General features: G+C 36.3%; 3 protein-coding genes across 7 annotated transcripts; 1 reads left to right on the top strand and 2 right to left on the bottom strand.

The window, feature by feature from the left end:
• The first annotated feature begins 24,094 nt into the window (after nucleotides 1-24,094).
• On the top strand, nucleotides 24,095-26,914 carry LOC129884224 (uncharacterized). Its single transcript, XM_055958556.1, has 7 exons — nucleotides 24,095-24,370; nucleotides 24,824-25,225; nucleotides 25,403-25,651; nucleotides 25,747-25,857; nucleotides 25,993-26,088; nucleotides 26,164-26,678; nucleotides 26,761-26,914. Exons 1-7 carry the CDS (start codon nucleotides 24,095-24,097, stop codon nucleotides 26,912-26,914), a joined length of 1,803 nt encoding a protein of 600 aa, XP_055814531.1.
• Nucleotides 26,915-28,673: 1,759 nt separating this feature from the next.
• Nucleotides 28,674-30,325, bottom strand: LOC129885005 (uncharacterized). The gene is made up of 2 exons (XM_055959255.1): nucleotides 29,781-30,325; nucleotides 28,674-29,119 (listed from the first exon to the last, which is right to left on the bottom strand). The coding sequence occupies exons 1-2, from the start codon at nucleotides 30,285-30,287 to the stop codon at nucleotides 28,685-28,687; spliced, it is 942 nt and encodes a 313-aa protein (XP_055815230.1). The 5' UTR covers nucleotides 30,288-30,325; the 3' UTR covers nucleotides 28,674-28,684.
• A 4,329-nt stretch (nucleotides 30,326-34,654) lies between these two features.
• LOC129887367 (uncharacterized) lies at nucleotides 34,655-49,565 on the bottom strand. Of its 5 annotated transcripts, none has more exons than XR_008766332.1 (9): nucleotides 49,457-49,565; nucleotides 40,926-41,211; nucleotides 38,668-40,043; nucleotides 37,874-38,560; nucleotides 37,711-37,794; nucleotides 37,530-37,605; nucleotides 37,062-37,408; nucleotides 34,932-35,424; nucleotides 34,655-34,767 (listed from the first exon to the last, which is right to left on the bottom strand). XR_008766332.1 is itself a non-coding variant. In XM_055962441.1 (9 exons), exons 4-9 carry the CDS (start codon nucleotides 39,988-39,990, stop codon nucleotides 35,221-35,223), a joined length of 2,721 nt encoding a protein of 906 aa, XP_055818416.1. In that variant the 5' UTR covers nucleotides 39,991-40,043; nucleotides 40,926-41,221; nucleotides 41,425-41,604; nucleotides 49,457-49,565; the 3' UTR covers nucleotides 34,655-35,220. The 5 variants fall into 5 exon arrangements, 4 of the variants coding, with proteins under 4 accessions (XP_055818416.1, XP_055818415.1, XP_055818414.1 ...); XM_055962441.1 differs by adding an exon at nucleotides 41,425-41,604 and having other exon boundaries at nucleotides 34,655-35,424; nucleotides 40,926-41,221; XM_055962440.1 differs by having other exon boundaries at nucleotides 34,655-35,424; nucleotides 40,926-41,221.
• Nucleotides 49,566-72,089: the final 22,524 nt, after the last annotated feature.

The following is a 72,089-nucleotide window of genomic DNA, read 5'->3' as shown; positions in this document are numbered from 1 at the left end:
TGATGAAAATTTAGAATAGAGGTCGGGGCTGGGTGCTCGGATGTTCATAGATGATTATCCCAAGGTGCCGAGTATTCTCCTTTCCAATTGGATGATAATAGTTCTGACAATCTCCTTCCCAATGAGTCAATTGGTATGCTGCCAAAGCTCAAACCAGAGCCAAAATAGAACGCTCCCAAAGTTTAGTGCCGCCAGCATATATTGAAAGTCACAGTAACACCAAGTTATGGATGAGGGTGTTCTTAAGATCAAGGTTATCGCCTAGCTAAGGCCACACTATCAGGCACTAGCCCGCTACATCATTTTACAAGGATATAAGCCCGTCGGAGCGACGCAGGGAAACTAAGGCAAGTTCACCACCTATGCTAAGGCCAACATGCTCCACAATATCAACAACATAAGCATTTAACTCTTCTTACAATACCAACAAATAACAGAAAGGAATACATGTTTCTAATTACCCGAAAAACTTGATAAAAGCCTGAAATGCGATTTCTAACATTAAAGATATACAAATAAACTACCCAACCCAAATTTCATCTATTTCACACATTCCAGCTCAATCTAAAGAAAGGAAAGTTGTAGCCTGCCTTTACGCTGAACATGTGCACTCCAAATCACATTGCCGGAGCTTTTTCCTTTCGAATGGACTCAAAATATTGCCACGCTGTCAAAACAAATCACAATGTTGTTATGGTCGTTTAGACACTAACTTTATAATTTTTGAACACAGACCAATTTTGGAGTCTAAAACAAAAAATGTGGGACTCGCATCTAGAATTTCGGAATTGACCCCAAAAATAGGTTCTAAACAGAACCCCAAGCTCAAGGATCAAATTAAAATACAATTTGGGGTGAAAAAATGATGCAAGATGTTCATGCAACAAAATGCTCAAAATTCAGACTACAAAGGTAAAAATGGCAGCAACTTTGATCAGTGACTACTCAAAATGGAAACTCTCCCAATCCAAAAAATTACACCATGACGTTCCTTGCAAAAAACTCCACAACTTAGCCTCAAAAATTAGTAAAAATGGAGCTCTTATGATGAAGATACACTCTCCTAAAGTTCAATGAAATTTCACTCTGAAAATGAGTAAAAGAGTAGCTAGTTTTATAAATTTACCTCACACGACGCTTCCCCTCAAGATTCGGATCACCACCAGATTCCCCATAAAATTCTCTTGAGTTTAGACCTTTAAATCGTCAAACTCGGGCTTGAATTGAAGGAGATATCGAGGTTTGAAATAGAAAGCTATGGCTGATTTTCGTCCTTGGTCTTTTACTAAAAGACCAGGACCTTGGCCTTCGCAAATGCGGCCTAAGTGTCCTATGAACGTGGAGGTCAGCAAACTTGGCCTTCGCGAATGCGGCCAGAGGCCCGCAAATGCGGAGGAAAAAGACTTACACCTCCGCGAATGTGGATAACGCACCGCAAACGCAAAGGCAAAGAATACATACCTCCGCGAACACGACCATCGCCTTGCGAACGCAAAGAACAAGAAACTGAGCCTCTGCAAACATGCCCAAGGTCCTGGGATTGCGGAGAACAGAGTCTCTTGCACCAGATATCAACTAAAAAGCTGATGTTTCTCAAGTTCAAATATTCTAATAGGGTGCTCAAAATTCATTCGAAATACTGTATGTGCAAACGAGATATGCTACCCCACAAAATTCGATGTTTCAAACTCAATAGAGCAGTCAAAATTTCTATATGAGATCATTACGACTGAAAGTGGGTACACACCTAAGGGCCATTTTGAGCCAAATTCCACAATGAACCTCAAAATTAGACCGGAGCCTCGGGAAAGAAACGAAGGGTCGTTTCAGACCAAAATCGACATTCTAAAGCTAACTGCGCTGTCAGAATTTTCATCCGAGCCTATTTTCCAAGTATGATGACAAAAGTCAACCCGCCAAATGACCTCAAACTCGTACTGATTGCCTCACTTGTGCTGACCCTACCACTACTCTAATTTGGCCATTCTAGAGTTGATGGAACCGTCAAAATTCCATTCTGAGGTCGTTTTACTGAAGTTATGACCAAAGTCAACTTTTAAATTTATAAACACTCCAAAATAGGAAAACAGGTTTAAAACCCAAATAAAAGACCAGGCCACTACACTACCGGTACCAATAGGTCATAAATAACTTGGGTTCACTATAGGAATGCTCTAAATAATGAATGAGACACATTATTAGGAAAATGACCTGGAGGTCATTACGACATCCACTACAAAAAGAACTTTTATCCTAGAAAGTAAAGACAAGGATATACTTAGAGGCTCAAATAAGCTGGGGAACTGCTCCCGCATCTCCTGCTCAGTTTCCCAAGTAGCCTCTTCAATCGGGTGATTGCACCACTGGACCTTAACCAGAAAGATAGACCTAGAATGAAGATGGCGAACATCTTTGGATAGAATAGCAATCGGCTTCTCAACAAAAGTCAGGCGATCATCAAACTCAACAGAATCATACTGAAGCACATGGGACTCATCTAGAGTGTACCGGTGAAGCATAGAAACATGGAATACAAGGTGTATAGCTGAAAATGCTGGAGCCAAAGCCAACTCATAAGAAACCTCTTCAACCCTCCTTAAAATCTCAAAAGGTATGATATAACTAGGGCTAAGCTTACCTTGCCTGCTGAATCTCATCACGCCATTCAAGGCGATACCCGCAAGAACACTCGATATCCAACCTTAAAGCGCAAAGGCCATTGACTGCGATCAGCATAAGTCTTGTGCCTTCTCTGAGCTGTCCTCAACATATGCTGGATAACTCGGACCTTAGCTATGGCATCCTGAAGTAAATCAGTATTGTGTGAACCAGGCTTTGAAGACTCAAGCCAACCAACCGGAGTACGACAACGCCTACCATATAATCCCTCAAACGGGGCCATTTGAATACTAGAGTGGTAGTTGTTATTGTACGCAAACTCCATCAAAGAAAAGTACTGCTCCCAATAACCCTCAAACTCTAATACAAAAGCTTGCAGCATATCCTCCAGAATCTAAATAGTACGCTCTGACTGGCCATCGGTCTGTGGATGAAATGTCATGCTAAGATCAACCCGGGTGCCCAACTCTCTCTAAAAGGCCTTCTAGAAACTACAAGTAAACTGAGATCCCCTATCTGATATAATGTAAACTAATACCTTGTGCAGATGGACCACCTCCTAAATATAGATCCAAGCTAGGAGATCTGTGGTAAAAGTGGACTGCACTGCAAGAAATGCACTGACTTGGTCAATCGATCAATGATGAACCAAATACCATCATTATCTCTAGGTGTACGAAGTAATCCCATCACAAATTCCATGGTAATCCGCTCCCATTTCCACTCGAGAATGGGTAATCTCTTAAACACTTCACCAGGCCACTGATGTTTGGCCTTAACCTGTTGGCAACTCAAATAATTGGATATATACTAAGCTATATCTCTCCTAGTGTTGCACCACCAGTAATGCTGTCTCAAATCTCGATACATCTTCATGGTACCCAAATGAATAGAGTACCTGGAATCATGAGCCTCGTGAAGGATCAACTGAATAAAGTCTCAAAATCTAAGAACACAAAAGCGACTATCAAATCGTAGTATGCCATCTAAATTTATAAAAGCCTGGCCACCCTCGCCTCGCAATGCCAACTCTCAAAGCTCTACCAATGCTCCATCCTAAAATTGTTGTCCACTAATCTGATCCAATAGAATGACCGGACTCCCAAAAAAGCCAAAATCGGTTCAAAATTTGAGATTTCCAACTTGACCATCCTATTAGACAAAGATTAAATGTCTAAGGTTAGGGGTCGCTCCACAGCAGGCATGTAAGCTAAACTACCCATACTCCCCACCTTTCGGCTTAAGGCGTCCGCTACTACATTCGTCTTTCCCGGATGGTAGAGGATAAAGATGTCATAATCGGCTAATAGCTCAATCCAGCGTTGTATAGAATTAAGGTCCCTCTGACTTATAATGAACTATAGGTTGTGGTGAACCGTATATATCTTACAATGGACCCCGTACAAGTAGTGCCTCTATATATTGAGTGCGAAAACTATTGTTGCCAACTCTAGGTCATAAGTGGGGTATTTGTGCTCGTGTGCTCTCAACTGTTTGGAAGCATAAGCAATAACTCGGCCCTACTACATCAGAACACACCCAAGACCTATACCCGAAGCATCATAATGAACTAAAAAGTTGTCGCCATCAACTGGAAGAGTCAGAACAAGAGTGGTGGTAATAAACTCCTTGAGCTTTCGAAAGCTTGCCTCATACTCCTCGGACCACACAAAGGGAACATCTTGATGGGTCAAACAAGTCAATGGGGATGAACTAATGGAGAAACCCTCGATGAAGATCCTATAATACCTAGCTAATCTGACAAAGCTCTAAATCTCTATAATAGTTGTAGGCCTAGCCCAACCACGAATATCCTCAATCTTTGGCGGAACCACCATGATACCTTTCTTGGATACCACGTTTCCTAGAAATGCCTCAGACTCCAACCAAAACTCGCACTTTGAGAATTTATCATAAAGTTGTTGATCTCTCAAAGTTTGGAGCACAACCCTCAAATGTTGTGCGTACTCCTCTCTACTCCGCGAGTATACTAGTATATCATCGATGAATACAATCATGAAAGAGTTAATATAAGACCTCAATACTCGAGTCATAAGGTCCATAAAAGCTACGGGGGCATTAGTAAGCCCAAAAGACATCACAAGGAACTCATAGTGGCCCTAACGAGTCCAGAAAGAAGTCTTAGGAATGTCGGAAGCTCTAATCCGCAATGGGTGGTAGACGAACCTCAAGTCAATCTTAGAAAATACGGCTACACCCTGGTTAAACAGATCATCGATACAAGGCTTGGGGAAAAAATTTTCGGCGTCACCTTGTTCAGCTGCCTGAAATCAACATATATCCGCATAGTACCATCCTTCTTATTAACAAACAAGATAAGTGCACCCCACGGCGACACACTCGAATAAATAAATCCCTTACCTAGGAGATCCTCGAACTGCACACTGAGCACCTTGCACTCTGCGTAGGCCATACGGTAATGTGGTATATAAATGGGCTTACTACCCGGCATCAAATCTATGACAAAGTCAATATCTCTCTCTGGGGTAGGCCAAGTAGGTTAGTAAGGAAAACATCAATAAACTCCCTAACCACAGGAATTGAATCAATAGTAGGGGCCTCGCTGGACACATCACAGACATATGCTAAGTACTCCAAATACCCTAACACAACTAGCATCTGGCCCACATAAAAGATATGATCCCAGTCGGTGAGAGACTACAAGCACCCTTCTACAAGACCGGGGGATGCTAGGCATGGCTAATGTAATGGTCTTGGCATAATAGTCCAAAACCGCATGGTGAGGGGATAACCAATCCATGCCCAATAACATCAAAGTCCAGCATATCAAGTAAAACAAGATCTTCTCGAGTCTCATGCCCCTAAATAGTCACTACACATGATCTACAAACCTGATCCATTACCAAAAAATCCCCTACCAGGGGCAAAACATGCAACGGCACCTCAAGTGACTCATAACCAATAACTAAATGGGGAGAAAAATATATAAACACATAGGAGTACATGGAACCTGGATCAAATAAAGCTGAAGCATTCTACTGACAAATAAGGTTAGTACCTGTGATAACATCCTTTGATGCCTCAGTCTCTTTCCTCGCCGAAGCAACATAGAAATGACCCTATCGGCCTTTTCCATTACCATCCTCCCTACCACCTGACCTGCCTACCTGAGGACCTACTCGAATACCCTAATGACTATCATTATAGCCCTGATCCCGATCTACACTTCTGGGTGGAGGTGGAACTGCTGCCAATAGTCTAGCCCAGTCGGGACACTGTCTAGCCTAGTGCTCCAATGAGCCACAATCAAAGCATCTTAAAGCTGAGCAGTCTGTGATAACTTGTCTGTGGTAGGAAGAAAGCAGACCCTATCCCCTCGAGCTCTACCCTGAAGTGGAACCTCCCGAATAGGGCTGACTACCCTCAACTACTGGCAAGGCAGCCTGAATCGGCCGGCTGGACTGACCCTGCTTATACCTATCCTACTGGAATCACAGGTGGGGTCGATCATAAATGTCATGGGCCCTAGATTGGGACCCACTGTAGCTGCCTTGATGCCTGGGTCTCTTATTGCTGCCCCTTGGTCCTGGGATGAATAATATCAATAGTGCAGGCATTGGTCCACCCAAAAAAGAGCAACTCACCAAAACTAAGTGCTTGGTCCCCAACCTCAGGTAGGGCCCCAATATGCACACAAAATATCGTACTCACTCCTTATCAATGGGTAGAATCATAGTAGCATGCTGGTATAGCTGGTGAAATCTGGCCTCATACTTGGCAATCGTCATCTAGCCCTAATCCAATCAAGCAAACTAATCCCTAAGTTGGTCCCTAATGTTCCTGTGATGTATTGAGCTAGAAAGGCCTCTGAGAAATGGGTCCATGTTAACGGTGTTGACCAAGATGGCCTGGCTAGAGTGTAACAATGCCACCACTACCTGGCTGATCCATAAAACTGGTGAATGGTAAAGTCGACACCTATGGACTCCACAAGACCCAAGGAGTGGAGCTACTCTTAGTAGGTAGTCAAATTATCCATAGCATCCTCGCCAATGGATCCAGAAAATATAGGGGGTGACAGCCTCTAAAACTACGGGTGGGAGTGCAACAACTAGTGGAGGTGTCTGAAACTCAGGTGCTGGCTGGGCGGGCGGATTCTACGGTGCTGATATGTCCGTCGCTGGAAATAGAATCTGTGGTATGACCCCAATAGCCGCGAGGAGCTGTGCAATCGCTGCATTAGTGTTGGGGTCATAACTAGTGTAGTTGGAGGTTGTGTTGCTGGCGGTGGCCCCTCCGGATAAAGAGGAATAGGAGCATCCTGATGCTCCTATACATGCTCTAGAACTATCTCAGGATCGGGAGCTGGTGCTGCTCCCCTGCCTACTCTACGGGGCCAATCTCTAGGCATGCCCGGCCCTAGTGGGTCATCACCACTAGTGGTACCGCGCGTATGAACCATCCCTATGAAAGAGTGAAACAAATGAGATTTCAAGAAACCAATAAGACACAAAACTACACGAAATGATACAAGATAGAGAACATTCCTAATGATATCCTGTAGCCTTTTGAAGATAAGTTATGGACATATCTGCACGCATCCGCGAGACTCTAATAGACGTTAGTTCTATACAAGTGAGACTAATGAACCTGGGGCTCTGATACCAACTTGCCATGACTTAATTTCTCAGGTCATGATGACACCAACTATAACCCACCAGTAGGTAATCCAACCCCTAACCCAGAATGGCAAGTAATGGATTTGATGGAAGAAACTAACAATGAATAGGAACTTTATAACATAAGAAAAATAAATAAGTGGAAACAAAACCAAAACCTAATATATACAACTAAGGATCCCTCCCAGAACCTAGAGGTTACAAGTATGGAGCTGCTACAACATAAAAGATGAGTACAAGTCCCAAAAGTGGACCAAAAATATATACATCAACTGGCTAGTCTCAGAAATGCAAAAGACAGGCCATTCAAGCTAAAGGAGAGAGAAATGATCTAAAAACGGCAAGTGCTCACCCTAGTCTTCAAAGCTGACTATAACAGGCTCGATCTATCCACGATGATAACTAGTGCTCAGTATTGCATCATGAGAGTAGATACAGAGTGTAGTATGAGGACCAAGACAATAGGTACTCAGTAGGCATCATAGGTCGACTGAGCGGAAAAGGTAAGAACATTATGAAAAAGAGGAATAAGCCTAAACAGGAATCATAATAAGCATTTAAGGTGGAAAAATTACTATCTAAGAGAACTGCAGCTAACTACACCCAATTGGTCCCACATAAGCCAATCCAGGACACTCATGCGCAAGTTAAAATAAGAATCTGAACAAACCCCCATAAGCTCGCCGAGTACACAGAATAGCTACAACTACCAAGACTAGGGACCAAAAATCTGTAATGCCTAAAATCGAAGGACCATATCCTTTTCAAACAAAGAATCTCTAAGAATCGATGGACTAGGAATGCTTTAGGGGTCGAGGCCGAGACTAGGATCCAGATGCTCGCCCAAATATTAAAGGTGGTTGAGGCCAGGGTTGGGTATGCGGATGCTCGCCATAATGTATCACTACGGTCAAGGTCGAGGCTGGGTACCCAGATTCTTGCCATAACATATCGGTACAGTTGAGGATGGGGTTAGGTATCCGGATGCTCATCATACTAGTAAGTCAGGAGAGATCGGGGTTAGGTACCCGGATGCTCCACGATGGAAATTCATAATAAAGGCCAAGGCTGGGTATGCGGATGCTCCGAGATAATTATCCCAAGTTGTTAAATATTCTCCTTTCTAACTGGACAATAATAGTTTCGACAATCCTCTTCTTAATGAGTCAACTAGTATACTGCCAAAGCTCGAATCAGAGGTGAAATCGAATGCTCCTAAAGTCTAGTGTCGCCAATGCACCTCAAAAGTCACAGTAACACCGAGTTATGGCTAAGGGTATTCTTAAGAGCGAGGTTGTCGCCTAGCTAAGGCCACACTACCAGGCACTAGACCGCTACACTGTTCTACGAGGATCTAAGCCTGTCGGAGCAACATTGGGGAAACTAAGGTAAGTTTACAACCTATACTAAGGCCAACATGCTCCACAATATCAACAACATAAGAATTAAACATTTCCTATAATACCAACAAATAACGAAAAGGAACACATGCTTCCAATTATAAGATAAACTCGATAAAAGCCTGAAACATGATTTCTAACACCTAAGATATACAAATAAACTACCCAACCTAAATTCCATCTATTTCAACATGCTGTCACACATTCTAGCTAAATCTAAAGAAAGGAAAGTCGTAGCCTATCTGCAGACTGAACATGCATGCTCCAAATTATTTTACTGAAGCTTTTTCCTTCGAAATGGCCTCAGAACACTGTCACACAGTCAAACACAGAATCATAACGTCATTATAGTTATTTAAACACTAATTTTATAATTTTCAGATACAGATCATTTTCGGGGTCTAAAACAGGAAATATGAGACTCATACCTGGAATTTTGCAATTGACCCCAAAATAGGTTCTAAACAACACCCCAAGCTCATAGATCAAATTACAACACAATTTAGGGTGGAAAATGACGCAAGACGTTCATGCAACAAAATGCTCAAAATTCAAACGAAAAAGGTAAAAATGGAAGCAACTTTGATCAATAATTTCTCAAAAATAAAACTCTCCCAATCCAAAAAATTTACACCATGACATTCCTTGGGAAAACCCCCATAGCTTAGCCTCAAAAATTACTAAAAACGGAGCTCTTATGATCAAGATACAATCTCCCAAAGTTCAACAAAATTTCATTCCAAAAATTACTAAAATAGTAGTTAGTTTCGTAAATTTATCTCAAACGATGCCTCCCCTCAATATTCTGAGCTCACCACCGAATTTCCCACGAACTGCTCTTGAGTTTAAACCTTTAAATCATCAAATTCGGGTTTGTGTTAAAGGAGATATTGTGGTTTGAAATGGAGAGCTATGGCTGATTTTCTTCCTTGATCTTTTATTAAAAGACTAGGACCTTGGCCTTCGCGAACATGACCCAAGTGTCCTGTGAACGCAGAGGTCAGCAAGCTTGGCCTTTTTGAATGTGGCTAGAGGCCCACGAAAGCAGAGGCAAAAGACTTACACCTCGGCGAACGCAGCCAAGGCACCATGAACGTAGAGGCAAAGCACACATACATCCGCAAACGCGGCCATGGCCTGACGAACGCAGAGAAAAAGAAATTGGGCCTCCAAGAATGCGGCCATGGGACCGCAATCGCAGAGAACAAAGACTCCTACACCATATATCAGCTAAAAAGCTTATGTTTCTCAAGTTCAAATATTCCGACGGGGTGCTCCGAATTCGTTCGGAGTCCCGTACGTGCAAACAAGATATACTATACCACCAAATTCGACGTTCCAAACTCAATGGCACAGTCAAAATTTCTATATGAGATCATTACGACAGAAAGTGGGTTATACACCCGAGGGTCATTTTGTGTCAAATTCCACAACGGTCCTCGGGATTAGACCAAAAGCCTCGAGAAATGAACAAAAGGTAGTTTTAGATCAAAATCGTCATTCCGGAACTTACCGCATTGTCAGAATTTTCATCTGAGTGCATTTTCCAAGAATGTTGACCAAAGTCAACCATAGGCCAAATTTTAAAGGCAAAAGCGTCAAATGGCCTCAAACTCATACCGATTGCCCCGGTACTCGTACCGACCATGCCACCAACCTAATTTGACTATTTTGAAGCTAATGGAACCGTTAGAATTTCATTATGAGGTCGTTTTCCTAAAGTTATGATCAAATTCAACTTTTCAATATTTCTTTTTCATATCCTTCCCATATTAGTTGAATATCATTCGAGGACGAATGTTCCCAAGGGGAAGATATTATAACATCCCTCAAAAAATGCTCACAAGCGCCTTAAAAATGCCTTGGAAATAGGTCGCTCAAGTAATGCATTATCTATAATTTGTTTAGAAATTTTGAGTTCAGAATATCGATTAGAGAGTCAAAACCTGCAGGAAAATAGTTTTGGTGGATTTTTAGGACCCGTAGATCGAAAGATAGATTTCTCAAAAACTGTACAAAACAGAAAGGTCTGCAACAAGTCCACATCGCGGACCTGGCAAGGGGTTTCTGGCAGAGTTGGATTTTTAGTAAGGGCATTTTAGACTTTTCCTAAATTATTAGCTAATGAACCTAGACGTCTTTAGGACCTAATTCAACTCTATAAATTAACCTAAACCTCTAATTCTATTTATTCTTCTACAATTCACCTACTCAAATATTTCTCTCTCTACAAAAGACTCTCAAGGACTCCATTGAAGACTTCAAGTAAATTCACTCAAGCTCTCCATCAAAACTCCCAAGTTCTTCTAAATTATTTGGTGTTTTTTTTTTTTTTTTTTTTTTTTTTTTTTTTTTTTTTTTTTTACGGGAACAGACCCTACACGAGGCTCCCACCTCTCGTGCACAGTCAGGGGTTAAGCAACACCCCCAAGCCTTAACATAAATAATCAAAATAAAAATACAAGGAGGGGGACATAAACCTTACCTCCGATCCTATGGTGGTTCATAAGTCGGCTAACCTATTAAGGTCGGCTAACTCATCCCCGATACAAAAAAGAAACTAACTATAACTAGAAAGCATTAAACCTGTGAGAGGACTCCTCCCAGTACAATTCAACTATGAAAGCATAAATGAGGGAGACTCTCCCCTTCCATGAGAAAAAAGAAAAGTAACCTACACTAGTCCTATTCAACTATGCTACGTACCAGACATAGCTACATTGAAGAAGAACAAGCATACGAAAATTATTTGGTGTTTTCACTTAAGGTATGTGGGTATTGACTCATGAATTCTTTCATCCATGAATCTCAATCAATTTCTCAAGTTTTCTATCAAATTAAAGTATTGTATTTTATGGGTTTTATGAGCTATATTTCTATTGCATGAATTATGATTCAAAGTATGATCATGAGTCTATTTTGATATAAATTGATGGTTATTGCATTAAATTAAAGAGTTCTTCCATGAATTCTCCTATTTTGATCTCTAAGGTTCATGTTGTAAAATATGAGTATTTTCAATTATACTTCCTAATGATACTATCTATATGAAATATGTATGGGCTTATATAAAGTTTATGATCATGCATGTTTTCAAGTCAATTTCATGATTTTCAAGTCAATTGATCATGCATTCATGTCTTACCCTAATTTCAAGTATAAGCTATGATCATGAATCTCCAAGTATGAATTATGTCTATGTAAGTATGATTGTAATGATGAAAGGACAATGCTCACATTACAAGTATGTTATAAAAATGAGCTACTCTATGATTTCAAACCTATGATCATAACTATGATATATGAAATTATGATTTCTATGCTATGTATGTATTCTATGGGATTTGACTTAGCACCGAATGTGGACTTGAGGTGAGGGCTCAAAATACGGGGTCTTTATATAAAGTCTCTTATCTCATAACTAAGTGCCACCGTAGGATTGCCTTCATGGCCTATCTAGTGGATCCACCTATAACATATGCATGACCCGCTTAGCGGGGTAGAGTCTACCTTGGCAAGTTGATTCCCCTTTTTTATTGTATGGGGACACAATGGGATTCCATGTTATAGCTCGCATGGTCTTATTGTCGGTTATTGTTCCTATCCCATATATGTATGATCTCTTATGTATGCTATGATTTTAAATTATGCTTTTTAAATATTTGGGTCAATATAATTTTCTCATGACTTTACTTATCTCATCTTATCATGTGATTTACTTGACCATTGCGCTCCATGATTTACGTTGCATGTCATGCCTATATACTTAGTACATTCCAACGTATTAATGCATACTTTTTGCCTACATTGTCTCATAATGTAGGGGTTGAGGTTGAGGATCACACTCATCTATGTGGCTAGTTAAGCTTTCCTATTGTAGCGGTTGTGGTGAGTCCTCATTTATCGGGGACTAATTATCGAGCTAGTTATTGTTTTCAAAGACTTTTGCTATATTTCATATTAAGGGTAAGCTAGGGACATGTCTTAGCTCCCGCCCATATTCATGAGTAGAGGCATCTAGTTGGAAAAATGTTTTGAGCTTATGTTGTCGTGTGTCATTCTTAAATTTCTATTCATGATTTAGACTCTCTTATGATGTTTTTGCTTTTGCTTTACCTTATGAATGCTTATGATATGTACAAGAGGCTTGGTTGGATCCCTTCGGGGTTTTAATCTTCATGTTACGACTAGGTCCTAGGTCGGGTCATGATATTTTGTTCTACGGCTTGTAGACCTCTTCGTCACTTTAGAATTTCCTTCAAATATCACCACTCTTCTAAGACTACCACCTAAGGCTCGTAGAAGTTTCTACGACTCATAGGTTGGCCTCGTAGAAGACAAATCTCGGCTGCAGTCCACTGTGTTTTCATCCCTTATTGCAATGACTTATTTTCCTGCAAAAATAAGACAAACAAAATCAAATCTACTAAAAACGCTTAAAAGACGTGCAAATTTTTAAGTTTAAAGAATTATAAGTACCGTAAATCCACGGTATATCACCATTCGGTAAGAAGGTAACAATATAGGTTGAGTATTTATCATGATCCAGACTAGGGACTAGCCGTGATACGGCGATGGGAAACCCGAAGGATCCCAACCAAGCCATCTTAGCATACATCACATACATATGGTAAAAGAAAATAATAAGATAAGCGGAAGAATCAACGCAACATAGAATTCAAAGAAAAGTAAATCGAATCCCAATATCCACAATGGACTACATCAAATTTCAACTTCTAAATATGCCTCTATACTAGACTTTGGTGGGGACTTTGGACAAGCTCCTAGATCACCTGAACCATGAAAGAGAGTCAAGATAACAACATGAAAGAAAACGTCATGTCCTCGATGAATAAGGACTCACAACTCTCAAAAACTAAACCAACTCTAGCCACGAATATGAGAAACATGAGTATCGGCCGTCCCTATATTAGGAGATAATATAGGCAAAATATGTGTTAGTATATAAAAGGTACTAAGTATGTGAGGTATGCATGAACAAGTAAAGGAATGTGAGAAATATGACATAAGATGCATGACCAACATAATAAGCATGAATTAAACTTAAAGCATTTGAAATATCATGTAAATTATGGTCAAAGCATCATAAAACTTCATAATAAACTTTTCATCTTTGCATATAACTTGAATGTGGGATAAGACCTTTAATCGATATCTTAAGACCATGCGAGCTACAATATGAAATCTGATGTAACTCCCACATCGAGAAGAGAGGCTACTTGCCAAGATAGACTCCGTGAGAACCAATTTAACTTTATGAGCTATATGTGGATCCACTAGTTAGAACATGAAGGCAACCTACGGGAGAAACGTAGTTTGGTACTTTAGGTTGCTACTAGGATTCCCTTGGGTACGTTACCACACCGACTCCACCTACAATTCCACTCGGTTATTAGTCAATATCCCAACGAAATTCATTAAAACATAGAATCATCATCATTAACTTCATCATGAAAATAATCATTAGAATAACACATTAACTTTAGTGATTCATAGGAATCCATAAACTTCAGTGAGAATTGTCCTTATCACCATATTTAAACAACGAATCGACTCCTAGAAGACATGTCAGACACACCAGTAACTACAATGGCGGAAAACAAACTGAGAGGAATAGGCACACATATACTAGACAGACTTTATCACTAAGACACAACAGATTCATCAAAAAGGAAGGGTGCACATCAGAAAGACCAAAACACAACATCTTTTGGCACCTTCATCATCAGCACACCACAATAACAGAGGACCAGCTTAAACAACCAAAGAGGAAAGACGACAAGGAGAAGGACCCTCTTCTAATCAAAGCAGCAAACACACATGCAGGGCTAAAATACACAAGATTCAGGTAAATCAGACACAAATCAGAAGAGATTTAGCCTCTTCATCACTTTCATGAAAAACGAGTCAACACACTAACATGCAAGGCTAAAAAACACAAAAAGCAGCTAGATCAAGAGCATATCAGAAGGGAACCATCATCAATTTGGCCCCTTCATCATCACAAACAGAGGAAACGGAGATGAAAATGGAAGAAGACAAAGAGACACTAGGAAGTCAATTGGGAAAGTGTTTACAGTGTACTCAAACATTGACAACTTTTGACAATAATAAGAAGCCCAATGGGCATATTTCGTATTAAAAAAAAACATGATTGTGTGAGGATTATCCTTATCACACCATAATAACTTTTTGGATCATATTTGATCATCATCATAACTTTGATCATTCAATCATCAATCTCAACTTCATTCCTAAAAGCTTACTTTTGAAAAATCATTGAACTCATAATCAAACTCATGTAAAATAATCTTTAAACTTCATAATCATGATTGAAAATAGCTTTATGCATGGACATTCATAATTCATCTTGAAATCATGCAATTAATGTAAAAACATGCTTACAATGATTATTGATAACAACTAAAAATGTAATTGAAACAGCCCAATGCAATTTATCAAAATTAGGGTTAAAAGAAATTGAAATTCAAGAGATCTTTTGAGGAAACCTTGAGACTTCGTGGGATAAAGGAACCCATGGATAAATCCTCACATACCTTGGTGAAATCAACTCAAAATTGAAGAAGAACCTTGATGAACTCGAAATCCTAGCTTGAAGTTTGGAGAAGAGCTTGACAGAACTTGATTGATCTTGCTTTAGAGAATTTTGAAGAATGAGTAGAATAGGAGGGGAATTTTGAAGGGTTGGGTAGTTATAGGCTTTAAATTGGCCATAATAGTGTCTAGGTTCATTGAACTGAACTTGGAAAAAGACACAAATATCCTTTCTTTAAAATTGAACTTTGGACTTATGGATCGACTTCTATGACTCATCCTCAAGTCTATGACTCGTAGACTTGAATCATCATGCAGGTCCTAAATTTCTTGAGATTTTAGGAGCCTCTGATGTTTCATCTACAATTCGTGGTTACGACCGTCATTGGTATTACAGGTGGTAGACCCAACTCGTCCTGCAGGTTTTGAAAACCTGTAATTTAGAAGTCTCTAAAGTTTTGCTACGAGTCGTCCTTATGACTCATCAACATGACTATAAGTCGTAATATTGAGTCGTAGGACTTTTCCTGGGGATGGTCCCTAAACAGGTTCAAGGACTCACCCTACGAATCATAAGAATCTCTACGAGTCGTATAGTGACTCGTGGGCTTGAAGTCAATCCATATTTTGGAAAATTTCTTCTTGGTTCCAACTTTCTGACTTCCGGGGTCTTACAGTTTCTTGCAGTAGATCTATAGAAAAATCTATTTCCTTTTTAGAAGGAACTCCCGGTAGGTCTTTTGGGAAGACTACTAAAAACTCACTTACCACTGAAATCGACTAAAAAGTAACTGGCTCACTTTCCAGGTCTCTGACCCAAACCAAATAAGAAATACATAATTTGGATATCAACTTCTGGACTTAAGGTATGAAACAATCTTACCTTTAGGCATAGTTCATTCCATGACTGGCTCTTATGGAAAGTGAAATCTAAAAATCTTGGCTTGATAATCAACATTATCATAGCATGCTACTAGACAATACATACCCATATTAACACCAAAATCACTCATTTCAAGATCTACTAGATCATCTAGGGTAGATCAACCACATACCAACAATGCACAATCCTAGTGAACCCTTATAGCTAACACAAACTAATCAATTGGAGTAGAAATGACAAATATTTGAAATAATAATATAGGAACTATTTCAAATTGACTAGCAACCAACAAAGTAACATAATAGAGGGTAGAAGCAGGATCAAGCAAAGCATATACTATATGAGAATGAATAATCAATGTACAAGTGACAACATCAGGTGATGCCTCCTAGTCATGGCAACCATCTAATGCATAAAATAAGCTTTACATGTCCCCTAAATCAGATGCCTCTCCCCCTATCATGGTCTAAAATGGACTGAGGATCGGGTATCGAGGGAAAACTAGAGGTGATGAAGCCGCTGATGATCCTGTTCACTGAACCATCTGACCTCTGTCTCTTCTCATACAACACCGTCTAATATGCCTTGAACGCCCACAATCAAAACATGCATTCTACCCCTGACCATATGGTCTAGAATGTGTCTTCTGCATTGATCACAATGAGTAAATGGTAGTCTTCCATACTCTAAATGCTCTTGTCGCTGTGAAGGGACTAAAATTCCCCTCCTCTGACCCTATAACTGATATAGATCACTATCTACAAGTCTAGCCAACTACCTAAATGATTGAGCCCTGGGTCCACTCTAGAGATTTGGTCTCTTCATAATGGATTTCAACTACCTCATCCATTGTATCAATCACTGACACAACTCGACATTCATCTGGTTGCTTTATTTATTTGCACACATTGAGTATGATTTCCTCACTACCAACTCAAAACTTAAGTTCTCCCAACTGGACATCTACCAATGGTCATCCGATAGCTAAGAATGGGCTCCCTAAAATGATAGGCACCTTAAGGTCTACATCATAATCCAATACCACGAAGTCTGTCGATAGGATAAATTTGTTAACCTTCACCAACATATCAAATAAGATTCCCACCGGGCGCTTGATCGACCTACCATCCATGAGCAATCTCATTGGAGTAGGCTTAAAAGATCCCAAGCCAATTTCTTAAAGATTACAAGGGGAATCAAATTGATGCTTGGCCTGAGATCACACTAAGCCTTGTTGAATAGATAACTCGATCATGCATAGGATAGTAAAAGATCCCAAATCTTATCTCTTTGGAGGGAAATTGCTCTCCATGATAGGGCTACAATGATGTGACATCACCACCATATCCACACCAACAACCCTTTTTCTTTTTTAAGATATGTTTCATAAATTTGGCATACTCTGACATTTGCAACATGGCATCCATCAATAGTGTTCACAAATAATTTGCTAAATAAATCAATAAACTTCTTGAATTGATTGTCCTTCTTCTTTTTCATTATCCTTTAGGTTTAAGTAGGTGGATACTTAGACATCGACCCGACCTAGTGAACTAAAATAAGATCCTATCCTTTATTTTTCTTCATTTTTATCCTATATGTGCCACTTTCTCTTTATTTTTTGTCCAAGATTTCGCATAGCACACTTCCAAGTCACAAACATTCTTCTCCTTTAATTACATCAAGCACTAAGATGAGTTTGCATTTATTTAGATTTTACGCTTGGTTGATTAATTGTCAATTCGTTTAAACCCTTCTCCCCTTTGCGCCATAGGTTGAAAATCTTATTGTGAAATCAATAGTGGCATTTATTGGAAATCATATAAGGTTATGTTAAATGAATTTTATGCCTACATTGTGCTACAATTGCTAGAATTAGTTGAAATGACAAAGCTTTGGGGCTTGAATATGCATTGTAGTACTTGAATTGTTGGGCTTCCATTGAACTAAAACTACATGCTTGAACATGGTGCAGTAACCTGCAAAATCGAATATGAAATGACCCTAACACTACTGTTAACTCACAATTGTGTGAAGTGAAAAGTGTTTAAGGTCTGTGATATGTTGAACAACATGATCTTGATATCCTTACTTGGGATTGATATCTAGCTGATGACCTGAGTTAGTACAGGAAGTCTAAGTACACAAACATAGAGACTAGTATCACCATGCTAGCAAATTAAGAGTGGGGTTGTCCCAACCCATCCAACTTTAGTTTTGGTAACTATTTTGAATGTAGAATGAAAGTCATGATTGTTTGGTCGGATAGGTACTATGATATAAGGAAAACATAGGCAAAATCAAGATTGGTTCCACCAGCAAGAGCCAAAAGAGGTCCTACATAGGACAAAGTTCACAAGTTTCTCCATCACTGCTCATCCTTCATATCTCTTCTTGGAGGTTTGGCTTAAGGTAGATTGAAAAATATGAGGGAAATAAATGGTTTAAAGACAATAAGGAAGCAAGGCACTGCCTCAATGAGCGCGTGCACAAAGACAGCGTAGCAATTGAACTCCCTCATATACTTGAGAAATTTCATGCTTCAGGATGGATTATCACTTTAAGAACCCTAGATAGTGCAACCTGAATCTAGTCAGGGAATTCTATGCCAATTAGAACCCTCACAACTACAACAACCAAGCGGTGATCAAGGAGCGGACTATCATCTTTACAGCCATAACCCTAAATAAGTTCCTCTATACTCCTGGCGTCACACACCTCTTCAAGAGATGAACATTTGGCCTTTATATAATTCTATATAACACACTATATGTGGCTTAAGGTAAGGCGCAAGGTAGGTCTGCCACTAGCTAAAATGAACACATTAGACCTTCTCTTTTGCCATATGAGCAGAGAAGCCAGAGTATGAATGAAGATTGTTTGTGGTTGTCTCATATCTAGGACACACATGACAGAATCTCCTAGGACTGGGTTTGTTTGGTATATGCTCTGATGGCATGGGAGGCCTTTAATGTGGGCGTTGTGATTAAGTCCATGATGAAGAAGGCCATGTTCCAAAAGGGCCTAAGGTACATTTTTTGGCGTATGATGTCTTTCTAAGGAGCTTAGCTTTGTAGGAAGAGGCCAACTACATACCACGTCAAAACATATATCGAAAGGATGTGAGCAAATCAAAAGAACCCGATAACCAATACAGGCCATTTTTTGTCACGCATAATGCTCAGATAGATAGTTATTATAGCCATGTGTATGGCATAATTATGTTATAGTTTCAATGTAGTGGACACCCTTTTATTGATCTTGAGATGTAACATCTAAATAAGTAAAAAACCATCTAACCACGAACGCACAGTTGCTGTGTTGCATGGGCTTATGATTCAAGAAGTTGGTGAGGATATGTTAAGCATGTACCTGAGGATTCGTACATTGAGTCTGAGGGGATGACAGAAGACCCTAAACAGGGTGTAGAGGATTATGGCCTTGATAATGAGTATGACTAGAGACTAGAAGTTTTCTTTTCCTCAATTTTTGATCTTGATGTTATATTGAGCACTTGGGATAGTGATATATTTTATGAGTGGGGTGGAGAAAAACTTTTCTTTGTCTTGCATTGATAGGTATCCATAGTGGTCTCTCTCATTTTCCTATATGTTATTTTATCAAGTTGTAATGTTGTTTTTTGATTAGCATGTTTAAGATAATTTTTAAGTTTGGTCTATAGTAGTAAATGATATTTTCTCATAAACATGAGTTTATGATAGATGCATTATTTTTGTATAAATATATATTGCATATGGGCTCCTCAGCTTTTATTTGTGTTGCTTTTTTCGAGGATAGCCTATTTGAACTAACTAGATTTTTTTATTGGGATTGCATTAGTCATAGTGGTTTTGTCCTATGATTGATAGATGATGATCGTCTCAAGAGAAAATCAGTCATTAGGATTATAGGAAGTAGTATTAATTGAAACTAGGTGCTCTATTTGGGTAATTTCTAGACTTCAAGGGTAATTCATTCAAAAAAAGCATAAAAGATAGAAACTTCAGTGTAGACGCATAAGCCAACTTAGAGGCCGTTTGGATTGGCTTATAAGCTGTTTTCAGCTTCTTCTTTTTTGTATTTGGCTGGCCAACTTGAAGTCATTTTGTGCTTAAAATAAGCCCCAATAAATAGTTGGGTTTATTTGGATGAACTTATTATAAGCAGTTTATAAGTTGAAAATAGCTTATAAGTCAAAAAAAAAGTTGGTCTGCACCTACTTTTTTTAACTTATAAGCAGTTTTCAACTTATAAGCTGCTTAAAAATAAGTCAATCTAAACAGGCTATTAGTAAGGTTACTATATTTTAACATCGGGTGCTTTATTCTGATTTGAGGGTATAATTTGGGCAACATTAAAAATTGTATCCAAAGAATTAAGATAAAACAAGAAAATTGTGTCGCTAATAATTTCTCATGATATCCTTAATAAAAAAATCTAAGGAAACTATCTATAAACACTTTAAACAAGTCCTAATCAAATTGGGGATGGTCCCTTGCGTCGCAAACTAAGAAACATAAAACTATTCTATGGTTCGTGGAATCTTCACATCAATCATCGTCTTATAAGTCAATCCTTCTATACTGGTCCCACAATTGCTTTTACTATCCATCAACCCATCTTACAGTAGGTTCTCCTCTTTATATATAGGGTCCTCCACTTGTGTAATTATTCTGCTTAAGAGACATGGTTCTTACGGTCAGTGGAAGTATTTCACATTCAGTGGAAACCCCCGTGGATGAGGCTTGAACTTGTCTCGCGCTTTGTTTAACTTCCATCATCCCTCTAACGGTCCACCATTCACTTTTATGGTCGATAATTGGCCAAAATTATTGAGATTTCATCCTTTGTCGATCTAGCTTGTCCCTCCTAAAATATCACAAAACACATCATATTACACAAAACATGCTTAAGATATACAAGAATTCTTTATTTAATGCTTGCCCTGCCCCACCCCCACCCCCCTCCCTCCCTCGAGCTTTGCCCGATAGTAATCAGAGTCGATGGTTTGCTTGCATCCCTCCCCACCCCCACCCCTCGGCATTTCCAAAGTGGCTTGCCCCCTAACTTCTTCTAGAGCATCCATATTGGATCTCCCTTCAACCCCCTATTATGGAACTCTTTCGTGACTGCTAGAGCCCCAACGTTAACATGCTCCATGGTAGCAACCTGAGTCCTAGGGACTGCCGACAACTCAATTGAACCTTCCCCATTCGGTTTGAGCTTTCTTTTCGCTATCTTCTCCTTTTATTCTACGTCATTTTATATCACCACTACATCAGGCTCTAAGTTCTTTCGGAGCTTACCCACTAGACTACGTGGAGTAATTGGGAGTTGATTCCTTCCTCTTCAGTCCCATCTTATTTTGGGTCTCTCCATTTTGTATAGCATGAAAAGGGAGACTGGGTTGGTTGGGAACTTCCACCTTCCCGAGCAATAGCCAAAACTTCAGCTTCCAAGTTCCGAATTGTCTAGGTTGCATCCCAAATAAGGTAAGAAGATTAACTCAAGCTTTCTTCATGGAAATATCTGAAGAATTGTAACAGACAGGTCAAGTGATGAAGCGGGACGAAAAAGAGGAACCTAAAACTCATTGTGATTTTTGGCTTTTTATCCAGAAGAAATTGTAGTGAAATTCCGAGACATCAAACATTTGGTAGAAGTACGTAAAATGGCTTCTAATCAGTATAAAATGTCAAAAACACCACTAAAAGATAGACGTGGAAGTTGTTGTCAAAAAGGAATTATGTCAGGTAAAAAAGAAAAAAGGAGGTATGAAGAATGTACGATGAAAGGTACTTATGGCATTTTCTCTATGGTTTGAGACACAGGAATCACCCTGGGTTGTGTAGTCGTTCGATCGGCATGAGCAGGAAGCTCTCATACAAACCTCGATCGTAATCCTCATTGGTATTGCTAACTAAGGCTACTTTTTCCCATATAAGCATATGAATAAGGGTAAATTACCCTTTTACACAACTTCCCCTAATATATTTACTTTTACTCCCATATACACCAAAAAATTTCCAAATTCCCTCCTTTTCCTTTCTCTCTCTAAAAGTCACTGATACATCCGCCCTATTCCTCTATTCTTGCCCTAATTTGCTCTTGTTAGTTAGTTACTCTTCAAGTGTTAATCAATTTCAAGGTTCCAAATAAGGTAATGTATCAATCTTTCCTTATATGGAACTTTAATTCATCCTCATTCAATATGATTTCTCCTAAAATTTGTATATTTTGATTTCTTCTGAAAATCTTTGAAAAATCTTCTAATTTTTTATCATTTGCTTTCTTCTGTAAATCTTTCTATTTGTGTTTCTCATACTTTAGCTTATACATATGGATTCCGTTCATGGTCTCAAACAGTCCACTAAAAATCAACGAATTCTTGTTTCTCCCGGGTCTGATTCGTCTTGGGAAGGTTACGACGAAGTTAGATCCAAACATCGTAACGATCCAGCAGTGATGAATAAGCTACGTGAGAATTTGAAGTCAAAAGCTACAGTTAAACATGCACCCAATGAAATAGTCAAAAAGATTGAAGGGGTTACAACACGCCCTAATCTCCCAAAGGTATGTGTTCAATTAAGTTTTTTTGTTTTAGAATGAAAATTTTGTGAAGGTTTTAATGTTTCTGATACATATCATTTATGTATCAGATACATAATATCTTTTTAAAAGGAAATCTTTTGGAGGTTTTTTATTTCTGATACATCATCTTTAAGGGTCTGTTGTTTTAATTTTTAATGATTCTGATACATATACATTTATGTATCAGATACATATTATCTATTTCAAATGTATTTTTTTTGGAGATTTTCTATTTCTGATACATCATTGTTAAGTTTTAGTTTCTGTTGTTTTAATTTTTAATGACTATGATACATATATATTTATGTATCAGATACATAATGTATTTTTCAAATGTAATTATTTGAGATTTACTATTTCTGATACATTATGTTTAAGTCTCTGTTTATGTTATTTCAAGTTTAATGATTCTGATACATCTACATTTATGTATCAGATACATAATGTATGTTTCATATGAAATTTTTTGAGAATTACTAATCCTGATTCATCATCTTTAAGCCTCAGTATTTGTTATTTCAAGTTTTAATGATTCTGATACATATACATTTATGTATCAGATACATAATGTATTTTTCAAATGCAATTTTTTTAGGAATTTACTATTTCTGATACACCATGTGTAAGTGTCATTTTTTGTTGTTTCAAATTTTAATGATTCTGATACATATACATGTATATATCAGAATATAATATATAATTATTTCTGATACATCTTCTGTATGTATCAGAATCTCATCTTATGCATCAGATATCTTAATGCATATGATACATCGTATCCATGTATAGAGTTCAAGTTGTATTTAACCATTTTTATGTCAATGCAGGGAATGAAATACGTCATCAAGAAGATCCCGTCACACCCATTGAGATTCGGAACGGCATATAGGGCTATTTTTCTTGATGATTTTGAATCATCAATAGGTGAAGAAGGTATAAAGTTATTTAGGCAATCTATATTTGGTCACTACTTAGATATGCCAAACTGCAACTTTCAAGGGCAAATTATCAAATGCCTCTTACTTCTTGAGGTAGACCAAAAAAACAAAGAAGAACTGCACATTCGTCATGTGCAGGGTAATATACTGCGATTTACAATAAATGATTTTGCTATCATTACTGGTTTGCGATGCACCGGTAATATGAATGACTTCAAGTATTCTGATGATCAAGCAAGTAGATTATTGTTTTTATATTTTCCTGGTGCCAAAAATGGGGTCAACAAAGCTCGTTTTGTTGAGCGTTTTCTGGTTGGAGGATGGAAAACAAACGAAGATGCCGTTCAGATGGCCATTCTCTATTTCATCCATACTTTTGTTTTTTCTCAACTAGGTGATGCACCTATATCAGTTGATGATTTTAAGATGGTAGAAGATGGTAGTTATGAGCAATATCCATGGGGGAAATTAGTATATTCAAAATTGATAAAAGGAATGCGTCAGGAGTTTTCAAATGCCAAACAAATGTATCGTCTAGGCGGCATGCCATACGCTCTGAATGTTTGGATATATGAATGTGCATCTCAAGTTCCCTCTGAAATTGCTGTAAGAGTGGGCAATAAAATTCCCAGAATTCTTAACTGGCGTGTTGTCGCCGTGAAGCCAAAATTTGAGACCTTCATGTCTACCATCTTCAGTGAGGTACATGCTTTGAATATTATTCGTTTATGCACTGATTCATTATACATAAAATTTAAGATACATTATATATCCATGACCTTGATACAGTATAATTTGATTCATAAGGTAGATGTATCAGCTCATATATTTATGTATCAGGATATAAATGTATCAAGATATAATGTATCTTATACATATACTTTATATAACCTTTCTGATACATATAATGGTATGTATCAGAAAGGTATTTACAGCTCATGCAAACTCATTTATCAGTGTTTACAACTCATGAAAACTCTATCTTATGTATCAAATTATAATGTATCAAGAATTACATCTCATGATACATCTGCATGTATGTATCAGATAATGTTGTTTTTCTATCAGTTTAGCATGTATGAAGGATTAATGTTTCTGATACATCATGTTTATGTATCAGCATTAACATATATCAATTATTCAATTTTTTTGCAGTATCAATGCTCCAACATTGTCCAATCTCAATATGAAATGGAATCTATTGTCGTTCATGACAGCCAACAGAAACCTGAAGATTCAACATCGGCTGCCAAGGTCAATTTCAGAAAACCTCATGAAATCACTGGATTTGAGGACTTTTCAACAACACCACCCATTGAATTTTTAAAGAGATCCAGGGATGTCGCTGAGACATCTTCTCCACCTCCTTCCAAGAGAATGAAGACTTCCCCTGCTAAAAAGTCAATTCAAGTAGAAACAGCCAACATGCACAAGGATTTCTTATCACCAAATGAATCAGGAAATGTTGTTTCTCCTGACAATGAACCAGGGGCAAAGTCACCAAAGGAATCAGAAAAGCTTATTTCTCCTGACAATGTACCAGGGGCGAAGTCAGCTGTACGAGGTGAAACTTCCGGTCATTCGGATCGAATTATTCATATGCAATTCAAAGCATTGAAGAAGTCCATAAAGAAGTCTCTAAAGAGATACGTAAGTTATTACTTTAAGATGTATCACGTACAATATACTTTTAATTAGGTGATACATTCTAATTTTTCATATACATGTATCAAGGTTGACCGGAAGTTCAAGCGTTTGGAGAACAAAATGGATTCAAATCACATTGATCTTTTGAAAGCCATCGACAGTATGGCGAACCGAATGACTGGCACATCATCTCAAGTTAAAAAAGATGATTTTGATCAATCATTCCATGTGGTTGAACAACAAGAAGCACCTACTGGATTGGAGGTGCACAATTTTGCAAATAAATCTGACCCACCCCCAAAAAATGACAAATCTAATGTCCAGGAAGATATTAAGGTACATACATCATGTAATATTTGATATTTATGCTTTTAAACTTCTGGATACTTTTCATTGTCATGTATCAAATGTAAATGTTATTATGTTTTCAGGGACCTGAACCATCCACCATGATAAATCAGGTGGACAACATATCGGAACAAAGCATTTTAGCAGATGTTCCTGAATTATTTGATCAGCAAGTTTATTCTGATACATTAAAGGTAATGTATCAGAAACAAATTGATGAATAATTTGATTCTATATATATATTTTGTATAAGCTCTACCTCTTTAAATATATATATATCTAGACATTTAGTACATTTATATCATAAGTAAATGTTATTATGTTTCCAGGAAGATGAACCATCCGTCAAGGATGTATCAGCACACCAAATGGAACCACAAAGAGCAGATACTGATCAGCTTATTGCTGATTCTGATACATTACAGGTAATGTATCAGATTCTTTACTGAGATAAAGTCAACATTATTATTTTTTTTAATGACGTTATACATTACGTGTAGAACACTGGAAAGAAAGATGGAAGAGTAGCTGATGATAAATCTGCCAAAGTAGAAGAGCAAGTTGAGGAGATTGAAAAAGAAAAAATCAAACCAAGCACATCAGAATCCAATACTTCAGCACCATTTTCGACCGAAACTCTGGATGTGATAGATGCTCTAATATACGGACTTCCATTACCAGCCATGCCATTGACAGCTGTTAGTCATGAGCAAGTTCAGGATGAATGTCTATTACGCGATAGCCAGCTACCAACCACTCTTCCATCAAAAGCTAATGTATTGTCTGACGATGCGAAGACACCATCTCGAAGAAGCAGGATTCCTTCGAAAATCTTACAGTCGCCGTATCTTTCAAACTTTGGGTCGAGTGAAAAGGGAAAGGAAAATTTGTCAGATGTTACGCATCAGACACGCCCTTTTGAAGGTTTTGGTATATGCTATCAACCCCCTTCCGAGCTTGTCACAGACTACTCTCAATGGATAGATAAAGGACTTCTAAAATCACATGGCAACAAGTAAGTATGACATATTCAACTTATACCCATACAAGTTGTGTATTATATTTGTTATGTTATTAAACTACAAGTTTCCATTCAGGAATTCGAAGGAGGATCATTACAGATCTAAGTGCTCTTCATTCGGCTTTGAAAAAATGGACTTTGTTGTGGCATTTCCTAAAGATAAGAACTGGTTTTACCTAATGTCACAGCCGGACAGATGCTGGAACGATGAGGTAAAAATTTCATCATAAATAATATGATACATACATATCAATGTATCTGATACATAGATAGATAAATGTATCTGATACATACATAATCTGATACATGATGCTAGTTGTTATATAACTAATACTTTCTTAAAATGTGCAGCACATCGATGTAATATTTTACTACCTTCGGAAGAAATAGAAGATGCAGTTGAGCAATCAGTATCGATACACAACGACAAATTGCATTTTCAAAAATTACATCGAATATGCACACACACGCTACTATCACCTTCCAACTAACATTTCTACACAAGAAGATATGGCAAGGTCCACTGTTACAGCTCATCAAGAGAGATCCGTGAAGAACATAATAAGAGGTTTCTCAATACCAGCCGGTTTGCCCTGGCATTTGGTAGATGAGGTATACATTCCAGTAAACTGCGACATGGATTTTCATTGGGTTCTTGCGGTAGTTGTGTTGAAAGAGAGGTTGATACGTGTGTATGATTCATCGCCTAGACGAAGAAGTAGCAACCCTTCCCAAGAGATCCAAAAGATAGCAGCAATGCTACCAACATACCTGCAAGACAGTGGTTTCTTTGACAACAACGAACGTACTGATTGGTCGTCTCTTGATTCATACAAGGACAAATCAACCGGTAATATGCTTGAACCACATCACCCATTAGCAGTTGAGTATGTTGAAGGAATTGCGCAATAGGGAAGTGGCAGCTTGTGAGTATTAACATCGGCTATGTATACCTAAATCATTCATATGTCAATTTTACTTTTTTTAAATTCCTGTATTCCTTTATTTGCAGGGATTGTGGAGTTTTCCTGGCCATGTTTGCTGAATATCTTAGTGATGGAATTTCTATTCCAAGTACCGTACTAAACGCTGAATTCTTCCGTTCAAGATATGCCGCACTCTTATGGAGATATGGTTGTCAGAAGGCCATGGATGGTTATGTTAGCGATAACGACGATCCAAAAAAACCAAGAAGAGACATATCTCCAAACCAAGGAGAACTGATTGATGTCCAATAATTTTTTTTTGATAGTAAACATTTTAGGTGATTCTGATTCTTCCAATGTATCTGATACATAAACTGTAATGTATCAGATTTAGTATATTTTAATATTTCCATACCTCAGATTTACTATGTTTTTCTCTGGTGTCAAAATGGAATATAAATTCTAAGTTTATGTTTTATATTATACTGTATCAAACTTGTATCGAGTATAATATTCATAAGTGTCACATTTTGTGAATTCTGATACATGAATCAAGTTTTTTTTTATTAGGATACATCATGCACATGTATCAGATTCTCATTTCTCAATATTTAATGATTCTGATACATTAATTTTTTGCATAAGAATTCTATGTCTCAAGATTTAAAGTATATGATACATCTTGCTTATGTATCAGATTCATATTTATCAAGATTTACTGCATATGATAATCTACAACCTATATCAAATAGGATCTTATGTATCACCAACAACTTTTGTGTAATTATGGTTGTCGAAAATGCAAGAATGTTTATGTTTGGGAAAATAACGATCCAAAAAATAAACCATGTGAGATTTGTCATTAATCCAAGTCATGGCGAACCGATGGACGTCTTGTATTTTATTTTTAAAAAAATTGTAGCAATAAAATGTTCTAATCTTGATACATAAAAAAATTGTCATTAAAAGATTTTTATATTTATGTCACGTGTCAAACTCAAATATAAATTATAATAATAGATGTTATTTTATGATTCAATTAGAATGTACACCGAGATACCACAAACATCATATCTATTTAGGAATGAAATTACAAGTCTTTCTGTTGTGGCCTTCGTGGCCACAACGTCCACAAGAATTTGTGCTACTTGTTATTTTCTCATTAGCGAACTTTTTTCTTCCTTTCTTTGGTCTTCCTGGCATCCTTTTGTATATTGGAGGCAACACAATTTCTTCCAAAATTTCCTTCGGAGCAGTCCAGTCTTTCTTATCTGGCATTGGAACCATTGGTAATTCATAAGTATTTGCCAACGCCTCTGGTTTGTAGTAATCAGAACAATATGGGTGCAGGTCAGTAATGTTCTTGCTCTTCAACACTGCAATTGCATGTGGACATGGTATCTCGTCTAGTTGAAATCTACCACAAGTGCATGTTTTTCTCTCTAGACACACAATGTATCTTATACCTAATTCGTAAACAGAATAAAGATACTCTGATGAAGTAACAACCTGCAGAAATTATATTTCAAATTTATGTATCAGTACTGCTTCCTCACATACACAACTATGTATCAGAACTGATGTTAAAGGGTAACAATTATCACAGGATATACATATCAGATGAATCAACAGCCAGCAAGAAATAAATTTCACATATATGTATCAGAAAGTACGTATCAATTACAGAAATGATGTATCAGAACTGATGTATCAGTATGTATTTTAAACATGTTATGTTTATATATGTCAGTACTTATGTATCATCTACACTAATAATGTACTTATGTATCATCTACACTAATAATGTATCTACACTGATGTATAAGTATATATTTAGAACAATTTATGCATAACTGATTAATCATCAGACTGAAGGAAAATAATCTTTACATATATGTATCAGAACTTATGTATCAAATGTAGAACTTATGTATCAGAATTGAAGTTTCATTATTTAATTAGCACATGTTATACATAACTGATGAATCATCAGCCACCAAGAAATAAATAACACATATATGTATCATAAAGTATGATTCAATTACAGAAATGATGTATTAGAACTGATGTATCAATATATATGTATCAGAAAGTATGTATCAGAAAGTATCTATCATGTACCAGAACTGATGTATCAGTATATATGCGTCAGAAAGTATGTATCGTGTACCTTCATTCTCGAACACTTGATCGTGTTTGAAACTAGGATATCTTCGAATTTTCTACCCAAAGTATGTTTTGTATAAGATGCTATTTCTCTATTTTTGCAGTTCCAAGAACCAAATAACATTCTCGTTTGCTCCAAAAAGTCAATTATAGGCAGCTCTCGTGCTTCAACAAGACATCCATTGATACATTCTGCGATGTTAGAAGTCATCATTCTACCCCTGTTGACAGTGGCATGAACCCTTGACCACTTTTCGTATCCTGCATTTTTTAAATATTGTGCCACCCGTTGATCGATTCTTTCAACTTTGGCCATTAATTTATCGACTTCATCTTTTCGGTATGCCTTGGCCATTGAATAGAAGATGTCACTTAGTACAGCTTTGCTCCTTCTGTATTTAGTACACACATTTTTCCATATATGCCATATGCATGCAAAATGAGGAACATTGGGAAATACCATGCTTACACTCTTGATTATGCTTTCGTTCCTATCTGATACAACACACATATTGTCCCTCTCTCCAAATGCATTCTTGAAATTCTGAAAAATCCACGTCCATGATGAATCATTTTCCGTATCAATAATACCATACGCCAACGGCAATATGCAACCTAATAAATCAATAATAGCGATACAATAGTTATTAGAATTCATCAGAATTACAACAAACGTGAAAAATGAGATGACACACTATTATTCAATAAGAAACAGTATAAGAAAGTAATACCTGCCCCATCAAGTGTGCTAGCTGATACAAACGTCCCTTTATAAGGTCCATCAAGATGTGCACCGTCAACAACAACTACTGGTCGACAAAACTGAAACCCCCTCATCAAGGGCCTTAACGCTATGAACAAATACATGAATTCATCAGTTGATGACTTGTGCATACTTATGTACGAATTTAGATATACGGTTTTTAGAATATGTATATATACAGGCAGCTGTCTATATCCATCAGCAGGTTTTCCCCTTAACATCTGCAAAGCATGCTCTTTTGAACGCCATGCCTGTTGATAGGTAATATCAATTCCATACGCTGATTTAATATCCTCTCGTATATCATTAGGGGTGACAATTCTCTTATGATTAACCAATTTAGGGGCTGTGAATGCACTAACAAAAGCCTTTGTAGCATGAACTTTGTTGAAAATCCTATCTCTCAATGCACATGAATGTTCACTATTGAAATATCTAACTTTGAATATATCCGTTTTTTTCCAACATGAAGCTTTCATTCTCCAACAACATCCTTCTGAAAGGCATACTATCACATAACTGCATTTGTATTAAAAAAAATGACATGTATCATATCAATATTTTTTCATTTATAAGATCAACAAATACAGTGACATACTGATAGGAAGTGTGTCAACCCATGTACTTGATACATGCTTCTTTGTATGTATTGTTAAAAAAAAAACATCTGATACATAGAGTATTATGAACCTGATACATACTGACAGCATTATTATCATTTTTTAACTGAGTTACAGGAATGGAGTTTTGATGTATCATGACATGAAAAATTATTTTATTTTAAGAATGTATCATGCACAGACAGTAATATGTATCTGATACATACTGTTGGATACTATCCAACATCAAAATTTCCAAATGCAGAAATGGAGTTTTGATGTATCATGACATGAAAAATTATTTTATTTTAAGAATGTATCATGCACAGACAGTAATATGTATCTAATACATACTGTTGGATACTATCCAACATCAAAATTTTCAAATGCAGGAATGGAGTTTTGATGTATCATGACATGAAAAATTATTTTATTTTAAGAATGTATCATTCACAGACAGTAATATGTATCTGATACATACTGTTGGATACTATCCAACATCACAATTTCCAAATGCAGAAATGGAGTTTTGATGTATCATGACATGAAAAATTATTTTATTTTAAGAATGTATCAGATACACACAGTAATATGTATCTGATACATACTGTTGGATACTATCCAACATCAAAATTTCCAAATGCAGAAATGGAGTTTTGATGTATCATGACATGAAAAATTATTTTATTTTAAGAATGTATCAGATACACAAAGTAATATGTATCTGATACATACTGTTGGATACTTTCCAACATCAAAATTTCTAAATGCAGAAATGGAGTTTTGATGTATCATGACATGAAAAATTATTTTATTTTAAGAATGTATCAGATACACACAGTAATATGTATCTGATACATACTGTTGGATACTATCCAACATCAAAATTTCCAAATGCAGAATATGCGCATACCTTTTACTGTCGGATCTTTTAACCTTGAAATTAAATTCAATATTGATTTTGTATTTGGCCATTACATCAACTAGAGTTGCTTTATCCTTATAGAATTGATTCTCCTTCACTTCCGCACCATTTGTATCATCTATGTAGTTCGTCAACTCCAATTCTGCTATATAACAACTTGCAACTTTACCAGATTCTTCTAAACCAAAATTATGGAACTCATTCGCATTTGATTCGGCACAAACGATTGCTCCAGATGTACTGTCGAATGATTTTATCTCACATCTTTTTATATCAAAGCTTGATATGCACAGGGGATAATTCACGAAACCAGGCTCTTTCTTCTTCAACTCTATGTAAAGATTAACACCCATATCATTACGAATATATATTGGCGACGAGTTACCTTCAACTATGTATCGGATTTCAATTTGTTTCTCTGATTCATCCACACTCAATTCAGCAGCGATTGCTGCTTTTAAATTTGAGTAAGATACATTGTCACCGACAACGATTCCATCACTTTTGTATTGTTCATAAGTAATATCTGATTGCCAAACTCCAGAATGTCTCAGTAGTATCGGGATATTCATATCGATTAATTGATGAAACGCGAAGTTTGCTTTGAATTGATGCTCTGTTGTTTTCCTTGTAGTCGATGCTCTGACTTTTGACTTCAAAATTCATCTACATAACTGTCGCCTTCTTTAATAGATCAGTAATTGATATAAAGAGCCAATCTTTTATCCATAAATAGCTGATGTGCATTAACTATTCTATAGCTAAAGTTATGTATCAGATACATAACTTATGTATCAACAAAAGTTGAAAAATAATTGAAATCAACTTCGGTATGAATTGATGCTCTGTTTTTTCCATTCGAGACGACGCTATATTTTTTTGCTTGAATCTTCATGGACATAACAATTGTTTTTTTTTAACACTTGATGTATCATATACATAACTGATCTATCAGATACATAACCCAAACTGAAAAAAAAAATGGAAATGAAGTTGGTTTGTTTTTATGCTCTGTTTTTTTTTGGCTTAAATCTTCAACTGCACAACCGTTCTTTTTTTAACCAAATCAATCCCATTAATTAGATCACTAATTGATTTGAAGAACCAATCATCCCTTATATTAAGATACTATCCATAAATAGATGATATTCATTAATTACTGATTGGATAATTGATGTATCAGATACAAATCTAATGTATCAGAAAAGTTGAAAAAAAGGGGATATCGGGTAATTTTGATACAATGAGGGATGTATAGTAATTAAACTTTTCCATTAAGAGATTTAGGTAAAGTATACTATGAATAATATCACTCTAGTACAACCCAGGAGAATACATGTGCAAAAGGTGCGAAAAGTTGCCAAACTTTTAGGCCCAACCTGAGCCAATCAAACTCTATACATCTGGCAAAACTCCTCGACATCATCCAGCATTGGAAGTTTAAATCCTATGGTGAAGGGGTAGGTGTACACAGTAGAAGAGCCACAGAAATGGTGTATAATACGACACATCCTCTGAGGTTGAGTAAAACTCTCCTCACCTTCCCCCAATCACAATCCTCTGTTCTTTTAAAATGAGCTCCTCCAGAATCAAAGAAGTATACTCCTCAACTTGTTTACCCTGACTATTGCTTTGATAGTTATTAGTAAAGTTCACGAGTTCTAGGTATGATATCATAAGCAGTTACCTCTGTTTTGATTTCTTAATTGGCAGATGAAGGTTCGCTGATGGGAGTCTTCCCTTTTCTCCTTATCAACTTGGAAGGTCCTCTTTGACTTACTCCTCCACAGAGGTAGACAACAACATATTTTCAACATAATTCGTGAGGGCAATGATAGATGTTCTAGTGCGTGAAGATGGGCTGAAGAAGACATGGACATAATCCTAGAAAATGGAAAGTAAGAACCTTTGGAGTCGAAGAAAAGAAGTCACGATGCTTTAGTTTCTTGGATTCACAACACAAATGAAAGTCAAGAAGAGAAGTCGAAACAGAGGCAAGTTTAAATAGGCAAAGTGTCATCATTGCCTCGGTAAGAAATCAAGTGGATGAGCATGACATGTATCACAGCTGCAAGTGAATTGGATTTTGGATTTCAATTGACTATGACCAAAATCATAACTAAAACAAGCTGTAAGCGACTCCAATGAGTGATTCATGATGTTTGTTATAGCAACAAAATGGTTCAACTTACCTTTACTATGTAAAAAAGAAAATACATTATTTAAACATCTAATATAATTTGCAAATTTATTACAATTAAGAATAAAAAATTCTTATAAACTTAGATATTAGATTAAATGTTCTTTTTATTTGTAATGGTCACTAGAACAATATGCAGCGCAACTACGATATGACATTAGGATGGACATAGTACAGTATTAAAGTTCAATGGGGGCTTATGTCCCATGTCTCAGGACTTACGTCTCGCCCCATGACCCGTATTAGGTAAAACACCTCGCCTTAGCCTCCGTCTTTCAAAACACTTATCACAGGCACAGGATTGAAAAAACGCTGACGATTCAATCTCTGGAGTAGCAATGATGGATTTTAAAATGAATTAACAAAAAAATAATACCAAACAAAAATAAAATGAAGTAGAAGGGAAGGAGTATTTATTTTTATTTTAGATGCTTCCATTCAACCATGTTGGCAACTTTACAGTATCAAATTTAGATGTCCTTGTTAAAGTCGAAAGTAAAAGCCCTGACCAAAATAAAAACAAAATCAGAAGTAAATTCAAAAAATAAATTGAAAGAAAAAAGAAGAGGGGCAAAAAATGCTTAAGATGAATAGGAAGCGTTCAAGAAAGCGAAGTACTATGACATGTACACTCCAGTCCCCTCATGCATTGCTGATTTCCAACTTACACAGGCAGTTTCTGACCTTTTTCCCCTTTCCCCCAACCCCAACTCGCCGGCGTGCTTTTTTGCCCTGAAAGGATTGGAAGAGATAGACTACATTGCCAAGACTAGTGGGGTTGCCAAGCATCTTATTTGCTGCATTTGTTATCTGGTTTAAGATACTAATCACTCACTCATTATCAAGACAATTGAGATCAGAATGATCTGTAAGGATTGGAAGAGATAGAATACATTGCCAGGACTGGAGGGGTTACCCAGCATCTTAATTGCTGCACTTGGAATCTGGTTTATAATACTAATCGCTCAACTCATTATCAAGAAAATTGAGATCAAAATCATCATCTGTAGCTGTACCAGTATTGTTAACTTCCAGAGGTTCTGCTTCACCAGCTAAAGTTAACATCTCCAATGACCCCTTCTTAGAGCCTGGATTTCCACCATCATGCTCATTAAAATCGTTCTCATACTCATCCAGTTCCACTTCACTATAAAGGATTTCCTGCAATAAAATCCGGTAGATAAGATAGCAGAAATAACAAAAAAAAAAGTAAGCTAATTCAAGAAAGGGACTAAATGAGTTGATAAATCCAGAAACGTGAGCATTCTAATTTGCTAACCGATAATAAAACTCTGCAACAATCCCTGCCCTACTCCAAACAAAAAGCTTCTAAACAAGGTTGCAAACAAAATAAAGGGGACAATTTGTTGAATTTCCTAATCCCCACCCAACACCGACAAATATATTGAGTTCTATTCTTCCTTGAAACATATTTTGAATTCTTGAAAGATGTTACTGCTCCATGCAAAAAGATACAACTTATCACATAAGACATCATCTAATTTTTTGTTCTTTTGTAAAAGACATCAGACCTAGTAACATCAAAAAAAGAGAAGCATCAGCAAAAGCAAAACACTTGGGACTTATAAGTAGCCACTTCAAAGCATGGGGACACAGAAAACAAGCTATCGTTCTATGTGGTCAGTACTAATTCAAGGGTGGATCTTCTTGAGCTAAAACAAAATTAGAAAGAACAAAAAGGAACTCAAAACTAGATAGTTGGACTAATTTGTTTCTGGGTGAACTAAGTCCTCCCTTGCAAAGACATCGGTGAAACTGAAATGTCTATCTCATTGGTAATGCAGGGTTGTAAATAAGAGATAAGTATTGAAAACACCCCTAAACTTGGCATGAGTTATTACTTTAGTCCCCCAACTATTGACAGCCTTAAAAACACTCTCTACTTGATTAAGTGAATTAAAAACACTCCTCTTATGCCACGTGTCATCCCCCACGCGTATATTTGGAATTTTCTGCTTATGTGGCGTATACATTGATATATATATATATATATATATATATATATAGTTTTAAAAAAATTAAGTGTTGAAATTTATCAATTAAAAAGAAAAGGCACACTTATAAAAAAATTACATTTTTTTCTTAACCCCATCCCCTAGACCCCTACGTAGTTACCCCAACCCCACCACCACCCCATCCCTCACCCCCCCCCCCAAATCTTTTAAAAGTTTTCTTTAAAAAATTCTTATTCCACACCATCGCGTACCCTGACCACTCCCCACCCCCCAAAAAAAATTAAAATTACTTTTAAAACAAAATTATTATTATTTTCTTACCCCATCCCCACACCCTACCCCCGTCCCCTCCCAACGCACCTGAAAAAAAAATTAAAGAAATTATTTGGGGGTGGGTGGGTAGTGAGTTTGTGGGGGTTGGGGTACTGGGTAGAAGGGATGGGGTGGGGTAATAAAAAAATTATTATTTTTAAAGAAAAAAAAGTTTTTTTCTTTTTTAATTGCAGAATTCTTAGGATTTTTTTTAATTATTTAAATATTTTTTAAATATTTTTTTTACTATGTATATCTATGTGTATGCCACATCAGCAGAAAATTTCACATATATGATTGGGTGGATGACATATGGCATAGGGGGGGTTTTAAATTCACTTAATTAAGTAGAGGGGTATTTTTAAGGCTGTCAATAGTTGGCGGACTAAAGTAATAATTCATGTCAAGTTTAGGGGTGTTTTCAATACTTATCTCTTGTAAATAAAGCAAACTGTTAGACTACTGTCATCAATTTAACTCTTCGAAGTAGAAAGTTAGCTTATTTAGTACCTTGTTGATTTCCGATTTAAATGTTAGCTCCACATCTTCCGAAAAAGCTGGTTTCTCTGACTCTACAATCCAGTCATACAGCAAACCTTCTTGCAGAACACTATCGAGGAAAATTGGATCACTTGACATCTTCCTTATCTGACGATCCCTAAGTGTCAGGTTATTGTGGACGTATTTGATATCATTTAACCTTTTCTTTGCTACACGGTTGTGCCTCTGACTGTGGATCTGATCATATACACTCCAATTATGCTCACACCCAAAAGATGAGCAAGTCTGACTAAGTATTCGTACAGCTATCCGTTGGAGCTCTAAGCAATTTATTCCATGTTGTTGCCACCAAGCAGCTACAAAACATAATTACGATCAGTATAATTTGCAAACATAGTTCCGATTTTTATCCACATAAACTAGGGAAAACAATTTTATGACATTAGAACTGAGAGAATGACAACTCATAATAATTACCAGGATTAAGTTCCATTCTGGTACTAATTGCCAAGTCTGTTCCAAAATCAGCTTTAGCAGAGCTAAAGTCTGATATCTGAAAAATCACATCAAGCAAATAAGTACACACATAAAATAGACAAAGAAGTCTTATCATCCAAAAGGTTCAGGGTATGAAAAAAAAATTAAAAGGAATTCTCACTTGCATTGAAGCAGAAATTCTTCTTGTATCGTCTGGCTCCAATCTCACAATGCATGCATTCAATCCACGTACAATGTCTGGATGCTAAAATAATACACACATTCAGAAAAGGTGTAACTGAAGTTCGACGGAAAACAATTCTGAAGTAAGAATACTCTCCTACCGGAACAAAATCAGGACGATACCGGTGTGATGGATTCAAAAAATGTGCTGCTAGATAGAGAGGATGATGAGATAATGAATTCCAGTTGCTATCTATGATATCCAAAAAGTTCTGATATTTGTGCTCAGCATCATTATGAGTGGTTCTTATAGCAAGTTTTGCCTGGTATACACTGTTGTAAATGAAGGGTATTGAATGGCTTTCATTGCTAATGATTTTCTGAAGCACTTCAAAAATGGGGTCCACTAATTTCCTAACATATTGCATCTTCCTCCAGAATGTGGCATTCAGTACGATTTTCTCCACCTCTTTACCATCTTCCAGCTTTGAATACCGAGATGAAAGCCATTTATTTGACTGGAACATCCTCTTAAGACCATTTCTGTGGTCCAACAAGCTCTGAACAGTAGCGAAGGTTGAAGAAAATAGAGTCAAAGAGGGTTTCAAGAGTTCCTGTCCAGCTGTAAATTCTTTTTTCATGAGAATTAATAACCAGAATCGATTGTAAATGAACTTTGTGATCTTTTGGCCTTTCTCCATACATTCTCTGACCCATTTTATTTTCACAAAGTCTTCAAGGATGCGATCAATACAATATGCAGCACAAGGAGTCCAAAATAAATTCCTTCTTTTCTCTTCAAGCATCTTTCCAGCAGCTTGATAACTCGGTGTGTTCGGAGTAATCACCTATGTTTATATTTTTTGCCCACATAGTGGGGCAGGAGGGTCAGGTGAATGGAAGATCAAAAAACTTAAGAACAGAAACTAAGAGAAGGAAGAAAGCAACACCTTACCTGCACAACATTCTCCTCGCCCATGTCCTCAACCACTCTGTCTAGCAGCTTAAAAATACATGTCGCATCTTCAACTACATCAGTGGCATCAATTGAGCAAACAAAGTACATACCACGGGGGCAACAAACCAAAACATTGATCAAAGTCCTACTCTGTGTATCTTGCCAACTGTCAGCCAAAATAGAACAACCTGTGACAGCCCAGGAAGCTTTGTACTCAGACAGATGATTCCTAATGGATACAATTTCATCTTGTAGAAACCTTCCAGATAATACTCGGCTAGAGGGTCCTACTAGACCTTCTCCATATTGGCCTACCAATTCCAGCATTTTCTGAAAATAGGGAGAGCTTGCTGCATGTGGAGGAACTCCTGCATGATAAAAGAACTTGCAAATTGAAGATATGACTTCCTTGCGGAATTTTTTATTAGAATCTACTTTCACTTGTTTTCCAGAAGCTTGAAATAGAGACCTTGGGGTTCTTGTACCCAATGTGCCATACTTTGGCCTTTTTAAGAAAGATTCAGACCCAATACCAGGAGACATCCCTTTCAAACTTCTCCTAGAGTCTCTATCTAGCTTTTTATCTCCAATCAAAAGCTTCTCATCATTCATATGGTGGTGTAGTGCCTCTTCTTCTTGGTCTTCGTCCTTCTCTTCATTATCTGAAGTCATATAAAAGGATGATAATTCTTTCATATGAGGCCGTCTGTGCCTCCTTCCTGTGCGATGCCATTTCATGTTCTCTTTTATTCTAAGATATACTTCCTCAGGAGCACTCTTACAGGGTGCAACTTCCCCTGGTATTCTCGCTAGATGTTGCTTAAACCGATTGATACCTCCACTAACTATCTTCTCACAATAGTTGCATTTTACCTTTTTCTTCCTCTCGTCCTGAGGGACACCATGTTCCCAACCAGGATCAACATACCCAAGTGATCGAAGAGGATTCATATTTATAATCAATCCCTTGTCATTCATCAACTGCTTCCCTTTACTTCTATACCCTACCTGATCTTCCTCTTCGGTATCATCACTGGCATGAAAATTAAAATATTTTTGTTCATCATATTCAACATGCCTCGGCTTCTTGCTTAATCGACAGCCTTCTAGGTTTTCTCTCATTTTCAGGCATACATCCTCTGGAGCCTTGTCACAATATGTTACCTCACCAGAGACTCGCCCTAAATGTTGCTTCAATCTGGTTATCCCACCACTTACAATTTTCCCACAGTAATTACATTGAACCTTCTTTTTCCTCTCATCCTGAGAAAAACCATGCTCCCATCCAGGGTCTACATAGCCAGTTGATCGAAGTGCCATATCTCCAACCACTTTGAGGTCTCTTTATCTCTTTTGGTTGAACTGTGATCTCCCTGCAGGGCAAGGAGCAGAAAGGGTATGAAAGGTCATCACACCCACTGAAAAAGATGGTACAAGAGAGGGACTAGGACTATCCGTAAAGGAGAAAGGTAAAAGAGGGTACACATCTTCAAAGTGCGACATATAGAAAATTAAATTAGTTACATTGGTTCATCTTAACCATGTTCAAATTGAAACTCCAAACTTAATATTTACATCTTTCACATTTTACTAGTAAGTTCGGTAGAGTGCTTCGACACTATTTTATGTCCTTTCATTTTAAAGCCTTGGTGGATTTTAAAATTTGATCCGCAAGACCAGTGTTTTTGGAAGCGCGGAGTGGAAAAAAGTAACAAGGGTCTGCTTCGCTTAAGGCATGAAACGAGAAGCAAAGATAAACCTTGCACAGATAAGTAAAATGACTAAACTGAAAAGAACTCAATAGTCTTAAGAGGGGAAAAAATCAAACACAGCAAAGAATTTCTCAAACTACTGAAGAAAATAGAGAGCACGTGAAAAAAAAGGCAGTAGCACACCTACTGCGGACAAACAGTAGAGAATAATTTAAATAAATACAATAAAATTAAATTAACAAACTGAAAAAAAAAATAGAATAATTTAAAAATTCAATTTAATTAATTAAGTGAAAAAAACACGAACAATTAATGAAATAAAAGCTGAAGAAACAGATGAACACATCAGAGAGCACTAAAAACAAAGTAGAGAAAGACTACGAGAAGAAGTGAAAAAGAAAAAATAATGCAACAGCAGAGTTATCACAACAGATAAGAGAAAGAAAAAGAAATTGCAGCACAGCGATATCACACAACAGAGAAGAGAAAAAGAGGAGGAGATGAAGAAGGAGAAGAAGAAAAGAAGAAGTAGAAGCAGCATACCTGGAGCTTGAAGAAGATAACCAGAAAGTAGTGAACCCTAGTACAGAAGAATGTCGCACTCAAAGAAGGATAGAAACAATTCGATACAGGCCGGCCGACCCTGTTCTTTTCTTTAAAAGTCAGAACAACAAAAGTGAACGCTTCTGTGCTTCACCTCTTCATCTCGCCTCTGCCAATGAATCGGCCACTATTTTGAACTCGTGTCGCCTCAGCCGTGTGAAGCACCAGTCCTTCGCCTCGCCTTGTTTCACCGGTTAAAGCGATGAAACGATCGCTTTTCTAAACACTGCAGGAAACTGGAATCCTCTTATGATTTTGTTAATAGGTATACTTATGCCATATGAGACTAAAAGAATGAGACTTTGAGACCAGAGATGGAGGGTATCGTTCTCCAAAATATCAATCCAAGTGAAACAGAAATGTTAAGAGTAATCATTGGAGGTGGACCGTGAGATGATGAAATGTGATGGGATAAGGCACCGAGGATGGATTTACTCACCTTTTCCCAAACATTTTTTAGACGAAGGTTAAACCGATGCTATGGAGTGGTTGCACATTGATTCCACCGAATGGCAGCTCATGCAGGATTTTCAACTCCTCCTCTATCCTTTTGATCCCCAAAGAAAGGCAATACCATGAACATCACTGACTATAGGCTTATTAGCTTGGTTGACAATATCTACAACATCATCAACAAAGTACTATCAACGAGGTTTAAAGGGTCGAGGATAAGTTGATATCATCAACAACAACAACATACCCAGTGAAATCCCACAAGTGGAGTCTGGGGAGGGTAGAATCTATGCAAACCTTACCACTACCTCGTGGAGGTAGAGAGGGTGTTTCCAAAGACCCTCGGCTCAAGTGCAACATATACAGGTAATAAGAAGAAGGAGACAGTGAAGAAAATATAGCAAGTAACACGAAAACGGTGCAAAGTCTACCAGAAGAGAACAAAAACAACAAAATAGAGCAATAATCGAAACACATTAAACAACATACACACATAAATATCAAAAACAAGAACTACAATAATACAACTAGTACAATGACAAACAATAACCACCCCAAGCAAGAGAACACTTTACTACCTACGAACTTTCTACCATAATATTTGTCCTCTACACCCTCTTATCTAAGGTCATATCCTCAGTAATCTGAACCTAGGTCATATCTTGTCATATCACCTCTCTCCAGTACTTCTTCGGCCTACCTATGCCTCTCCTTGTACCCTCTATAACCAACCTCTCGCATCTCCTCACTGGTGCGTCTACGCATCTCCTCTTCACATGTCCAAACCATCTCAATCTCACTTACCTCATCTTGTCCACCACGCAAACCACTCCCACCTTATTCCAAATATCTTCATTTCTAATCTTATCGCTCGTAGTATGACCACACATCCACCTCAGTATCCTCATTTCCGCAACATGCATCTTCTGAACATTGGAGTTTTTGACTAGTCAGCACTCTGCCCCATACAACAATGTCAGTCTAATAACCACTCTATAGAATGTACCTTTGAGTTTCGATGGTACCTTTTTATCACAAAAGACTCCAGAGATGAGCCTCCACTTTATCCACGCAGCACCAACACGATGTGTGATATAATTGTTGATGTCCCCACTCCCCTGGATGATAAGTTGATATCCAATTTGAAAATTATTTTGTTGTCAGGAAACAAATCATGGATTCCAACCTTATACCTAATGAAGTTATGTACTCAAATTCAAGGAATGGAGTTCTAGATATCTCACCCTTGATATGTCAGTTAGACATCAAAAACGCATCTGATCATGTAAATTGGAATTTCTTATTGTATCTTCTCCATAAATTGGGTTTTGTGGGGAATTGATAAAGAAGGATCTATCCCTGTATTTCAACACCAAGCTTCTATGTGTTATTTTTAAATTTTAGGACACAAACAAGGTAATATATTACCAGCCATGTTATTGTTGACGATGAAAGCATTAAAATATTAGAGGAGATGGTTAGGGGTGGATACTTGAGGGAATTAGAGTATGATGCATGACCAAGGAGGAAACTTCCATCACATATAAATGACACTTTGATTTTCGATCCTCATATTCTACTTATAAGAGCATTATCAGAACCTTGATTTGGTCCAACACAATGTCTAGACATCAGTATGAAGAGAGAGATACACAACATCTAAGGATTAGCATATTTTAGAGTAGCTTATTTGCCACTAAATTTCTGGGTTTATCTCTAGAAGGAAGATTCAAGGATAGCATATTCCAGAAACCAGCCCGACAAAGTTTGAAAAAGGGAGGTAGGGGTGAAAGAAGCAGTACTTGACCGAAGGGTATAATCCTATTGATAATGTCAAGCTTGTCAAACATTCTTCACATTCTATGTTTCAGTTTCTGTTAGTTAGCAAAGGGCCAGGTTAATTAATAAAAGATGCTTTATTCATGGTATAAACAGAAAAATGAAGTAATACCTGATCGCTGTGGGTTGGGTCACAAATGCAATTAGTGCTAGCAGGTTGAGCATCTGTAAATTATATACTTTTATGCGAGCATTCACTGGAACATAGATAAGGTGATTTCCGCGAGGAATTCCATCTGATAAAAGATAATTAATGGAAGGATGTCTACAACGGTTTGGACAAGAGTTTCACTTGGAAACAGCCAAAAGATACAGTTTGGACTTGATATTGTGATAACACCACATTGGAATATGACTTTCTAACTTATTCTCTATTACGACTTACGAGTAACAATATGATCCTAAAAACGGAATGGAACACAATTAACATGAGATGGATCGATTAGAAGAACCAGAGGATTGCGAACTCATGGAGGTAGAGGCTACAATTAGTCATAGAGAGCTTTAAGGAGGATGGTAGAATTATTTGGGGAGTGTTAACTAGAAAATGTTCCACTTTGTAATCTTACTTTGGTCATTTGTTTAATGAAGGTGAATCAGGACTTCTATGGAATTCCAAGTGGAGATCTAGAGCTCTAAGGAAGTGGGTGTCTTTTTTGTGTGGTGTACAACATGGACTGCTATTTAACAACTGACCATCTGAGGAAACAAAGCTGCAAATTCCGACTATTTTGTTGAACTAGTTTTTCTACACGTGTGTTGCACGTGTATGCCGAGTTATGTAGTACACAATCCAATAACTTAATATCAATATTAGTATTAAAACCTTCTTTAAGTACATGATTGACTTTGAATTACTATGTATAGATCACATCTGTTTGTATGGTCTGTTTAGTGACAAAACTCTCACTTTTATTATCACTTCCGGTACTGGGAGAGGCAATTACCATGTTATTAGCCGATTATGAAAGAATAAGGTACAAATTTCTATAAATGATCAATGTAAAACATGATATATGTTTCCGGTGTGAATGAGAGATAATTCTTAAAGAAATTTGACACCTTCACTTACTTTCATCTCCATGAAGATACCTTTTATACGACAAATTTTAGTGGTTTAGCAACGGACGAAATCCGTCGCTAAAACCAGTATTTTTTGTAGTGGATGCTTTACTTGGTCAGTAATAAAGTTAATGTTTGACTTAATGAAGAAAGAAATATTACCAATATAGTTAATGATTACTTGAAGAGATACAAATATGTGTGGGATTATACAACCAACCGTAGCAACAGTTCAAAATCAGATAGGAATGTTAGTTATATTATTAACCAATCTGATGGAATTACACCCCTCAAATAAATTTTATATTTATGCTTTACCAGACTTTGCAAAATAATATCATATTATAAAATAATTTTTTTATTAAATAATTATACACAAAAGAATAAAGTGAATGTTTATGTGATCAGAGCCTACTCTTGGGAGCACATCTTGTCTAATTTGTGGGAACAATTCTTCCCAATGATTGGAATAGAGGAATCTATCAATTTTGGAGGTTGTTCTCTGGTTCTCATCACTTCTCCAAGTATAAGATCCTCCACATAAAGGAGGATCAAATAACTCCATCTCGTTGATCCAGTCAGTGAACTCTGTCATTGCCCCAGATAGGTAATGGATGTCAGTTCTTTCGATTGGATACCTTCTAACATTGAAGTCACCACACACCACCCATGGTCCATCAAAAGGAGTTTCTAATTGATGTCATCTTCCCCTGCAGTTCCCTTCTTATTATTCCGTTGCAATCAACATAAACTGCACTTAAAAAACAAGTGAGATTTTGTTCGATGCCCTCTAGTTTACATGTAAGCATCTGACCAGCAGTCCCTATCAGCTCCCTCTTCCAAAACCTTTTGTCCCACATCACTACAATCCCTCCACTTCTACCCACTGTATCTAAGTGGAACTCGCTCATCCACCTGTTATACCACACCTCTTTGAATAAAGCATTGTCAACTCCCCTCAGCTTTGTCTCTACAAAGACATAGACGTCAGCCCCCCATTGTTTAGTTAAACTCCTAATGAGACTCCTTTTACTCCCCGCCATTCAGCCCCCTTACCTTCCAAGAAATAATATTGTTCTTCTTTTATGTCTAAGAGGTGTTGTTCCCCCTCTACCTCTAGGTTCCCCGTCTTTAAAGTTCATGTGAAATTCTAAGTTTCTTAGCTCCTTAGGGACACTATGCTGGTTGTTGTTCCTCTTGATAGCCTCCTTCTTTTGATCTAAGTAGCCACTCTTTTAGTCTATCTTCATAAGTAAATCAAAGGCTATTTTATCACATCCCTCGAAAGCTGCTCCAAACCTCCTGCTAAAATTCAAGAACATTAGACTGCACCCATATTGTGGCTCTATCTTCGATTTTCTTTTCTGAGGGAGGTTCTTCCATCTGTAAGGGCATAAGCTCTTCAAAAATTATTATGTGTCCCTTGGACCGCTCCCCCCGATCTTCTTCATCCTTTTTGTTTGAAGCATAATCCTTCCCCATAGAAGAATTTCAGCAAACTTTGTCTCTTACCTCAATGCGTTGCATGTCAATATTTATCAATTCTTTGCTACAAATTTTCCTCGCCGTTGACAAATTTGTCTCCATTCTCATCATATTCTCCATCTCTATTTCTGTATATGAGTTTGGAGAAGTAAGAACAGAGATTTGGTCTTCTTGAGAAGATATTGAAAGGAGATTTGAGCTTATTCCTTTAATGAAATCACACTTTAGGCTTTTAGAAGTTTGGGCATTAGGAGGCCTAAAAAATTTTCCACAAACCCAAAACCCTTTTAAACTCTCAGCTTCTCTTGGGTCCACCTCCTTCACATGTGAAACCACGTGCCTTGCAGTATCCATGTAACTTCTGAGCAATGAAGTATGGGGAACAGTTGTTCTCTCTATATCCCCTGGATAAAAATTTGAAATTTTATCCCTAATTCTCTCTTCTGTCTCAATCAGATGCAGACTAGGGCTTGCAATAGCTTTCCCTTTCTTTTTCATCGTACTGACTTCTCGGTCCCTAGGCCCATCTTCTTCCTCCTTGTATCTTGTCAGAGCTTTGATCCAAATCGGAAGAATAAAATAAGGTCGCCATCACTAATCTCGAACTTGGAAGGGATTTTCTATCTTAGCTCGATAACTCGAAGTCGAGCCTATCTCAGATGGTTTTTCAGTAGCGTTTCTTCCTCCGTCTCAAGCCACCTACCACATAGGTCTCTGATTTGCTTCATCACCTTATCGTTCCATAGTTGTAGGGGAAGTTCTAGAATCCAGACCTAGAACCAATCAAAGATGGTATCAGGATGGAAGGCTCCAGTCATTGGCTTCCACCATTCTAAGAGCTAAGGGTGATTTTTCTATCTCCAGTCACCCAAAAAAATGTGCTCTGCATCTCGTCTCGACTAGAACTCAAAAAGAAAATGGGTTTCGTTCATGTCATAGATCTGCATATTGTGAATACCCCTCTAGGCCCAGCTTCTAACATCAGTTCTGGTGGGTATTTCATCACAATCGGGGAATCTGCCAACCAGACTTCTACTCAGAGGACCCCTGTCGCCTCTCGAAAACGACGCCGATGTCCGACTTTGGTCTCCATTGCACCATTTTGGATTAGACCGATAGTATTACCTACAAAAGGCTATAACTTCCAAATTTTGAAGAAAATTAGTATCATAATACGTACTCCTCTATTTCAATGTGTTTGACCTACTTTCTTTTTTAGTCCATTTTAAAAAGAATGACGTTTTTCTTTTTTAGCAACTTTTTAATTTGTTTGACCTACTTTCCTTATCAGAGTACTTTCGCCGTTTTAAGAACCACATTGTTATCAAGGTAGGAAATGGTTATAAGACTTCTTTCTGGAAGACAAATGGTTGGGGTCAAATAGTCTAAAGGGGTTGTTTCCTCTGATGTATGGAGTGGCAGTCCAACAACAAATGCATATGCCAGATTTATGGACACAACAAGGGTGAGACATCCAAGTTAGAAGGAATTTCGATGATTAGAAAATGGATACAGTGACTAAATTCTTCAAAGTGCTAGAGGAGTTTAAAGGCAGAAATGATGAAGCAGATAGATTATGGTGGAATATGGACTGCAAAGGTATCTTTACGGTTACCTCTGCCTATAAATTTTTTAACCAATGAAATCAACAGCCACAACAGCGACCATGAAAGCATATTTGTAAGGTGAAGATACCTTTCAAAGTTTGCCTATTTCATTTGGTTATTGGCAAGGAAAGTTGTTTTAAGTCAAGCAAACCTTAAGAAAAGGAAATTCTCCCTTTATTCTAGATGTTACCTCTGTGGTGAAGAGGGTGAGACAGTTAGTCATCTATTTCTACTGTGCAGCTATACTATAGATTATATCTCAGCTATGAAGGATTTTTGTCAGCCTCAGGGGTATTTTTTGGGTTATGCCCAACAAAATCACACAACTATTATATAGTTGGGAGGAGGCAGAAGTAGGAGCTGCAGAGGAAAGAGATGGAGGATTGTCCCAGCCTGTATCTGGTAGACAATCTGAAAAGAGCGGAATTCTAGATGTTTTGAGGACAAAAAATGTAATCTACATAAGATCAAGTTAAACTGCATTAAGCTTTTTTGTTTTTGGTGTAAATAAATGTACTTAGAACATATTGAGTCAATCATTGACATCCTAGGCTCTTGTTAGGATTGTTGATTAGTTCTTTATTTTGACATATTGTAAATATGGTTTTCAGTACAAGCTATGTATTGTCCTTGTCAATATACACAAATGTTACCTTCTCAAAAACAAAATGATATGTTTAATTGTCTTGCTCTGCGGACTTTATTGTCTACCTTATGTATTTTATTTGTCTTATCAAACGAGTATTATTCCATATGTACTCAGATCCCTTTTGTCGAGGGCATGCATTTCACAATGCAGGTTCTAACGCTCAAGTTGGCGATCCTCCTTAGGCTTCCATTCAACAGTTCAGCTGCTTTGGTGAGCCCCTTGCTTATCAGGGGTGACGTTTAGAAATCATATGATGTATTCAAGTGTTTTTGGGTACGTCGGAGCCCTGTCCCGACATTTCTAATTTTGATAGGATTTCTTAGAGGCTCTAAAGACTTGTGTTAATGTCTCATGTATGTTTTGGCTCACTCTTTATGACTAATGTTAATCTCATGTTTCGAAAACAAAGATCCTCATTATGTATATAAGAAGTTCTTTTATGAAAGTTATGCCTTATGTCTCACAATTTCTCTGTGTATCATGTTTACATCATGGTATTCAATTCATGTAGAGCTGGTCTGCTCAATCAAGTTAAGGCACAGGGTGTCGGGTTTGCCCCACTAATGTTTGGAACACGACAGCTCATTGCTTGTTACAAAAAATTTCAACAATATTAAGCTTAAGATATCATATAAACAAAGGAGAGAATGGTGTTTGCCCCATGTCTCATTTATCAAATGAAGACCACTTAAAATTTTCACTGGCACGAGACAATGAAACCTGAAAGCAAACAGAGGAGAATTTTTGCAGATGCTGTGAAGGAAATAGAGTGCAAAGTTAGCAAAATTTACACTGATGTGTGACAACCCTCAACTCTAAATAGAGACTCTAAAAACATATTAAGACCTAGGAATAAACAGGGTTAAGTAAAGCCTACATGCATATAACGGCAATTGCTTTCAGACCACAAAACTGTAACTAGCTGTTACTCCCAGGAGACATATTTCATCAACCATTATGCAATACTTCTGCGAGGAAAAAGGTGTTCAGCAAGGATTTTCTTTGGTGAGCTTCAGATAGATGTGTCAATTGATCTGAACGTCAATTTGTATGAAAACTTACAAAAACTGTTAAAAACCCCTACATCCCATACACAGTCAGCCACTCATGTGTGGGAAAATTCACCAAAGAAGGACACATTCACTAAAGCCAAGCAACAGACTATAAAGTGAAATTCAATTTCAATAAGATTAAATGCAAAGCCCCATGAACTGAGAATATGTATAACAGGCGCATAGTTGTCGTGAACATTTCTTTCTTCATAGAAACAATATGATCTTTAGGGTTGGGATAGTAACAGAAGCAAGAATCAAATTTTCGAAGTCAAGAAAACATAGTAAATTCTAAACAAAAGTCGTGAAGATTTCAAGAATTACCTCAACACAATCCCAAAACCATTTCAGAAAAACCCCAAGAGTGGCAGAGAAACCAGAGGGCTAGATTAGGAGCTTGTTGCAGAAAGAAAAATGAGACGCCGAGAGAGTAATTGACTTTTTGACTTTAACTTATTTAAAATAGCTTATTAGTTGTTAAGTAAGTGAATGTCCACTTGTGTTTTTAAATGAAGTGGGGCCCACTGAAAGTGGGCATCCCACTAAATTAACTCCTATATAAACATGCCATATTGGCATGAACGGATGTAGAAAAACAAAACATTTTCTGCTTCGTTATATTTCTTCCTTGTTTTCCCTTTCTCTGTTTCCCTTCCGTTTCCTTATTCTCTCCGTTAAAATTTGTTCAGATATAGAATATTTTATAACACGTTATCAGCACGAGGCTCCGGCTAATTTTCAAGATAACAAAAGTGGTAAGAGTTTTATTTAATTTTATTTTTATAAAATGGCAAATATTTCCAAAATTGAATTTGTTGCTTTGGATATCTCTGGAAAAGATTACTCCTCATGGGCACTAGATGCCGAAATTCATCTTGAATCAATGGGTCTGGCAGACACCATCAAAGATGATAACACGGCATCTAGTCAAGACCGTGCAAAAGCTATGATTTTCCTCCGCCACCATCTTGACGAGGGTCTTAAATTACAATATCTTACATTAAAAGATCCCTTGAAATTGTGGAAAAATTTAAAAGAAAGGTATGACCACCTGAAGTTGGTCATGCTTCCACAAGCACGTTATGACTGGTTAAATCTGAGACTGATGGACTTTAAAAATATAACTGAATATAATTCTGCTTTATTTAGAATTATAGCTCAGTTAACTTTATGCGGAGATGAAATCACGGAACAAGATAAACTTGAAAAAACGTACTCCACATTTCCACCCGCGAATATGCTCCTGTAGCAGCAATATCGCGAAAAAGGCTTTAAAAAATATTCTGAATTACTTTCTCACCTTCTTATTGCTGAAAGACATAATGAACTATTAATGAAAAATCATGATAGTCGACCAGTTGGTTCTTTGCCACTCCCTGAAGTGAATCAGGCAAATTCTAACCAACGAGAAAGAGGCCATGGCCCCAGTCGTGGTCGTGGTCGTAGTCAAAGAAGAAATTTTAATCATGATGCTCGGCTGGCACCGAGAAATAACCAGCAATATAAAAGGCAGGGTAAAAAGCCAAAAGCTTTACCGAAGAATAATTCAGAAACAATATGTCATAGATGTGGAGGTGTGGGGCACTGGTCGCGGATTTGCCGGTCATCAAAACGCTTGGTTCAGCTATATCAGGCATCGTTAAAGAGGGCAGAAAATAATCCAGAGACAAATTTTATCTCTGAGGACAATATTGAGCCCATGCATCTGGATGTAGCTGATTTTTTTAATTTTCCAGAAGTAAATATGAATGTTGATAAGCCCGATAATATTTAAACAATTCTCTTTGTTATTATATGTATTAAATATTATGTTTGTATTTTTCTAGATCCATGTAATAAAATAAAAATTTGTATAATAAATTATGTATTAATTATAATATTTACTTTCTTTCTTTGTGAAGAAAATATGGAAATGCCTCAAATCTTGTTTGGATCAATGATAAATCACGAGGATATTTGTGTAATTGATAGTGGAACAACCCATGCTATATTTAAAGACGAGAAATATTTTTCCAATTTACTTAGAAGAAAAGCTAATGTTACTACGATATCTGGCAATTCCAAAATGATTGAAGGCTCCGGAAGAGCTACTATAATTCTACCTAAAGGGACAAAAATTGTTATAGAAGATGCACTATTTTCTTCTAAATCCCCAAGAAACTTGTTAAGTTTTAAAGATATCCGCAGAAATGGATATCATGTTGAGACATTAAATGAAATGAATATTGAATATCTTGGTATAACCAAGAGTGTCTCAGGCCAGAAATATATTTTAGAAAAATTACCAACTCTGTCTTCTGGCCTATATTATGCAAAAATTAGTGCAATTGAAGCAAATATGATCGTAAACCAGAAGTTTACTGATCCAAATATATTTGTGCTATGGCATGATCGAATAGGTCATCCTGGATCAATAATGATGAGACGAATTCTTGAAAATTCAACTGGACATCCATTAAAAAACCAGAAGATTCTTACAAATGATGAATTTTCATGTGCTGCTTGTTATCAAGGCAAATTAATTGCCAGGCCATCGACCCTGAAGGTTGGCATCGAATCTCCTGGATTTTTAGAGCGTATACATGGAGATATATGTGGACCTATTCATCCACCAAGTGGATTGTTTAGATATTTTATGGTCCTAATAGATGCATCATCTAGATGGTCTCATGTGTGCCTGTTATCATCTCGCAACCTGGCGTTTGCGAAGTTGTTAGCACAAATAATAAGATTGAGAGCGCAATTCCCAGATTATCCAATTAAGGCCATTCGCCTTGATAATGCTGGAGAATTTACATCCCAAGCATTTAATGATTATTGCTTATCAATTGGGATAAAAATTGAACATCCTGTTGCACATGTTCATACTCAAAATGGCCTTGCAGAGTCATTTATCAAGCGCCTACAATTGATAGCAAGACCTCTACTAATGAAAACAAAATTGCCAATTACTGTTTGGGGTCATGCTATTTTACATGCAGCAGCACTTGTACGTCTAAGACCGACACATTATAATAAATACTCTCCGTCACAATTAGTATTTGGTCATGAACCAAATATAGCCCATTTAAGAATTTTTGGTTGTGCAGTATACGTGCCTGTAGCACCACCACAACGTACAAAAATGGGCCCTCAACGAAGGTTGGGCATATATGTTGGGTTTGACTCACCCTCCATAATTCGATACCTTGAACCGTTGACTGGAGATTTATTCACTGCACGATTTGCAGATTGTCGGTTTGATGAAACAATTTTCCCGCCATTAGGGGGAGAGAAAAAGGAACCCGAAAAAGAAAAAGAAATTGCGTGGAAAGTTTCATCACTATCACATTTTGATCCACGCACCCGCACATGTGAGCAGGAGGTCCAGAAGATCATCCACTTACAGAAAATAGCAAATCAAATGCCAGATGCATTTACTGATTTGAAACGGATAACTAAGTCACATATCCCTGTAGTGAATGTACCTATCCGAATTGATGTCCCAAAAGGACCATCTACAAGTATCATAGCTTCTGAATCTCAAACACGCCAGAAGCGTGGTAGACCGTTGGGTTCAAAGGATAAAAATCCTAGAAAAAGAAGCGTAAGAAATAATAAAGATGATACTACACAGGAACTTCCTGAAGAAGGTCAAGGTTTGAGTAATCCTGATATTCCTGAAGAAATCAGTGAACCCGATACTCAAGTGAATGAAGAACTTTCAATAAGTTCTACCGGTGATGAGATAAATTTAGATCGATCAAAAATTACGGTGGATAATGTTTTTGCGTATAATGTTGCAATTAACCTCATGCAAGATAGTGAAAGTCTTGAACCTAAATCCGTCGAAGATTGTCGACGTAGATGTGATTGGCCAGAATGGCAAAAGGCAATTCAATCAGAATTAGACTCACTTGCTAAACGTGAGGTTTTTGGACCAGTAGTCCAAACCCCTGAAGGTGTAAAACCAGTTGGCTATAAATGGGTTTTTGTTAGAAAACGAAATGAGAGAAATGAAATTGTAAGATATAAGGCACGCCTTGTTGCACAAGGATTCTCTCAAAGACCCGGAGTCAACTATGAAGAAACATATTCACCGGTTATGGATGGAATAACATTTCGATATCTCATCAGTTTAGCTGTACATAAAAATCTTGAAATACACATAATGGATGTGGTTACAGCTTACCTTTATGGTTCACTTGATAATGAAATTTACATGAAAATCCCAGAAGGATTAAAATTACCTGAAGCATGTAAAAAATCTCGGGAAGTATACTCAATAAAATTACAAAGATCATTATATGGTCTGAAACAATCAGGGCGCATGTGGTATAATCGCCTAAGTGAGTACTTAATAAATGAAGGCTATATTAATGATGTTATTTGTCCATGTGTTTTTATTAAGAAAACAGAATCAGAGTTTGTTATACTCGCCGTTTATGTTGATGACATAAATCTCATTGGAACCCCTGAAGAGGTCCCAAAGGCAATTGAATATCTAAAGAAAGAATTTGAAATGAAAGACCTTGGAAAGACAAAACTTTGTCTAGGTCTGCAAATTGAACATTTAGCAGACGGAGTTTTTGTCCATCAATCTGCCTACACTGAGAAAATCTTAAAAAGATTTTACATGGACAAAGCACATTCATTAAGTACTCCTATGGTTGTTCGATCACTTGAAGTAGAAAAAGATCAATTTCGACCTCCAGAAGAGGATGAAGAAATTCTTGGTCCTGAAGTACCATATCTCAGTGCTATTGGTGCACTTATGTATCTTGCTAACGCAACTAGGCCGGATATAACATTTTCTGTTAATTTGCTAGCAAGGTATAGTTCTTCCCCAACGCGAAGGCATTGGAACGGTATCAAACACATTTTGCGATACCTGAAGGGTACGATTGATATGGGTTTGTTTTATACTAACAAAGGTTGCGCAGACCTTATTGGTTATGCAGATGCAGGTTATTTATCGGACCCACATAAAGCCCGATCTCAAACAGGCTATCTATTTACACACGGAGGAACTGCTATATCATGGCGATCTACAAAGCAGTCCATTGTTGCTACTTCTTCAAACCATGCTGAAATAATAGCAATTCACGAAGCAAGTAGAGAATGTGTGTGGTTGAGATCGATGATACAGTTCATCAAAGAAAGATGTGGCCTGGAAAATGATGTCAAAGTACCCACAATTATATTCGAAGACAATGCCGCGTGCATAGCTCAATTGAAAGGTGGCTTCATAAAAGGAGACAGAACGAAACATATTTCACCAAAATTATTCTTCACACATGATCTTCAGAAGAATGGTGATATTGATGTACAACAAGTTCGTTCAAGTGATAATCTTGCAGATTTATTCACAAAGGCATTACCTACATCAACTTTTGAGAAATTAAGATATAAAGTTGGAATGCGCCGTCTCCAAAATATCAAATGAAGCTTTCATCAGGGGGAGTAAAATACGCGCTGCACTCTTTTTTCCTTAACCAAGGTTTTGTCCCACTGGGTTTTCCTGGTAAGGTTTTTAATGAGGCAGCATTCAAAGCGTATTACCATATGTGTGTATTTTTTTTTCCACTGGGTTTTTCCTAGGAAGTTTTTTTTATAGAGGCACATTACACGTGGACATCCAAGGGGGAGTGTTAAGTAAGTGGAATGTCCACTTAGGTTTTTAAATGAAGTGGGGCCCACTGAAAGTGGGCATCCCACTAAATTAACTCCTATATAAACATGCCATATTGGCATGAACGGATGTAGAAAAACAAAACATTTTCTGCTTCGTTATATTTCCTCCTTGTTTTCCCTTTCTCTGTTTCCCTTCCGTTTCCTTATTCTCTCCGTTAAAATTTGTTCAGATATAGAATATTTTATAACAATTTAAACGTTTTAAAAAATTTCATCACATTATCACAGTGACAAAAGCCTAAATCTCATTATATCCGCAAGATCACTCTCATTGTCTTTAATGGTTTGATCCAAAAATGCTCTTATTATTAGTTAATGGATTAAAAATAGATTTTTCCAAGTAAATATATTATTTCTTCTTTTAAACAAACATTTTTTCCTAATGATAATTTTTTTAATTAGAAAATATTTATCCTAATTCAATTCGAAAAAATATTAAGAGATATTTTTTTTTAATTTTATTAGAAATTTTTTATCGTTATCTAAATAAAAATTAGCGTCGAAATTACTATGAGGGCATTTCGATGAAAATATTACTTTTAAAGAAGCATATTCTTGTTTTTTGTTTTAAATCACTTTAACTTAAAAATAAGTAAAAAATAATCTTTTTTTCTTCTTAATCTAATTTTAACATTTAAAATAGAATTAACTCTATGCACCTTATAATAGATAATGCATGTCATGTATAAATAAGATTATAGTAACTCCATCATTAATTTTTATTTAGATAACGATTAAAAATTTTAATTAAAAAAAAAATATTTCGTACACTTTTCATAACTGAAGTCGGATTAACAATTTTAATTAAATAAAGTCATCATTAGGAAAAGAATGTGTTTTAAAAACAATATTTGGAAGAGGGTATTTTTGATCAATTAAATAATAATAAGGGCATTTTTGGACCAAACTATCAACTGAAGACATTTTTATTCATTTCACATAGTTCAAGGGCATTTTGATCTTTTTTCGTTTATAATGCAACATCATATATTTAAATTATCTGCAAAGGATTCTATCCGGTGCTTGATAGAATTTGTACTTCAAGGCGGTTACCATGACTCTTTCGTCGTGATGACTTAGTAAATGAAAGGTGTGTTGGGTATAGTAAGAATAAATGGAAAATGAAAAGAATATGAAAGGAGGGAATATGAAGTGCTTTCATATTCTTTAGTGAAAAACATTTCTCCCACATTGATGGTGGAAAGAAAAGTCTGAGTGTTTAAATAAGGAAACACTTCTACTTATTGTTAAAAGGGTTGGAAATATAACCCTCTCGCGTCGTTGTCATCGCTCGCTTTAGCTTTAACTTTGGCTTTGAAAAATGATCAACCGAGAGATAATTTTTGGACAAAATTTTCTTTAACCGTTTATTTAATTAATTATAAAATTTTTAATTATTAAATAATCCAACCCAAACGATCCAATTTTGAATGGGATCTGCGCGATCCATTCAGTTTCTTTTTCTAATTTATTTAAAATTTTCGTCATTTATTGAATTGTTGTTCCAAAAGGTTGCAAACTTTCTCTTCTTCTTCTTCTACACAAATTAATTCTAATGTACTTTGCTCTTGTTGAGTGATTCGCTGATACCATTGTTTTTTGTAGCAATACAATGGTGAGTAAAATCGTTCTATCTTGGGAGGATATATTTATCTACCCTCGGGTATTTGAGAGAAATAATTTTCTTAAAGACATATTGTGTATTCAGTGGGCTCTATTTTCATCTTTTCAATATTGTTTCTAAATTTTGTTGCAGATTCTATTTTCAATCTGATTTTTAACTATTTGATTTTGAAAACATACTTAATTTAGACTTTGTTGTTTCTTAAGAATTTATGCAAAGTTGTTTTCTAAATATTTTAGTAAAATAGATTAGATAATAATAATTTTACGGAAAGTACTATTTTTTTATTATTAATCTTTATTGTTGTTTGGAGACTAAAACCTTCTGATTTTTACTTCTTCTATTTGAAGAATATAAAATTTTCACTAAAACAATTTGATAGTACATTTGGTTCGAAAAATATAAAAATTTCACCAATTTGTTAAATATTAAGTATGAATTAATATTTCAACTTGAAGAATACAAAAAAATTGTTGGAATATCAAAGTTCATACTTGTACAATAATTTATAAAATATAAAAACTTCATCGTTGTTGTTGTGATAAGTTTGCAATTATGTTTATTTCTTACTCAATCATTTTGTCATTTTTTACAGTAAAAAAAGGGCAATTGAAAGCACTAGTACTTCTGTGACTTTTGTGGCACCAAACTGAATTGTTGTGACACCAGTAAAAAAAATCGAGAAAATTCTCTAGAGTTAATTTCAAAGGATGTAACCAAGGGTATTTTTCTAGCTTACCACTCTTGGTGTGCAAAAGTTCACCAATAAAGAACCTTCTGTGTCTGCCGCCGATATACCGGATAGGAAAATATTCATGATTGTTGAGGCATGGAAACAAGCAGACTTTCTATGCAAGGGCTATATCCTAAGTGTTAATAAGTTGCTTTAGATAAGCTAAGCCAAATAGGCCCAATCATTTTTTGGGGCTTATTTTAAGCAAAAAATAACTTTAAGTTGGCTATCCAAACACTCAAAAAAACTGAAAACAGCTTATAATCTGTTTTCAGCAACTTATAAGCCAATCCAAATTGGCTCCAATTTTTAATCATTTTGGTCTTCTTAGGATCAACCATAATATCTTCACCGAAAATAATATGGCCAAGGAAAGCAACTGATCTCAACCAAAACTCACATTTCCTAAACTTAGTGAATAATTGATGATCCTTGAGAACTTGCAACACAATCCTCAAATGACCGGCACGTTCCCCTTTGCTCTGAGAATAGACCAAAACATCATCAATGATCACAATCACGAACATATTCAAATATTGCTTGAACATCCTAGTCATCAAATCCATAAAAGCTACAAGAGCATTCGTTAGTCCAAAATACATAACTAAGAATTCAAAGTGACCATATTGAGTTTTAAAAATCATCTTCGGAATGTCACATTCCCTTACTCGGAGTTGATGATAACCCGATTGAAGATCATAGCTTGCTCCTTGAAGTTAATCAAATAACTCGTCAATCCTTGAAATGGGATACTTATTCTTAATAGTGACTTTTTTCAATTGATGATAGTCGATACACATACGAAGAGAACCATCCTTTTTCCTAACAAAAAGGATCGGAGCACCCCATGGAGAGATACTCAGTCTAATGAAACTCTTATCCAACAAATCTTTCAACTGCTCATTTATCTCCTTAAGTTCTGTTGGAGCCATTCAGTAGGGAGGAAGAAAGATAGGTTGGGTATCGGGGAGAAGATCGATACCAAAGGTCTATTTCCCTTTCAGGAGGGATACCTGAGAGATCATCGAGGAAGACTTTCAAAAACTCATTAACAACCGAAACTGACTCAAGAGTAGAAGCTTTGGAATTTGTATTGCTAAACCAGACTAGATGACAGATGCAACCTTTGGAAATCATTTTCCGAGCTTTAAAACACTAGATGAATTGACCTTTAAACACGAAATTGCTACCTTTTCATTCTAAGAATGACTCATTAGGAAACTGAAACTTGACCACGCGAGTCCTATAATATATAAAAACATAATATGCATGAAGCTAATCCATATTGAGAATAACATCAAAAATCGGTCCTATCAAGCTCTACAAGATCAACTGACGTGATTTTATGGAAAACTGAAACTAGGCAATTTTAATAGACTCTCTTAGCCACGATTGCATCACCAACAGGGGTATAGACCAAAAAAGGTTCTAACAAGATATCAAGACAAACAATTAGAGATATAAGGAGTAACAAATGATAGAGTAGCACCTGGATCTAACAAGGCATAAACATCAAAGTCAAAGACTTCAACACACCAATCACAACATCGGGCGAATCCTCTAACTCCTAATGAGTCTGAAGGGCATAAAATCTGTTTTAGTGTTGACCGCCCCCTCGAAGTAGTACCACGCTGCTCTATACGGTATATAGCTTGAGTCTGAGCCTAGGTCTAGCACCACTCCTACAATGCTTCGCTTGATGACCCGGCTTTCCACACCTATAGCATATATCCAATCCCACTAAGCATTCCTTGTGGTTCCTCCCATATTTCTTGCATAGAGGAATGGCTTAACCACTCAGAGCTCCTCCTTGAACTTTAGGGTTAGGCACTTTATCCTTATCAAACTTTGGAGCCGGAGTGTTTGACAAATTTTGATCAGAATAATTTTGACGAAATTGAGGAAGACCACCATTTTCGGACTTACCACATGAGAAATTACCACTATTGGTCAAGCCCTGTTGGACTCCCTTCTAGACCTCTCTTTCAACTTCTCTTTCTCTATTTGTTCGTTATGTTTCATAAGCCTCAAAATATCCATCTTGCGGTTGTGCATTCTTTGACCACCAAATTGGACACACTCGAAACAAATTTGCTCATGCGAGTCCTTGGATCGGCGACCATAAAAGGAGCATATTTTGACAATTTAGTGAACTTAAGGGCATCACACGCATATTACCTTGGCACAAATTGATGAACTCTTGTACCTTGGCTTCTCATAACTACAAAGGAAAGAACCGGTCAAGGAAAGCACTTTTGAATTCCTCATAATCAACTGGACCATCATCTCAACCTCTTTCACTCTTCCATTGATCATACCAGACTTGAGCCACCCCCTTGAGTTGATATGTCGCTAAGTACGCCTTCTCCACTAGACTAATACCCATGATCCCAATAATCTTAACAATACCCTCTATGAATTCTTATGGATCCTCGTCCACCTTAGAGCCATAGAATTTAGGAGGGTTTATTCGAGTAAAGTCAAAACTCAGCTAGCGGTCGTACCCACATTCGGGTTCACAGGAGCTACCACTTTTCTATTAGCTTGAGCGGCTACAGCTTAGGCAAGAACTTGAAATGTGACCCAAAACTCCGCATGAGAGACTTGCTCATTCAAAGGGTTATTTGGAGCCTGTTGCTCCTCCCAAAATTCCTCCGGATGGGGATTCTTCGTGGAGGCATATTTCTATAATTGCAAAGAAAAAACATTAGAGGGAGAAGCCTTAGAGTTCAACTCTATCGCACGATAAGATCATGAAAGAAGTAAAGTTTATCCTAAATGCCTAATAGACTTCTATTCATAGATGTGGTGCGCTTTACACCGATGAACAATACTCTACTTGACAGGACATATTAGACTCCATAGGACACTTTAACCTTGTGCTCTGATATCAAGTTTTTCATGACCCAAGGTAGGCCCTAGGTGTGATAGGGCGATCGTAATCCTAAAGGACCCCAACCAAACCTCTTACCATATCATATATGAGCATACATAATATATTTAAGGAATTAAAGCTAAGACATAGATGTGGAAATAATGTCTCAACAAGCATAGTCTTAAAAGAAGAGAATAAGTATCAAACTCAGACTGAACAGACAACACAGGCTCCATGACATCCAACATGCCTCTACTAACCTAGATGGGGGAATAAGACAAGCTCCTAGCTTACCCAATATAAATGATGAAATTCATAAGAGCATAAGGAAAAGTAAATTGTTACATCCTCAAAACATGCGGACTCATCATATGCAAGAATAGTAATAATGAACAGGAGGGTGAGCATGATCGTCGGACCCTATATTATGATATAATGTAGGTAAAAAATATGTGTTAGCACATGGATTTCACTAAGTATGTGAGAAGTATGCATGAACAATAAAAATAAGACAAAATCAATATGAACATGGGATGCATGATCAATATCTTAAAACATGAGTAAAACCTAGAAAACCTTAAAATATCATAATCATATGGTCAATGCATCAAAACATCACGAGAACTTTATAGCTTTTCATATACCTTGGTGTGGGATAGGATCTTTAGCCGACATATAAGACCATGTGAGCTATAACATAAAATATGGTGTAACTCCTACATCGAGAAGGGAGAATCTACTTTGCCAAGGTAGACTCCGTGAGAACATCATAACATCATGAGTTATATGTGGATCCATTAGCTAGGCCATATTCGCATCATAAACCTACGCAACCGACATAGTTAGGGACTAAAGGTTGCTACTACGATTTCCTTCAGTAGCTACTTGTCTACCGGACCGAACCCCACCTTAAAGTCCTCTTGGTGTTTAGTCATTATCTTAATGGATAGTCATCAATCATAGTCATCAACATAATTAGGAGAGACAATGAAAGATATCAATCTTCATCATAAAATAATCATAAAAGTAACTCATTAACATAATTGATTCATAAGAATCCATGAGATGGTGAGAATGTCATTTCACCCTTTTTAACATGAGTATATGAGAATTACCTTTCACATTATAGATACTTGCTTAAAACATCATTCATAACCTTTCAAGAGTCATTCATCAGACTTGATAATCATTCATAAAACATTCATTGAAATCCCTTAAAATCATGATCACAATTCCTTGAAAACATACTTGAAAATATCATATAGCATAGGTGTAATGAATCATTAGATCATTTTGAGTACTAGAGCTTTTTATTCATTAAAGACTCATCTCGTAAATTTTTAATGGGTATTTTGGACTATTCGATAACTACGATTATTTAGTTAGGGGGTAAATTTAGATAACTAATTTAATTAATGGGCTAAAATGGTAATTTATTTAACATCATATACTACTTATTTTATATTATTAAAATAAGTTAGGGGTATTTGTCACTTCTAATACATAAGAATTTTAGAAAGAAAAGAAAAGGAGAAAATTAGGTTCTGTGCGGCGGACGAACTTGTTGAAGGTACAATGAGAACAAATATCAGGTACATGAATATGAGTAACACTATTTTTTTATATTATTAGTGCCATTATCATGCTATGGAATTCGTGCAAAAAAAATTGTTCCATATAATTGAGTTAGTAATGTAATGATAATAGCATAATGATTGGCTTATGATTGACAGAGGATAAAGATATAACGGTAGATTTAAAGTTAAGGATCAATGGTTGTTTGGTTTTAGGGCTGTTGCCATTGGTTTCGTGATCAGTTGGCTTCAATTTTAATTAAGTATTATTTTGTTGTCATAGTATAAATTAATTTTTGATATATTAAGATAGGTAATTAAATATTGGGTGTATTAAATTATATCAATACCATTAGAGTTATAAAATTGGAGAAATTAAGGCTTAACCCTAGGCTGGAGTTTTAGGAAATTGATTATAGAGTTGAGTGAGTTGTTGGGTCTAGGTTAAACATATAGGTGTCTACGGATTTATTTGCTTACGAATATTGTATAATTGATAGATTGGAAACGTGAGGCATTGAAGAAAGGGAAAGGATTGATAAATTAGCTTGCTTGACTTCGGTTCTTCGGTTGAGGTAGGTTATTGTTTATTCTATATCATAGATAGACTCTTAAGAGTGATTGATAGTCATTGAGTAATGTGTGAAGTTTATTATACTTAATTATTGTGGTTTGCATGATTGATATGTTGTGGTGATTGGTCTATAATCCCAAGACCGTGAAATTATAATCTTGAACTTGCCCTATCAAAAGTGATGCCTTGAATAAAGAAGGCTTGATGAAATATTGTTAATAAAGTTAAATGTGATAATAAAGAATGATGAATTAATTATATTATGCGATCGGTGTCACGAGCCGACACAATATATTTGTGTCATGCCCCGAGAGGGTACCCTAGGCGTGGCCGAAACTCAGAAACTATCTCTAGCCTCCGAGAGAACCACTTGATCTCATCACTCATTCGTTCATCAGCGGAAGACTTAAGAGAAAATAAGAATACTTATGTGGGCTCGCCATTATCAACATCAAAGGAAAAAAATAATCCTTAGAAGAAGTAGTTTCAAAGGAGAACTATTTTAATTACATCATCAAACTCTGTCTATGAAGCCTCTAACACTATCACGCGGTGACAATGACATATGCATGGCTAACTCAAAAGAAACATAATACTCAACAATAATAAAACGATAATGAGTTCCTCCTAATACAAGAAAGACTCACCAAATTGCTGGAAAGTAATGATCTTCAACGATGCACCTATTAAGGATATCTAACACTTGTATCTGTATTGTAAAATGATGCAGGTCAAATGATGTCAGTACATGAAATGTACGAGTATGTAAAATGGCAGGAAAGTAAGGACAGATATCAAGAAACTCCTCTCAGGAAGCTCAACTCAGAACTCAACATCATCTCAACATCAATATGTAATGCAAATTTAAAAATAATAATAAGCAATGCTTACTTAGTTAGGAGTTTCTCTAACTGACAACCATCACTTATGAACTAGTGATGATACAACGAAGCGATGTCATTGCCCAATCCATCCAATACCTTGCCAGGTTAAAGGACATCACCATCTTGGATCCAATCATCAAAGTCCTTTTTGGGGACTTAAGAAGCATAGCCTCCATCCTACGTTGGCTACGTAGTTTTGGAGTTTGAGTCAATTAAACTCTTACCCAACTCGGTGCTTAATACTACTCCCAAAATATGTGATCATATTAACCTCATCATCTAGTCTTATTGGAATTTTATTTAAAATATCAAACTCATATCATTACCTTTTCATCAATCATTACACTTCAAAATATCATTTACATCCCATCAAAACATCTTGCTCAAAACATCATTTAATCCAAGGAATCAAATTCATTTAAACTCAATTCTTTTACTCTTTCAAAATTCAATAAAATACATATATAGTAATAATTTAAATCACTCTTTTTATCAATGAATATTAAAAGCCAACATCTTTACTCAAAACACGCGTAAAAATATTCATGAACATCAAATCAATTAGGGTTAATGAAAAAGTAGTCACGAACAATAATTCTAATAATATGAGAGATAAAAATAATGATAATCTCAATGCATAAATATATCTAACTCAATATAAGAAGAATTAACTCATTTAGAATTGAAGAATTAGGGTAAAACTCAACTATAACTCAATTATGATGAATTTTAAATATTGGGTGCATGGACGAACTCAATCCAATGCTATGAATAGCCTTACATACCTGGAATCCAAAGCTTTACTCTGAATTGAAGAAATCAATGAACACTCTTGAACCCCTAGCCTTTTCTCTTTGCCGGAGCATTTTGGTGTACTACCTGGAGTATAAGAATCACCAGAATAGTATTTCTACACTACTAAAAACTAAAAATATATTTGAGAATGATTAAAGAAGTGTATAGAGAGAAGAATTGCTTGAGAAAGCTTGGTGAATAAAATGAGGAAATAAGGTGGGTATTTATAGGTGTGGAGGAGGGACCTAACAATAAATAAAAATAATTACAAAGGGTGATCTTAAAATTCAATGGAGGATTGTGATCTCATGAATGATGTCAAATGGAGGACTGTTGATGTCAAATGGATCTAGATCTTTTCATGGTTGATGAGATAAACCTTCTTTTAACGGAATATCCTTTTTCAAAGCTTCATTTGAATAAGATAACTTCCTCATTAGGATTTAGTGTCTCATATGAATTGTAGCTCTAGAAGTCTAATTTAAGGTCATTCAAGAATCAACCTATTTGGAGCATCCTATAGTGAGATATGATTTTTATTCTACAAACACTCCATTTCGTCACAACACTATGTGTTGCAAAAAATAATTTATTTGCCCTACTTAGCCTCCGAATCTTAAGATATGGTCTTCATAAAAATTATAGGTAATGATGTTGGAGTTGTTTAGAAATTTCAATCAACTAATTTAGACTACCCTATAAAAGGTTATGATAAAAATACAGAAGCAGTATTATTTTTATCGAGAATTAAAATACCACATACAACGTTTTAGGGGGTGTTACAATTTGGATTGGGTGTCACGAGCTAAAATGATATATTTAGATCGAATGTCATGAGTCGGCACGACATTACTGGATTGGGTGTCATGAACCGACATGGTATATTTAGATAGGGTGTCACAAGCCAACACAATATATTTGGATCGGGTGTCATGAGCTGACACAATATTATTGGATCAGGTGTCACATTTTGGTATGGTAATATTAAAGGAAAACAAATTAAATGACTTAATACTATCCAATCTCAAATAATTCATTTTCCAAAAGATCGTGATGTGGAGTGCAACAAGTGTACCAGCGATTTCGACTCGACCTTAGCTCTAACCAGTGTCCAGCACATCAGGTTTCAGGGTGAGCTATTCCTTCTATCTCGTATTGGAGTCTCTCTATCATGGCATGATGTCCTTAGTTTTCGGACACAAACTATGTTATTTATTTATTCTGGTATTTTATATTTTTAGACTATTTTAGAATTGGATGTCCTTGATGTGATGACTTTCAGATTTTGGGGAACGTATGTAATAGACTTTAGAGGTTTTTGTTATTTCTTACTTTCATAAGTTGAGCTTCTGCATTATTATTGTATTTTATAAGTTGAATCGCTAATATTTGTTGAGGTTTGTATCGTTGGTTCTCCCACCTATGAGGTTAAGTGTGTGTGTCACTCCTGACCCATTTTGATCGTGACAATGGGTCATTAAAATTCATCTTGAAATCATGTAATGTAGTGTGAATTATGCATAATTAGACCAATAACAATTGAATATATCATAATTGAAAAGACCTAATGCAATTTCATGAAAACTATGGCTTAGAAAAAGAATTCATAAAGACAATTTAGAGAAAACCTTGGGACTTCATGGATAAAAGGATCCATGGATGAATTCTCACATAGCTTAGACTTTAGAATCCCTAAATTGTTCTTGAATTGGATACTTGAGCTTGAAACCCTTAAATCCTTGCTTAAGAGAGAAGAAGAGCTTTGGGGAGAACTTTTAGAGAGAGGATTTGTAATTGGGATGTTAGGGTGAGAATGAGAGAGTTAGGAGGGTTAGGACTTAGTTATAGGCTAGGAATTAATCCTAAAAATTTTCAAATACATTAATGAGATAATAGGAAAAATACCAAAACACCCTTAACTAAACAACACGAAGTTTCCTAGACGGAAGGGCCACCATGGCCCATAAATCTCACCACGAGTTGTGGTGATGATCGTGATCTTGAGGGCTTGGATTGGGTTGGATAGGTGGCTTTTATAGAGGCCACCACGATTTGTGGTGCTCACCACATGTCGTGGTCCCCATCGTGGTCCTCACCCAACTTAGGGGTCTTGGGAGGTCAAGTTCATGGACGGCTTCATGATTCATGATACGCACCACAGGCCATAGAGCCTTCCATAGACCCTTCCCTGTGATTTCCCTATTTCTTAACACCTACACGGACCCCTTCCATGAGCTTTGAAGCTGATTACGAGCCGTGAAGGGTCTCGTGAGCATTTGGTGCAACTTTTCTGTGAAACTTCCTTTTAATCCTCATTTTCTGACTTTTCAACTTTCGAGGTCTTACATTTTCTTTATAATTTCATGATTTACTTCTAGCTGAGTTATTTTCAATTTCCTTTCAGCATGCATATTCAGTTTAGTTATTGTTTCACTTAGTCTTATTACATACCATACATTTCATGTACTAACATCATTCGACACTGCATCATAAAATGAAGCAGCTACAGGTTTTTAGAATCATCAATAGGTGCTTCATTAATGATGGAAAACTCCATTTACTATAAGTTTCAGTACTAGTAGAATGTTAGTTCTTTACTTGGGTAGCCTTGGGTCTTATTCTGACACCTATCTCCAGTTAGTAGAGGATTCAAAGACAGGATAGTGAGTCAGTTAAGTATTGGTATTCAGATGTTTTAAACTTTTTAGATTTATTTCAGACATTTTCATGAGATATCTTTAAATGATTTTAAATGCTCATTTTATAAAGCTTATGCATGTATGTTTAGTCTTCTGATCAATAGTCAGCTAGGATAAGGGTTCGCTTGGGACCAACAATGTATAGGCTCAGGGCATGAAACTAGAGAAGGCTCTATTAGATAGAATGAACAAAACAAACTGAGCTTGACACAGATGGGTTACGTAGGTGACATCGAGTGTTACCTCTACTATCATGACCAATAAAATAAGGTGAAAAGAGAAAGAAAAAGATGAAGTCATGTCAAAGATGATGACTCAAGTGGAGTTGATTATGCGAAACACATGATGAGCATCAGAGTCAAGAGTATAATTGTCATTAGGGATCAAGGAGCCAAATCTGTCATGCCCTAAGCCTATACCCTGGATGTGACCGACACTCAAAATTATTTATGGTCCTAAACAAATCCTTGGCCTGGCTTACTACTAAATTGAAGACTAAACAAATATGCGAAAGTTGTTTAAAGGTGGACATGCAACAGCTGTAGAGAATAACTTCAAACTTTTATAAGTAAAAATAAATAAATAAGAGATATTGATAAAACAATTGATAATAAGACTCAATTGACTCGTCTTTGAAGCCTTTAACATATTAAAGATAGGTTATTGGGAGAAGATTCCAGTCTACTCGAATACTCTACTAAAATTATCTAATAACTATTTATACTCTGGATAAATTAGAGACCTACGAAAGTAAGGAGATTTTACCAAACGTTGATGAAAGTGACATCCTAGTGATACGGTTGCTACCGATCTTGAGTATCTGAATCTGCATCATGAAATGATGTATCATCGATTGATATTAGTACATGGAATGTACGATATATAAAATAGTTGAATGAAACAACATGCTAAAATTGAGCATACTGAGCTAAATGAAAAACTTTGAATATAGGAACATGAATATCATTTGTGTCGATATGTGGACCTCGCGAGTACCCCATGAATTACAAATTCTTGAAGAATTTTTGAGAAGTATCGTGTATATACAATTAAGAGATTACTTTCCATTTGAGATATATCATCTCATGGTGTAGCATTGCATATTATTATACCATTCATTCTTGTTTGATCATGTGCTTAATTGATGTTTGAATATTATGCCTGATCCCTATTTTTGATGAAACTTGATTGGTAAGTATAATAAGACTTGTAAAATTATGATTTTCAGTACTAGTAGACAGTTAGTTCTTTACTTGGGTAGCCTTGGGTCTTATTCTGACACCTATCTCCAGTTAGTAGAGGATACATAGACAGGATAGTGAGTCAGTTAAGTATTGGTATTCAGATGTTTTAAACTTTTTAGATTTATTTCAGAAATTTTCATGAGATATCTTTAAATGATTTTAAATGCTCATTTTATAAAGCTTATACATGTATGTTCAGTCTTCTGCTCAATAGTCTACTAGGACAAGGGTTCGCTTGGGACTAGCAATGTATAGGCTCGGAGCATAAAACTAGAAAAGGCTCTATTAGATAGAATGACCAAAACCAACTGAGCTTGACACATATGGGTTACGTAGGTGACATCGACTGTTACCTCTACTATCATGACCAATAAAATAAGGTGGAAATAGAAAGAAAAAGATGATGTCATGGCAAAGATGATGACCCAAGTGGAGTTGATTACGCGAAACACATGATGGGCATTAGAGTCAAAAGTATAATTATCATTGGGGATCAAGGAGCCAAATTTGTCATGCCCTGAGCCTATACCCTGGATGTGACCAACACTCAAAATTATTTATGGTCCCAAACAAATCATCGGCCTGGTTTACTACTAAATTGAAGACTAAACAAATATGCAAAAGTTGTTTAAAGGTGGACATGCAACTGCTATAGAGAATAACTTCAAACTTTTATAAGTAAAAAATATTAAATAAGAGTTATTGATAAAATAATTGATAATAAGACTCAATTGAATCGTCTTTGAAGCCTCTAACATATTGAAGATAGGTTATTGAGAGAAGACTCCATGCTACTCAAATACTCTACCAAAAATATCTAATAACTATTTATACTCTCGATAAACTAGAGCCTTCTGAAAGTAAAGAGGTTTTACCAAACGTGGATGAAAGTGACATTCTAGTGATACGGTTGCTACCGATCTTGAGTATTTGAATCTGCATCATGAAATAATGCATCATCGAATGACGTTAGTACATGAAATGTATGATATATAAAATAGTCAAATGAAACAACATGCTAAAATTGATCATACTGAGCTAAATGAAAAACTTTGAATATAGGCACATGAATATCATCTGTGTCGATATGTGGACCTCGCGAGTCCCCCATGGATCACAAATTCTTAAAGAATTTTCGAAAAGTATCGTGTATATACAATTAAGATATTACTTTCCATTTGAGGTATATCATCTCATGGTGTAGCATTGCATCTCATTATACCCTTCATTCTTGCTTGATCATGTGCTTAATTGATGTTTGAATATTACGTCTGATTCTTATTTTTGGTGAAACTTGAATGATAAGTATAATAAGACTTGTAAAATTATTGGATAATTTCTTATATACTTATGTCACTACTTTTTCTTTTTTGGTCTATGCGACATACTAGGTACACATGATTTCATACTATAATACACTTGTTACACTCTTTTGTGGTGCAAATTCGATTTTGAGTATGAAAGTATCTCATAAAGCATTCTAAGTCCGACTTGGGTTATTTTAGAGTTGTGCTGAGTTACATGGATATAACACAACCCACACCTCCCTCTATTTTTTATTTATTCTATTTTAGTATTCAGAAAGAATATTTCTTACGTTTAGACTAGTTATTTTAGTTTCAGACTTACATCGTATTTTAGAAGCTTTTGTAAGTATGATACCAAATCTTGGGTGGTATTTTCATTTTTCTGCATTTCATGTTAAAAGACTTGGTGCTTGAGATATTCTGCTTGTCGCTTACTTTTTCTCTTTATTATAGTAAGTTGAATTTGTAAAATTATTGGGTTGTCTTACCTATCGGTTGGGAATATAGGTGTCATCAAGACTTGTATTTTTGGATCGTGACATTATTTGATGTATCTAAAGCCTTGTTTGATAAACTATGGTGGATATTTAAAATATAAAAATTATTGCGGATTAATGGTGGAATGGAAAAGAGGATCAATGACATGAAAGTATATGCTTGAAGCTAGGGTTCAGTTTGATCAAGAGATATGGTGGGAGCCAAAATATGGGCATTCTAGTATATGGTATGACAATTGGACACAATTTGGAGCTCTACATTATTATTTTCTTATTAATTTTAATATTAATCATCAATATGAAGAAGTTAGGCAACTTTTAACAAAGAAAGAATGACTGATTTGATGCAGCATTTGTTTACAACAGAAGTTTACAACACATTCTATGTGAAATGAATCTCCAAGAATGGAATAAGCCAAGATGGATGTTGAACAACAATGGTTTCTTTTCTATTGGATCAGCTTGGGATTGTGTTAGGAAAAGAAAGGAGCATTAGAAAAATTTCATGTAGATCTAGTTAAAGGAGTTCCTTATAAGGGGTCTTGTCTCTTTTGGAGTTCATGAAAGAAAAGACTATATTTATGGAAAGTTTTAATTAACAACAATATTACGGACTTCGTGGTGTGTTGTTGTTGTGATTCAGGGACCCAAGATAATTGCATGCATATGTGGACTTTTTATACATGTTAAAGAATGTGTGTATAAGTGGTGGAGTATAAAGGTATCACCAAAGTTAAGACCTATTTACAAGGCACCATTATTGTCCATTCTCTGGCAAGGTTTGAAAGAGAAGAAACTGCATAAAATATGGGGGGCAATGTCCTTTGTTACAATGAAATTGGAGATTCATAGAAATATGGTTTACATAGCTAGAGAAACATACCCTTGGATGCAAAATATGTCTACATCATGGTTGGAATTAGTTCACTTCTTAAATAATTGCACTCCAATGATTGGTTGCAAAGTAGTATATCGGGATTGTTCTAGGGAAGGCGCATTTAAATGCAATTTAGATGGAGTATCTAAAGATAATCCTAAACCTTGCTTTGGAGTATTTTCTATTAGAAGTGATACTGGAGATCTAGTCTATGCGGAATCAAGAAGATTTGAGGATAATAACAATTTGATGGTTGAAGTGGTAGCTTTAAGATATGGGTTGGAGTACTATATACAACAAAATTATTATTCTCTCACTCTTAAAACAGACTCTTTGACAGTGAATAAAGTATTGGATGACATATGGGAGGCTCTATGGAATACTTCAATGGTGATTAGAAGGATAAGAATGGAAATGAGGGAGAGAAATATTCAAGTGAAATACATCTACAAAGAAGAAAACAAGTTGACAGATTTTTAGCTAACTAGATTTTCTTTTTTGCAGGTATTAAAAGAATTATATATTTAACAACAGAATCTACATAGAGAACCTCAGGTGAATCTAAACATGGACAAGGGACATTTACCAAACTTTAGTATTTGAAGATGCAAAATGCAAGTTTTTCTAATGAGGGGAGATGACAAATTAGAGAGGAAGATGAATGCAATAACAATAAGTCGCAAGGAAGAGTGAAGAAGACAATGATGTCAGATTTTTGTTGTTTTTTTTATTTTTTCTTTTTGTTTCAAGAGATCACTTTCCTTTTTTGGGATTATCAGACCAAGTCGGGTCCTGGATCTTGACTTATTTATTGTATATATAGATTTTAGTTTTAATAAAATGGCCTTTGTCCTTTGATTTAAGAAAAAGTATTTATTAAAAATTTAATTATTTATCTTTCTAGTTAACCTTAATGAATAAGTCATCACACAATGATCCATGTTGATCATTCACATAAATTTATAGTTTATTCTTTCTATATAATTATTTCACTAAAATATCTTTTTAATAATATTAATATTATTTTATAGAATTGTATGTTGTGTTGAAGTTTAATTTTGGAGAAAAGTGGCAAATATATCCCTCAATTTTGCGATTTAGATCGGAGATATCTCTCGTTAAAAAATTGGTACGTATATGCCCTCACCATCTAACAAATGTTGCATATATACCCTCATCGTCTAGCAAATGTTGCATATTTGCCCTTTCCGTTAACAAACATATATTTACTAAACTAAAAAATCCTAAAACTTATTTATAAATTTCAAAAACATCATGTGGCCTTAAAAAAATTACATTTTAAACCCTCTGAGCTCGACCTAATTATGAAAAAATTCAATTCCGCTTTTATTTAGTCATCACCCGTGGTTCTGATAATGATCTTATTTAGTTGAACAAGTGTCCTAAGTCTAAGACATCGGGGTGAAGACTGAATAAAGAGGTAGTGACTGCATTTCATTTGGATAGAGTATGTGGGGATAAAAAAATAGATTAGGTCAATAATTGGAGATTTCCTTCTTCCAATTTGAGATTTCCTCCTTCCAATCAACCTTCTGTTGGAGCTTTCTTCTTCACTCGGTCTATCTAATCTCAAGATATAT

The sequence above is a fragment of the Solanum dulcamara genome, chromosome 4 (assembly GCF_947179165.1).
Source record: "Solanum dulcamara chromosome 4, daSolDulc1.2, whole genome shotgun sequence".
In the NCBI taxonomy this organism is placed as follows: Eukaryota; Viridiplantae; Streptophyta; class Magnoliopsida; order Solanales; family Solanaceae; genus Solanum; species Solanum dulcamara.
Note: the sequence above shows the minus strand (reverse complement) of the source record. Positions and strands in the feature narration are given on the sequence as shown.

What these genes read in the sequence shown, in the direction of transcription:
- LOC129884224 (XM_055958556.1), top strand. Translation starts at nt 24,095, where the DNA reads ATGGTAGAAGATGGTAGTTATGAGCAATATCCATGGGGGAAATTAGTA. An exon ending in TACCAGGGGCGAAGTCAGCT is followed by an intron (nt 25,226 to 25,402) that starts GTACGAGGTGAA and finishes ACATGTATCAAG; the next exon opens with GTTGACCGGAAGTTCAAGCG. An exon ending in TTTATTCTGATACATTAAAG is followed by an intron (nt 25,858 to 25,992) that starts GTAATGTATCAG and finishes TTATGTTTCCAG; the next exon opens with GAAGATGAACCATCCGTCAA.
- LOC129885005 (XM_055959255.1), bottom strand. Translation starts at nt 30,287, where the DNA reads ATGTGTGTTGTATCAGATAGGAACGAAAGCATAATCAAGAGTGTAAGC. An exon ending in TCAAGTGTTCGAGAATGAAG is followed by an intron (nt 29,120 to 29,780) that starts GTACACGATACA and finishes TAATTTCTGCAG; the next exon opens with GTTGTTACTTCATCAGAGTA.
- LOC129887367 (XM_055962441.1), bottom strand. Translation starts at nt 39,990, where the DNA reads ATGGCACTTCGATCAACTGGCTATGTAGACCCTGGATGGGAGCATGGT. An exon ending in ATCGTCCTGATTTTGTTCCG is followed by an intron (nt 37,795 to 37,873) that starts GTAGGAGAGTAT and finishes GTATTATTTTAG; the next exon opens with CATCCAGACATTGTACGTGG. An exon ending in CAGAATGGAACTTAATCCTG is followed by an intron (nt 37,409 to 37,529) that starts GTAATTATTATG and finishes TATGTTTTGTAG; the next exon opens with CTGCTTGGTGGCAACAACAT.